The following is a 72089-nucleotide window of genomic DNA, read 5'->3' as shown; positions in this document are numbered from 1 at the left end:
TGGTATAACACCCCAGTCTGCAACAGTACTTCTGTAAACATTTGTATGCTGAATACAATAACAGTTGCAAGACAATACAAAGTTGTAAAATAATATAATATATATGCAAGTAATCAATCAGAGACCGCAATTTCAGCGGAAAATTATTATTTTTAGGATGAGAAGTTTCTTTAATCAAAGGTGATTTTCATTAATATTTGTGAACATCAACTATTCCAAGTTCACTTAAAAATAAAGTATTTTACTGGTAAATTGAAGACCAGGATTCAACTTGGATAACAGCAAGAGAATGTATTCTGGCCAAACAATAAAGTCTCCCACTGTAAGGTGACTAGTTATTTCCGATGCTGCATAGCTAAATACTATAGTATATGTCAATTGTGTACTGTATGAACAATATTACGTTCCATAAAAATCAACATGTTTTACTTCAGTTTTATGTATTAATGCGGTTGTAAGTTATTTCTTAAACTTTTAGGTGATAATTAATTTTCAAATTTGCAAAGAAATATAGGTAAATGTTCTGAAATTCTCATCATGTTAAAGATACTTGTCTTTATCTTTGTCGTCTAAATTCGTTTACCCATATTTTCTAAATATAAAAAATTATGAAACGAGACCATAAGGCAAGACAGGCCTTAGTAAAATAGAAGCTAACAGTGACCAAGTAAGTAGGTAGGTTTGGTTTAGTTACCTTGAACAAATAAAGTCATTTTGAAAATAAAATAATATGTGTATATGGATACAATTGAAAAAAAAACAACAATATCCAACAATGGAATAAAAACAACAGAATAGTTATATTTACTAGATTTGTAATAGATTACAAAAAAAAAATATAATTTTTGCGGAATAGTAAATACACTGATCAAATCATATGGGTTGTTCTGCTGCTTTAGCATTTGTTTCTGCTGTTCCCGTTTCTGTTGCATTTGCGGAAGCTGTTAAGTCAGTAATTAATATTTTTTCTTTACAAGCAGAAAGTTGGAGACAAGAAACCTGTTATGAAGTTACATGATCATCAAATAATAAGTACTAGTAATTCAAGTTCGTATTGGTACAAACCAAACAAGAATAAGACAAGAATGCTATGAAATTGTTTTTGTTCAAATGTTTTAGAAATGCAGGAAGAAAAAAATCAATGCGTCTTGAATATAGCAGAATGGATGGACGGATTACAGACACTATCCTGCGAAGTAGTTGAATTTAATACGAAAAAAAAGGAAAGAAAGAAGAGCACGTGCCATCGATACATACATCGAATGAATGAGAGAACAACACGTTAATTTGCACAGAAATAAGAAAATAATAAAAGAACACATTTTATCCCTAAATATTCGTTACGTAACAGCGTAAATGGTATTTTACCAGGAAATAAACGAACAGGTGAACAACATGTACCACAGTAAATGTTTCTTTTTTTTTACATCAAATAAAGGTTGGATAACTGGACACATAAAAGTAAATGATAGTTTACCCTTGAATAAAATAACATAATACAGAATGCATACCACCTTAAATGGTAATTCACACTGAAATGAAAGAATCATTATTAGAACCATACCACAATAATTTGTTGTACAGTCTGATGTAACGAAAAAAAAATGTTTCTAAATTCAGGAGTCACATATACCTGTGCTCGTGATAATGTTATGAGCAATAAGGAGCAAACTACGCAGGTGAAATTACTGAATTCCTTGTTCGAGGACACTATAAATGATATCCGTCTACTCTATCCTAAATGATCTAAATTTTGATTAGCTGATTACTGAAGAGTATCTGGCAGATTGTCAAAAATATGAGTTTTGACTTTACTATTTTTTTCCTCAGAACGTAATGAAAATCATCATTCATAAATATGTACAACACGTTTGGTTGCAAAAAAAATATAATATTATGATATCATATGTATTTCTTAAGAGCAATTGAACAAACAAAGTAGGTAAAGATATTTCATTACAAATACAACGTACAATGGACCTATTGGTATGTGCGCTCTTCAAACAATTTCTCTATCTACGCGGTCTTTTATTTATCCATCGCAGGCTGGCAGACGTCCATTCTGTTCTTTTATCAAGGTTTCTGATAAGTAAATTATAATGACATGTGTTTAAGTCATTCTTTTACCGTTGTATTCTATTTAAGGTATACATGATTTTTGTCTTACGTTCATGTTCAAGATTTACATTCATCTATGATGTAAAAAGGCCTTTTATATAACCTCTAAAATTTTTGTAGAAGTTTGGCTTAATTTCACACGTAAATAGTTAGGAACCAGCAGATAATTTTCTATATAGTACCATTTGTATTTCGTGTTGCCTGAGTACACTTTTCTCTTCATGTAACTGTTATAATTGTTTCAGGTCTGGCATACATTGAATCATTGAATATTTCGTTTACTAAGAAAACAGAAAACAAAACGATTTGTGGTATATAATACAATCGTCTTGAAAACTCGACTTGATTCAGTTATGAATAAGGAAATAAGGATGGTTAAAGTTGTGTGTTTTCATCCAGAATTTTTTTAAGCTTAAACCGGTTTATGATGCGCACCCAACCTCACTCTTACCCCGACCATGTTCCAAAAGGTACGGGGCAGTGTAGATAAAATGCTCGTGTATAAATATATAAAAAGCAAACTTTCAGAACAAAAACGCATGTACTCAATGTCTTTTCAGAAGAGAGAGCAACAAGAGAAACACCCTTGAGGGCCCGACGAAACAGGCCATAGGACATATATCAACACAGTTCAGTCCTGGTAGGATTTAAGAACTTCTTATCATAGAGTCTCCCTCTCTTCCGTCAGGCACAATCAAAGAGGGAAGCGTAGTGTCCAACTGTAAACGGGTTGAACGCTAAACATGCGGGTTGTCTCAAAACAGTTGGGTCGTAACCTCTTTATAATTTTACAAAGTACAGTAGGAAAATTACCATGGCCCAAGATCTTACGAAGTTTGTAAACCACATCCCCATAAAACGGGTTTAGAAATACCTTCTCGCTGAAGTGTCTTTAAATTACTTTTGAATTTTAAATCTAAATCTAGAATTATGATAGTAAAATTTAGCAAAATATTTACGCAATTTTTAATAACGGTGGCCTTGTTGAAGAAGTTTATTTGTAATGTATTGATTGCGTTCGTTGAAATCCTTGACATGACTTCATGCTCTAGCAAACCGAATTAATTGAGAAATTTATACCCCGTAAGATGTAGCCTGACGTACATCCCAATCTAAACGGGGAAAATTTACAATACTGAAATTAAAACCATCCCTCTTGTCATAAATGTTGGTGTGTATAAAATCGTCATATAGAGAGAGAGATGTAAATCTAAAAATGAAGCATCAGTATCCGAATTGTTGGTTTTAATTAACTGAAGCTCCCTATGATAGACAGTACCCATAAATTTACCAAAAAAACGGATTATCCATATTAAGAATATCATCCAGATAGCGTTATGTATTATTAAAAGCAGTTATAATATCTGCCTGCGTATCTTGAGAAAGGCTAAACTTAAAGTCTCTTTCAAAACAATATTAAAACAAATCTGCGACAAGGGGTGCACAATTAGTTCCCATAGGAATACTAATTACTTGTCTGAAAACTGCATTCCAAAACCTGATGTAAATGTTATTCAATAAAAATGAAAGGGCTTTACAAACTTCGTCACAGCTCCACATTGAATAATGTTTTATAATATTGCTAGTAAGAAAAGCTTTATCAAAATTGCAAGCGAGATATGTAGCATTCTCTCTGGCAAATGTCGTTTGAATTAGGGCAGTTAGTTTGTCATTTATTAAATTATGTGGTAAACTGGTATACAACGTAGAAAAATCGTATGTACTGACTGTAGATATCTTGTAATTATTAGTTATAAACTTATCCAGTATTTCGCCAGAATTTTTTATCGACCAAAATCAGTGTTTAACAGAGTTTTCATATACTTTATGGCAGTATCTTTTCACGTGGGCTTTCACAGCAGTTAGACATGATTTTAATAGTTTTGAAATATTTGCAGTGGTACAAGAGCTTGAATTAGCGATGAAGCGAGCTTTATATGGTTGTTTATATAATCAAGAAATCCAGTACATGTTTGGAAGTTTAATTTGTTGGTCGTCTATATGAACTTTCAAATTAGAAACTTCAGTGATGTGATAAGTGACACTATTACTTTCAACAGAAGGACTCAGTGTATAAGCTGTAGTGCTATTTAGTTCGTTTTGTAAAACATTGATAAAATGTAGGCGTCAAATGATGATAATATTGTTGGCCGCCTTGTCTGCTGGAACTAAGACATACTTAGAATGAAATTCTTAGATTTCCTTTTTCAAATGTCTTAAAGTAAACTTTGGTTTTGGTGGAAGTAGGTGTTCGTTTCTTTGATAAAGTTTAATTCTAGAATCAACAATGTTAAAAATAAATGAAAGTTTTCAGTAGCCTATGACATCGGTAACCCTGTCATAACAATTTCTTGGTGATATGATGATTTCCGTCAATAAAACCATCTATGACTCCATATGACAGGAAGGGTGATCACGTGACTTTTGTTTATGATCACATTGTGTCCACCTTTATGGCTGCTCCGCTGTTCTAAAAGATTTTTATCTTTTGTTTTTTCTTCTTTTTCAGCAATTTCTCATTTTATTTGAATATATTTTACCGCCCATGTTCCAGCCAACAACTTTCCGGTTCCAACGATGTACCATGTCTCTATATGAGTGTTGCCGTTTTTCAAATTACCTTGTAGATATTTTCGAACGGGTGATTTTTCTCTTGTAAAAGTGTTGTCACATTGAGTCCCAAATTCCAAAAAAAATAAATAAATAAATAATTTTATGCATTTCAACAGGTTTGTTGTTGGTAGGAATCGACTGAAATTGCACTGCAATCATGTAGTTTTCTTCTCATGCGACTTGTAAATGTGTATGCGTGTTTTCTACACTGTTCTAGGGATACATGTCTGAATGGTCACATTGTGTCATGGTCACATGGTATCCAACAAATTGTGTAAATGGTGTATATAGCAAGTAATTCCAATCTTCTACATAATAATGAGTCTTTTTTAAATGTTTTAGTGTTGCAATTCATTAAAGGAATAAACATATTTAATAGGTAATCCAGAAGCACTTTCGAGCTTATTACATAATGGCTAAAAGAAATAAAGTAATTTCTTTCCCAAGATAATGTGTCATTTTTAATTTTTTTATAGCTAGTTCCTGTTTTTACATCATTCTGGACCTATACTTGACATTTCGTACCATTTTCAAGGAGACTTTTTGCATTGATAGAAAGAAATGAGCATTATTACACTGATTCCACGTAGGAGTGTTAAAATTGCCTAATTTTGTGTAGCCGAACTTATTGTAATTGTACATTATATTTAGAATCTTTTGGAATCATTTTCAAACTGTTTTCAATTATGACCTACCAAAATTCATAATCATTGGCACATTATGTTCATTGTCTGTGCATTCAAATATATATTGTCGCCAAAGCATAAATTAGTTACATTACCTTTATCTGTTAAATTATTATGAAATGAAACAAATGTGAAAATCTTATCTTTATAAGTAATGTCCATCCATTAAAGACAACATTTATGATATCACTTTAAAGTTTGAAAAACAGCATGTTAATTACCATAACAAAAGCCACATACATTACTGAATGATTGATGCATGATTTCACATTCAGCAACATTTTCCCCCCTTACATAACAGAAGAACGCTGATCACTTACATGAAATGCTGTATCTTTACGTACTTTGAACTGAAAAGGAAGAAGAATTTAGATGGTCGAAACCAGATACATGATGAACAGATACGTTACAGAGATTTGAAATTCAGAATGTCACACGATTCTGCGTTTTAGAAATGCATAAGTGCTAGAATTAATATCATATAATCACAAAAGGAATGTAATAAATGTTTCAGAAACGAAGAGTACACAATCCGTGTCTGACCTTTGTGAAAGCTTCGTAAAACATAGTGTAATCACAGCTGCCGATTAGCCTATATACCAACTGAGAGATCTTAGACATCATGAATGGCTGTAAATGCACAAATTGACACCATTTATAATGTTCTTAAGTAATCAGATACGTTTACATTGGATTTTATATCGAAATCTGTAACCAAAGCTTTGTATAAATTATTTTTATACATTAATTAATTATTTTCCATCTTTAACGTTCATGAATTGTTTCGTTTTAAGTATTTACACTTCTATGCAGTAAGTAAATCTGTTTTAAAAAGTGTCAGATACGTTACAAAATACCTTAGGTATTGTTGCAGGCATTCGTAGTGCACATAATTATTCACATCAGGTATGACTGAATTTGAACTGTGATATTGATAATACTATATTATGATGTTTAAGCTGCTACTTGTGTTTAGGATCCAGTATTTACGTTGCTATACTAAATGCCAGGCTGTCAAACTTATCTAACTTGATGTAGGCTTCAATTTTATTTCTTTCTTCAACACAAGAACTTTGTAAACATGAGCTTAGCTAGAAATGAAAAAGTAAGGCATGCATTCAAAGTTTAGTTTAAGGAATCTGAATATAACAAATACAATGTTTTATTTCATTTATAGATACTATTTAAAATCATTGCCCTATTATAAAAAGAGCTTGACAGTAACATATGTAATTTTTGAAATTTCTATACCATTAAATGAATACGCTTTAAAATGTATTTTCAACTAGCGTAGTGTGCCTATGTAGGTTTTAACCTCATACAGTTTTTGTACTTTCAATACAACAAGTTGTATCAAACTAGAAACAAAACAAAACATTTTTCACCAAACTGAATGATTATAAAACTGATGTTGTTGTAAGATTTTTACCAATGATGCATTTATATTTATCAAATTCTAAAATTGCCTTTACAACTAAGACTCTGTTCAGTGAATATCTGCTATTAATTCCATCACTTTCGCATCCACAAAGCACAAAACACATTCCGAATTTAAAATATCGGTAACGTATCTGGTTTCAATGTCTATATTCTTTTTCCTCTGCCATTTCGTTTACTTAAGAATTTCATGTTAGTGAAATGCGTATGGGCATTTCTCCAGGTTCTTTTTGGGAAAATAAAAGACAAATGGTTGCATTGTATTTTCAGTCGATTCCTACCAACAAGAAACCGGTTGAAATGCATAAAATGTATTTTTTCTGAATTTGGGACTCAATGTGACCACACATTTTTAAGAGAAAAACCACCGCTTTGAAAATCTCTGCAAGTTAAATGGAAAAACGGCTACACTCACATAGCAATATGATACATCGTTGGAACCGGAAAGTTGTTGGCTGGAACATGGTTGGTAAAATATATTCAAACATAATTAGAAATTCCAGAAAAATACAAAAAAATCTTCTAGTATATGGGGACAGCCGTTAAGGTGGACACAATGTGATCATAAACAAAAGTAACGTAATCATCCGCCCTGTATGATGTTGCTCGAGGGACAACTCCAACAAGGTGGGGGATTTGACAATTTCAAAATTAAAATCGTCCCTTTTATCATATATTTTCGTTTCTAGATTTTTATTCACAATTGAAAAGTTAAAATCCAAAAATGACGCTTCTAGATCTGGAGAATTAGCCTTGTCAAGCTGTAACTCTTTGGGGCAAATACGTTTCATCATTCTTGAAAAATATTGGTTGTCCATATTTGATATATTATCAAAATACCTTGAGGTTCTATTAAAAGCTTCAATAATTTCAGCAGCGTATAAACTAAGCATGAAATCTTGTTCCTAAAAGTATAAGAATAAGTCAGCAATGAGTGGGGCGCAGTTTGTTCCCATCGGGATACCAATTACTTGTCTGTAAGCTTTATTGCCACATTTGATAAATATGTTATCTACTAGGAACTTTAGAGCTTCACAAACATGGTCATAACTCCATAGGTTGTATCTCTAAAGTGCACTGTTAGAAAAGAAAGCTCTAGTTTCATTGCAAGCCAGATAACTCACGTTTTATCATGCAATTTGTCTTTGATAAAATAAAATCTCTTGGTAACGTGTAACAATGAAAATAAATAGAAGATATTTGTTTGTTTTGAGTGAATTTGGAATATATCTCACTGAGATGTGAAAAAAATTCAAATATTTTCACGAGCGCGTATATGTATAGACAATGTCATAGTAGTGTAGTGGTAAACTATCCGACTTCTACGCATGTGACTATGGGTTCGAATTAAGTGCCGATCTTTTTTTTTTTTCATGTATTGAAATTACTTTTATTCTTACAATATTTTCTGAAACCTATCATTTTTTTTGTGTACGGACGCCAGTTCCGAAAGAACAAACAGCTGCCCGACCCTGAAGATTTTAGTCCTCATTTTGTTGAGCAATTACTGACACGTACGTAGAAGAAAGTTGAAAAGTATTCTTATTTCAGTAAATGAACTATAAATTATAAATATGACAATTTTCCCGTCTGTTACGTTTACAAATGAAAAAAATGTGGTCAAACATTAGACTCGAACAAACAACCCCAAGATTCATAGCTGCAAGCTCATGATGATGTCATATTAAGTTAATTTACGGAAACATACGGAATATTCATAAGTACCAGGTCAATACTTACGGACAAAACTTACCTCTGCGACAAACTGAGTTCTGTGAAAAGGACAGGAAACCGTAATTCAGATATTACTTTGTCCTGCATATTCTGTAAATATTTCAAGCCTAGAAAATATTTCTTTATCAATAAATGGATTATTTTTATTTAACATTTGGTCTTTTAGGATTATCTGCTTAATTGCAATCAGGTTACACAGCAAATATACTGCACAAACACAAACATTGATACATGTAATTCAAATCAAATATCGTTTGTTCTTACCATAAACAAATACAATTGAACATGGCTCCATATTTTCCTCACTTATTTGGACTTTGCATTTCATCCTTGGAACAGCTACCGATTTAATTCTATCATGAATAAATATGAAAGCATTCAGAATCCGAATAAATTTGCTTTATTCAGGGCTTGCTTTTCAGAAATTGCCAACAAATGCAATATTTTCTGAAAAACAACACTTTGGGGGGATGTGGTTATAACCAAGTACGTTTTGTGATTATTTCTGATCCTTTAGATATACACAACACGATGCAGACACCTGCAAATTGGAACATTCCTGGCATTAACTTTACAACTAGGGAGGCTTCTAAAACATGCGAATAGAGACATAATCAACGCATACTCATCCATTTCACATTTTTTAAAAATCGGACCAACAGTTTCTGACAATACACTGTAGAGGGAAAAGTGACCAACGCCATTGTGGTCATGATGTTGACGAATCGGAATAATCTGGGTAGAGGATGACCCGAGGAACATCCCTATCAAATATTATATAATAGATCCAGCAGAATGTTTTCTTCTCCGTTGCCAAGGCAATCATACTTCTGCATGCAATGAAACGACTTTGTTAGAGGACCATCCAAGAAATACCCAGGCCATGTTTTATCAACCTACACAAAATGGTTTCGGAGAAGTCGTTTGAAGTGTGTGGTACGGCGAGTTTGATTTTGCTGAGATGAGCTAAAGTGTGCAATAATTCGAAAACATTTAAGAGAAGAGTTTTGGTTCTTGTGCTGTACATTTTTCTTTCATTGAGACCTTTCACTACTTTTGAGTTTCATTAATATCCTTAAGTGGTTTTTAAGGAACTAACCCACACATTTTTGGCTAAAAATAATTTCTCTAAAATATCAATCACTAGAAATTGTAACAGAGTTACCAAGTTTTTCAGAAAACATATTGCATAGGGCTACATCTCCAAAGGTGACCCTGACCTTGAGTTAGAGGTCCGAGTCTTACATGCTACAAATCAATGAATTATGGTTTGTGTTAGTGTCAACTTACTTAAATATCAATTAATGCAAAGTAAAGTTACTGATCGATTTTGATTTCTACATGTGATCCTGTAAGACAGGGACCTGAGCCTTGCACATGTCACTTTGTCTCATTATGGAGAATATTTGTGCCAGGTAATTTATAAATCCCTAAATAGTAGTTATAAATTGGACATGAAACTGATTCTCTAAACCTATGCCCAAGTGTGTCCTTGACCTTAGTGCTAGGGGTCTGGATCTTGTTCATGACAAATAATGTATTATGGTGAACTTTTGTGCTAAGCAATTTTAAAATCCCTTGAAGGACGGCAGTATAGAGTAATGGACAAGACAAGAAATTGACATCTTTAAGAGTGACCTTGACCTTGGAGTTAGGGGTCTTGGTCTTGGATAACATCTATTTATTACATTGAACATTTGTGCCAAGTAATTATAAAATCCCTTTATGAATGGCAGAATTATGGACCATACAAGAAACAGGCCATGTTTACCTTTAACCTTTAGTTGTGACCTTGACCTTGAAGCTATGGGTCTGGGTCATGCACATGACACGAAGGGAACATTTGTACGAACTAATTTAAAAATCTCTTCATGAATGTCAGAGTCTGTTAACCTTTGACCTAAATGTTTGCCCTTGCCTTTGGAGCTAGGGGTCTGCACTTTGCACATGACACATCATCTAATTATAGAAAACATTTGGGCTAAGTCATTTCAAAATACCTTAATGAATGGCAGTTTGGGACCAGATGCGAAGAAAGGCAGTGCACAAAAAGCAAGTACTTTGAAAGTGACTAGTAGTATAAACTTAGTAACCTAAGAACTTTGGAGGATATTCTTATAAATAACCAAACTATTAGGCAGAAGGTAGTAAACACTTGAAATATTGCAGAAAATTTACATTCTTCTTGCATTTCTACTAATATCTTGTTTTTATTTCACCCACTTTAACATTTTTCAGGGCCGTATGTACATTCTATGCCAAAGTTAGTGGAAATGAACATACCCAAGCTATTGTCCAATAGCTTTATTGTCCGGACAAAGCATATTGACATATTAACAGAAGGCTGCATTTCAATATTCCCTTTGGTATTATGACCGTGAATAAACAAGTGAATGAAGTATTGCAATGCAATACAAAGTCCCCTACTGGAAGGCGCCTAATTTTGTCTACTGTTATTTATAGTAACAGCAAAGGGAAGCTAATCATAAAAACATCTATATCAGTCTACACATAACTCTTAACCAGGTAGAAATAAGTCAAAATACACCTAGAATTGGATATAACATGCATGTTCTACCACAGAAATGTGGCCTCTCGATTTTTCCCTAAAATATTTACAATATAAGCTATTTATAGTAACAACAAAGGAAAGTAATTCTTAAAACAAAGGTGCCTCAATGTGGTTGCGCAAGACAATCCCTCTTATTGTGGTGAACATATGTGCCAAGTTACATCAAAATCCTTCCACATTAAGATGAGATGCTATGGACATAGTCATTCTTGTATCTGACCTTTGACCTCTAAGTGTGGCCTTGACCTTAGACCTGATTCTGCTATGTCTCATGATGGTGACCGTTTGTACCAAGTAATATTAAAATCCGTTTAAGGAGTGTTGAGTTACAGACTGGACAGGAAAAAAGCCGTTTTGGCCTTGACTTCCAAGTTTGACCTTGACCTTTCAGCTAAGGGCCTGGGTTCTGCGCATGACACGTTGTCTCATCCAGGGGAATACTTTTGTCAACTGATATTTAAATCCTGTTTTGCATGACAAAGTTTAAGACCGGGCAAGAAAAAAGTCCTATTGACCTTTGATCTCCAAGTGTAACCTTGACCCTTAAGCTAGTGTTTTGCATGTTGCACATGACAGGTCATCTCATCATGGGGAATATTTATGCCAAGAAATATTGTAATCACTTGATGGATGACATTTATTGACCGGACAGGAAAAAAAAAACATGTTGACACTTGACCTCAAATTATGACCTTGGCCCTTAAGCTATGGTTCTATGTGTTGCGCATGACACGTCATCTTATCATGGGGAATATTAGTACCAAGTAATATATAAATCCCTTAATGAATGACAGAGTTATGGACCTGACACAAAACAGACCCTGTTCATGCCATGTAGACATTTGACTACTGCCAAGTGTGACCTTGACCTTTGAGCTAGGGGTTATAGACCAGACAAGAGAAAAGCCCTGTTGACCTTTGACCTCAAATGGTATCCTTGACCTTTGAGCCAGGGGTCCGGGTCTTGTGCATGACACGTCTTCTCGTCATGGAAACAATTGTACGAAGTAATATTAAAATCACTTCATGAATGACAGAGTTATGGACCAGACAAGAAATTGCGGACAGACGGAATGACGGACGGGGAATTGCATTCCTATCGTCCCCGAAACTGGTTTTCAATCAGTAGGGGACTAATAAATCCACCTAAATCCAAATGAATCATGTGTAATATGTATATTACTGATAAGAACTAACTTTCTATGGAAAACATCTCAACAAAGCATATTAAAATCAAGACTTTTATTTCACTGTAAACAAGCTTTAAGATGATAAATGACAATGATGTATTTTCACTTATTAAAATCTTATGTACAGAATTCAAAACATCCTTCATTGCATGATTTTAGAACTAGGTATTTCTTGAAAAAAAGTTAATAATAATAAATATCTTCATATACCTTATTTAAGAAATAATAAATCTGTTCCTATATTTTATCAGTTAATAAAATATGGGCAGGAGTTTGGATGCGTAGTAATTAAATCACGAGTGCGTAGCACGAGTGATTTAATTATTCGCATCCAAACGACTGCCCATGTTTTATTAATTGATAAAATTATTGGAACAGATTTATTATTTCGATTCTAACAACGCAAATAATTCGCATTTTACAGTACTACATTTTCAGCGTAATACGTCATTCGGGTCATATGCTGTTACAATTTACCCCCTATGGTTAGAAAGTGTTGCATAGCCAATGGAACGTATAGATATTTGTTTCTTTTTTATCAGAATTTGGAGAAGTATTTATAAATTAGTAATCTAACAGCTCGCAAACTAATTATGAACAGAATCATCAAATTTGGCGAGTTGACCCTGTGTTACGAGTGACGAGCTTAACTTTTATATGACGTCACATCATTATGACGTCATACTTTATGTCATACATTTATGACGTCACCGCTGAATCTTAATTGAGCTAATTGAATTCGCTCGAAGAGATCAGAACGTGTTTTACGGTCCTACACATAAGTCAGTATGACTTTGATCATATTTATGTTTTTGAAATGCTGTTTTCAACCGTTTGGCCATGAAATAATTCGTATTTAATGGAACTGAAGTAGAATCTCTTATGTCACAATCATAGGGGGTGAAATGTAACAGCCAACCATATTTTATCGTAGATTCTTGTATAGGCGATTTCGCTATATGTTTATATAGCAGTTGCTGCGGATCGTGTTAGAATAGTGAATATTAAGAGCTGTCAAAGGAGATAGTGCGCTCGACTATTTCGATGCAGGATAGTGAAACTGGGGACATCTCTGGAAGCTGGAGCTGTGACTGGAGTGTTTATTAATTCAAATGTGGATAAAAATATTGGACAATAGCTTGAGTCTATGTCAAAAGTATTAAATAATAAGAGAGATAAAGTGTAACAGAACATTAAATCAGTATAATTCTAAGCTAAAAAAGGGGAATAATTTATGACATTTTGTTGTAAGAGTGATGATGCACCTTGTGTTATAATGTGCGGGTGATGATGCTAAACAACTACTTTAAGTTTGAATCAAATCTTATCAGTTAAACCGGAGATGGAGTAAAAGTGCACATAACTTTAACCTGAAATTCTAAGTAAGAAGGCGAGATAATTCATGAAATAATGGTGCTAGAGTAATGGTCCTTGTGTCAAATGGTGCAAGTGATGATGCTGAACAACAAGTTTAAGTTTGAATCAAATCCTGTCTGTATTAACTAAGACATAGTGAAAATGCATCTAAATTCTAAGTAAAAATGGGGAGGGGGAGCATAATAGCATAATTCATGTAAATTGGTGCCAGAATTAATGACCTTGTGTCATATGATGTGGGTGCTGATGTGGAACAACTATTCTAAGTTTGAATAAAATCCATTTAGTAATAACTGAGATAGCGTAATGCAAGTGCACCAAAACTTTTACCTGAAATTCTAAGTAAAAAGGGAGAATAATTCATGAAATATTGGTGTAATAGTAATGGCTCTTGTGTCATATGATGTGCGAATGATGATGAAGTTTGAATCAAATCCTTTCTGTTATAACAGAGATATAGTGAACATGCATCAAAATTAACCGTAAATTCTAAGTAAAATGGGGGCATAATTCATGAAAGTAGCTGCTAGAGTTATAGGCCTTGTGTCATATGATGTGGGTGCTGATGTGTAACAACTATTTTTAGTTTTTATCAAATCCATTTTGTAATGACTCGGATATAGTGAAAGTGCATACAAATTTTAACCTGAAATTCTAACTAAAAGTGGGAATAATTCATGAAATATTGGTGTTATGAGTTATGGCCCTTGTGCCATATAATGTTAGTGATGATGAGAAATAAATAATTAAAATTTGGAACGATTCCCTCAAGAGAAATTGCTTCAAGACACTAACGCCGGGTCGAATGGACAGCTCGCCATACATCGTATAGTCAAACTGAAAATACAGGCAGTTGTTTTGATGAGAATAATTCAAAACCATTAAATCACTTATACAGTAATATTAAAGCATCAAAACTACTGCTTATATTTTATTTACTGATAAAACATAGGAACAATTTTATAAATTCTTAAATCACCCATAATTTCTGAAATTTATCTGGAAAGCATCCTACAAGGATGTGTTCAAAATCTTAAAAAGGTCTTGTTACCAGTCCCTCAAATTTTAAAACTGTAATATTAAAATAAAATAGATATGTGCCTCTGGGAAACTGATGACCTCCCAACAAATGCTGCAAACAATGTCATAGCTAGCTACATTAAGGAACAAAAGCTGCAAATGAGTATACAAGAGGGTCATGATGACCCTGGATCACTCACCTGAGTTATATGAGCTACAAAAAGATGCTAAAATATCAAGAAATTACGTAAGTAGGTCACATTTATGTTCACTGAAAGTCAGTTTTAAGATCGGTGTGCAAAACTGTGTATGTCATCCGAATTTCAAGGCTGTATCTTAGAAAACAAGAAAATAGGTCAGTATGTCAAGGTCACACAGTGATGAGATATGAAAAAGCAACAAACATATACCCGGATATATTTTTACTACAAAAAGCATCACCTTGAAATGTTCAACACATACACATTTTGATTCTCTTAATCTAATGTGTTAATTTTGAAGTATGTTGTATTGATTAAATTTGAACACAATGGGTATAGAGTATCGAGATGTGTATGTGTTGAACATTTCAAGGCAATGCTTTTTGTAGTAAAAATATAGTAAGTTTCTTGCGTTTTCATATCTCGTCAGTGTAGATAGGTGACCCTTATCACTTGGGGTCTTCCGGTAATTATAATTATAATTAGTCTAGGAAATACGATCTGATAATCTTAAAGTATGTTTTCCTATATAACTATATAACTCATATAACAAGTGACCCCCGGGAGGGGTCCTCTTTTCACCCCAGGGACATAATTTGAACAATCTTGTTAGAGATCCATTAGGCAATGCTGCATACCAAATATAAAAGGCCTAGGCCTTGTACTTTCATAGAACATTTTTAAATATCTTTTCTATATAAGTCTATATAAAACTTGGGATCCCTAGGGCATGGCCTCTTTTCGTCCTAGGGGAATATTTTGAACATTTTTTGTAGAGAACCACTAGGCAATGCAACACACAAAATATCAAAAGCCTAGTCCTTGCAGTTTCAGGCAAGACATTGTTTTAAAGTTTCTTCCTATATAAGTTTATGTAAAACTTGGACCCCTGGGGCAGGTCCTTTTTTAACCCCAGGGTAACAATTTGAACAGTCCTGGTAGAGAACCACTTGGCAATGCAACATACCAAATATCAAAGGCCTAGGTTTTGTGGTTGACAAGAAGATTTGTAAAGTTTTTTATGTAAAACTTGGGAACCCCCGTGGTGGGGTCTCTTTTCTCCCCAGGGGCATGATTTGAACACTTTTCATAGAGGACCATTAGATGATGTCACATGCCAAGCATCAAGGCTCTATGCCATGCAGTTTTGGACAAGAAGATTTTTAAACTTTTTTCCTATATAATTCTACGTAAAATTTGGGACTCCAAGGGAAGGGCCTCTTTTCACCCAAGGAGAAAAATTTGAACAATTTTCATAGAGGACCATTAAATGATGCCACATGTCATATCAAGGCTCTACGCCCTGCGATTTTGGACAAGAAGAGTTTTTAAGTTTTTCCTTTTGGTTGCCCTGGCAACCAGAATTCTGTGTGGAATTAAATTTTTTAACAATTTTGAAAGGGGTCCACCCAATGATCATTGCTGTAAAATTTGGTGTAAATCTGTCCAGTGGTTTTCAAGATGATTTTTTAAGAAAATGTTGACGGTCGGAAGACGCACAACGTCTTACGGTAATTGAGCAGTCACAAAAGCTCACCATGAGCCTTTGGCTCAAGTGAGCTAAAAAGGCAAACAACTTTTTTTTTAAAATACAAGTTAGACTTATAGGACCTGAACCTGTGACCATATCTACTGACCCTGAAGACATTGTGCTAAGTTTGAATCCAATGTATCAATGCATTGCAGAGATAGTTAACATTATGAATAGTTAATCAAATTTCTAAGTAATTCTGAAATATTGCTGACAGAGAAATGTCCCTTATCATACATGTGCATACGGTCTTGGGCAACATGTCAAGCCTGCCTTTTGACCCGTTACTGTGATTTTGACCTTTGACATAGTCAGGGTCATTGAGTTAAACATCCATGCAACATATAGACAAGATTCCTTCATGCATGTAAAAGTTATGGGCCGGATAAGATCTGAGAAGACCTTTGACCTCCATCTGCTACCTTGACCTTTAATATAGGAACCTGGGGTTTGCGAATGACACTCCATCTCACTTAGGTTAACATATATGCCAAATATAAACAAGAAATATCTTTAAAAATGATGGTCAGCGAATTGAAATAAGGAAAGAAGTTTATGAATTTTTCATCTAACATTCATCTTTCATCTAACATTTTTCGAATTGCAAAACTAAACACCGCACTTTAACAATTTAAATGGTTCTCTTTTAATTTTTCGCAAAGGTTTCGTAGGGTTGCAATTTAGTTTCGTTTATCCTTAGACGAATAATTACAGCAGTAGTTTGATGAAGATTCATGAAGCGGTTCATGAGAATAGGTCATTAAACGTGTTTATATTTTAGCTAAATTGGTCCCTATCCCCATTTGTAACAAAATAGCAGGAGACCTTACGATATTGTTACACATCGAGTTTGATAAAAATCCATTACATTTTAGTGGTTAATGCGAAGAAAGGCATATCTTCGTTTAGCTATAGTGGTCCCTAATAGGGCCCAAGTTCCTATATAAACAAATTTGGAAGAGGACCTTATAATGATGCTCCAGACCAAGTATGACAAAGATCCACCAAGCTGTTCATGAGACGCTGTATAAAGGCATTTCTAGTTTTACCTCTAGCAGCCCCTAATAGGGGTCAAATGTCCCAGCTGAACAAAGTTGTCTGCGGGCCTAATAAAGATGCTACAAATCAAGTTTGATTAGAATACGTGAGAAAATATCAATTTAAGGATTTTTTATTCATTATTTTTATTTATTTCTAAAATAGGCCAACTGATCCTGCTTTAACAAACAGCATATTCGCTATTCATGAATCTTTGGACAATGACGTCACACCTATAAAATAGTGAAGGTCAAGCAAAACATACAATTGTAATTATTTCAATATTTCTGTTTCTTAAGCAAAGTTTGACCGTAGTCATATCACATATATAAACTGTATACAGCCTACCTTCATTTCGGTATAATGAGATTCAGTCATTATATAGCATATATATAATAAAACAGATTTCAACTGAGTTCAATATTTGCATACCATACTAAAGAAAAATATTCATATATAGTAAATCAGTTAAATAATTTATAACAAATATATCAAAGCAAACAAGTACTCATTTTAATATGCAATCTGAATAAGTCACAAAAGCAAGAAACCTTTTCATATACAGACGACAATTGTAACAAGGAAAATCTTTTAAAAAGCACTTCTTTACATAAAAGACTCTTATCACACCCTTATGCATGTGATACGCAGACCGTATTCAGCTCTTTCTTTAATTTGATATATGTTGGTATTTGAACAGGTTTTTATCATATTTATTAAACTTACTTATCATTTTGAGATATATCAATATTCTTGCTAAATATACTGAGCCAAAGTTAGCTTTAAAACTGTGAACAGCGTCGTTTAGGGTAAACGCTTTGTCTACATTTCACTCAGCGTAGCTCAATCAACAGAGTGAAAGAAATTGACACTCTCGTCCAATCAGGCAGAGTGTTACATAAACTTTCCATTTTGATAAATTATCTATAATGCGTTATCAAGTAGTTTGATTTGCAAACTGAAGTCACGTGGCATAGGTAACGAAAACGAATTTAGACGGCGTCGCCGAAAAAAATCCTCAACATTTTCGTTTGAGTTGCAACCAGAGTTCTGTGTGGAATTCAATTCTCTGAATAATTTTAAAAGGGGGCCACCAAAGGACCAATTCTGTGAAGATTGGTGTAAAACTGCCAAGTGGTTTTCAAGAATATATTTTTTTAGGAAATATCGATGCACGATGGATAAGGCACATTGAGTGGTCATAAAGCCCACATGAGCCTTTAGTTTAGCTGAGCTAAAAAGGCTGTTATATAAGTTCAAATTACCATTAATTCATTTAACTTCATTACCAACTTCAAGTTTCCCAGAATATATTTGTTGTTCAGAGGCTGTTGCTCTGAAGCGGATAATTTACATGGTCAATTGGAAATATCATCTAAGGAAAAGAGGTTTTAGCTCTCCAGAGATATTTTTTACAAAACATTACAGTCTTATGCATATAAACATAAACGAAACATATTCAATAAAGAATGCTTTTTCCAAACAAAGGATACCTATTAAAAAGACAAAAGAGCTTGAAAAATAGATGTAATGCATCATTACATGGCAGGAAAAGCACTACTTTTAATACTGCATATGAAAGTCATAAAGGGAGACAATAAAACACAGTATTAAATAAAGCATTCTTCCAAATAAATAAATATTCAAACCTTTGACAAATACTACAAAAAAACATATACTGAAAATAGGATTTAACAAGAATTATATATATTTTACGTTCAAAAACAAAAAAAAATATGGCAGCCACATTATAAAGAAAGGCAGTATAAACCTTTAAATATTATACATATGAGCTGAAGGTGTTTTGTTTGTTTAGTGTTTTTATTTGACAGTATTTCGGTTATATAACTAATGCTATCACTGAAGGTTTTGTTTAAAACTGGTTGCTGAAATGCAACGACAAACCAGCTGATAAACTGACCCACTTGGAGGGTGACCTTTGCATACTCCTACATTGTAAATATTTTGTAGGGCATAATAAAAAGTAAATAATTTTATGTTTACAATGCTCCAAATTTCTTTGCTAAGCTTCAAACATAGGAAAGTAGGCGAGTAGAGTTAAGAATATTAAAAATTAGTACTGAAATCAGTATCAAAAGTTATAAACATTGTCCAAATATCAATACTATACCTTCACAAACAAGAAAGTAGGTCATTAGGTTTTGTTTGTTTATTTTGGGTTTAACGCCGGTTTTTTACAGTATTTCAGTCATCTAACGGCGGGAAAGGTCATTAGGTTATGATTAAGACAATTCAAGATAAATATTGAAATCTGTATCAAACATGTGGTCCAAATTTCTTTGTAACTGCTTCAAAACCAAATTGTCAGGATACTGGTTATATGACCCAGGGAAGTGCCTACGCCTTTAGTATCTTGAACAATGGTTTGGATCCAATCGCTAAGGTGACTATGTCTTAGACTAGCTGACAAACGATGTAGAATGTCCTTTGTTAAAACGTAGAGCTGGTGAGACCAAATATCTCATATGTAGAATTTTCCTCTGGCTACCTTGCCTAAATGATTCGTGTACCAATGATTCGTAAATTATTTCTTATTATGAGCTAGACAATTTCAGGGATCAGGCAAATCACTAAATGTTTCAAACTAACAATCTCAAATTAAAAATGATTAGCTCAAACTCCTATAGGCTGGAGACCCTATACTTGACTGGTCTTTTTGTTGAAGTTCCCGTCAAACAATGTCTTTGAATCCACAACATTCGAGTCCTATCGCATAGATGCTCGGCCTCTGTCCTCTTAAACTCTATATGATTGCCCTGATGCTCAGCGCCTGTATGCTATCACATGTAGCATTCAACTACCATATAGGTATATCCCCGATGCATTGGCTTTACTTCGCCAATAATGCTCAACCGTCTATATGCTGGAACTCTCCTACTATCTCAGTAGATTACCAAACTGTGGGTCTCTGTCTCAGCTTCCCGATGCTCAGCCTATATATGCTATCGTATATAGCATTCAGCTACCCTAAAGGTAAAACTTCTATGCGCTGGCCCTTTATCTCGAAACCTGGTTGAAATTCCGCAACTCTTCTATAGTCTACGAACTTCCAAAGTCTTCTTTTTAATAATTTATCCGCCCTGACAGGGTAACTGCAATAGTCTCCTTATCAAGGTACCGGAATAAATTATTAGTTGAATCCTCGATGTGTCTTCTTCAACCGCTGGATACCGAACGATTATAAGTTGAATCCTCGATGTGTCTTCTTCAACCGCTGGATACCGAATGAGCTCTCTGTCATCCATCTACCTATTTATACCCCAGCAGGCATGCTATTTTTAGATCTTGTTTCTGACTGGTCCAAATTTAAACATAACGTTTTACAACGAGTACTTGCTTTGTCAAATATCTGGTTCCCTTTAACTTTTGTATATGACATATTGTGTGATGCTGGGATCCAGCTATCTATATAATGAACCCAAATCAGCGACAAATAACCCAAATTCTATTAATTATAGCAATTCAACAATAATTATAGCAATGACAACATGTAAAGGGAGTCAATCACTATCTGTGTTTATGTGTTACGTTATCAATATATTAAATATACAAATAATTCTGACACAAATAAGTTTATGTAAAACAAGGGACCATATTTGACACTAGTGAGATAATTTGAACAATCTTGGCAGAAGATCTCTAGATGATGCTTCATACCAAATATAAGAGACCACGGACCTGCGGTTTTCTACAAGGATATTTTTAAAGTTATTTCTTTTGGCTGCTATGGCAGCCAAATTTGGAATATGGAATCGGATTCTTTGAAAATATTGTAAAGAAGACAAACCAAAAAACATCTTTGTGAAGTTTCATCAAAATAGGCCTGGTTGTTAAAGAGCTGTTGTTCAAAGGAAAGAAGGAATGTTTGGCTTGACGCTGGACAGACGAGGTATGGACGGACAGAAGACAGACGGTTAGTGATCACAATAACTCACCCTAAGCTTAAAAACATGCCTGAGTCGAAAATCAAACTTTATAAATAAGACAGTGTACTTCCGGTATCGCGTTACAATGCCTTTTCAATTCTGAATGAAATTAATAAACACAGCTAATTCTTATGTGTTTCCATAACTAATAATCAGTCAGTAACTAAGCTTTAAAAGCCTTCTTAAGAAATGTAGCAATAGTTGTCTGATATCTAAAAAAATGTCCATTTTTGTTGAGGTCTGTTCCTTTAATTTGCTGATTCAATTCTGTCTTTATCATAGAAAATTTAAGCTTCTTTGTTAGAGATGAGGTGCTCCTAGTCTTCCTCTTAATATCTCTTTGCCATTGTCCATGAACGTCTCTTTTATAAAATGTCCACATTCAAATTTTGTTTCTGCTTCTTCTCCTGAAGTGAAGATTCAACACCAGAGTTTACACCCTTAAAGAATTAAAACATATTTTTATAGTTTCATGTAAACATATTATAATAAAGTTTTTAATAATCCAAAGACAAGCTGCTTTTCAGGGCAGTGTGTAAGAAAACACAAGCAATTGAAACACTATTATTACAAAGCCAGGAAAATATTGTATACTATTTTCTTATTGACTAACTTTAAAATATAACTAAGACAGAGAGAGAGAGAGAGAGAGAGAGAGAGAGAGAGAGAGGGAGAGAGAGAGAAGAGAAGAGAAGAGAAGAGAAGAGAAGAGAAAGAAAGAGAGTACTATTTTCATTTCTTGTACCTATTTTCAGCTGAGTAATATGAGGTTACTAACAGAGTAGGAGGTGTTCATGAAATGAAAATACCCGCGCTCGTGCGAATCGTGACCTCGAGAGCGCGTAGCGCTCCGGTTGTGGGTATTTTCATTTCATGAACACCGATCTAAGAGGTAAGTAACTGACTTACACAACGTCATTTTAATTTGTTAGTTTTTATTGATTTATTTATTTATAAATCTTTCCTTGTTCAAGTCAGAAAAGAAAAATGATTGTTTGAATGACTTTAACTTCAGCAGGTAAATTCAAATACGTAAAATGATATTAAAAAAAAGTTTATGAAAATTCTGCTAATTCGCCAATGTAAATATTTTTTGTTAGCCGATTATTTGTTGGGAGTTTTTCTTTGTTTCATTTAACAGAAAAAACAAACAACGCACCAGTATGGTCTCTGTAACATCAATATTTCACTTTCTGAAGTTCACATTCTCATGAAGTGCTATTTAACAATTATGTATCCGAAAATGGTATCGACTGTTTATCTGTTTAACTGAATGTAAAGTCCGCAATGTGTTTCATTGTTTTTTTTTTTTTTTTTTTTTTTTTTTTTTTTTGCACAACTTCACACTTCGGTTACATGTTTATAAAGCATTTTTATGATAAACTTAGTTTCGGGCTCTGCATTTACGGTATCGTCGTGATCGTGGTCGCCATCATCATCATCAGCATCTAACAATAATAATTAAAATGATTATCTTCTTCTACTACTCCTCCCTGTTAAGTACTGAGCCGTGAATGTATTTTGTAGATGAAAACATGACGATCGTAATTCAAAGGTCAAAATATACAATACTAGTATTTTAAAAAAATAAGTATACATTTGTAAAAGCTACTTGACGCAGGAATTGTCTGTTGTCCGTAATTATTGACCTGACACTCGTTAATCTTCGCCAGTATTTTCGAGGTTTCCATTATTTTACGAAATATTTGTACCCTAAAATAACCAATAAAAATAACCAATGGCACGGTGGCATAGTGGTAGCTGTCTGACTGCCATCCACGATACCATGAGCCTTCAAAATCACCTCAGACCATTTGTTTTAATTCAATGTAATGTTTTTGTCGATGTTACTTTTTCTCTTACAATATCTGCGTAACATATTTCACGAAATCTGATTGATTTCTCTTGTAGATTTAGTATTCATTTTCAGGAAACGCTGGTCAGAAATATTTTGTCTTTTTATCTCAGATACTTTAAATGATTTTTATTCAACATTTTCCATAACGTTTATACACAATAAGGTTTGATCAGATAAGAATGGCAATATTTCTACCGATAAAATTTGGGGTGAAATGGTACGCATGCAGGAGTTGAACCAAAATGCAGTTTAGATTAGCAGCTAAACGTTTTGTCCGCACAGCTATTTGCACATGTGACATTGTGAAAATTATAAAGAAATATATACGCAATATTTATATCGCTATTTAACTTCAGAAACCGAGAATTAATTTACGGAACATATACGAAATATTCTTGAGTGTCAGGTCAATACTTACGGACAAAAACATGACATTAAATAAACATTACAGTTTGAACTCATCTAACATTCTTTTCACGTGCTCAGGTATGGTATGTAGGTATTCATTTTGGTTATTAACCCGCAGAGAACAATAGAACAGTTGTGTAATGCATACTACTATATACATATGCTCTCATTAACCGATTTTCGCTCCGTTTCTTTATTCCTGTGATGCTATACCCAAATGGGTGACGACTTAAACTTAAGGAAAGCGTCAATCGGTTTGTATTATAACAGGAGGCATTGTGTCACAAAGCTCGTTCAGACTGAACTGTCTTGATATTTTGCGCAGTATGTGTTTAAATTGCGGTCAGTGATCCATATACCCCTTTTTCACCTGTGTGAAAGTATTCTAAACGTGCGCTTTGCTCTTGTCACATGTGTTCTACTCCAAGATTGTATTTTAATATCTTCCTTGTATGCTAAATTAACACCGAGTGTTAACAAAAACTCTTAACATAAAACATAAATACGGTGTACTCCTTGAAAATGTTGCTTTATCTAGCTGGCGATATCAAAACAGATTCAGGACCGGATAATGAAGTCGATCACTGCTTCTCAGTCCTTCATCAAAATTGTCGGGGTATTAGGAATAAATTTGAGTTCATCAAAGATAATTTTCTAGACTTCGACATTCTCACATTTACGGAAACACATCTCTCGACAGAGATTTATGATGTAAGTATATAATGCTTGAGGAGTTTGACAAGGTATTCCGCAAAGATATTTCATCTCATTCTGTAGGTATCCTTACCTATTGTCATTCAGGTCTAAAACCAAAGCGAGTATTCGAACTGGAAAATATTTTACCATAATCTTTGAATATTAAAATACATGATAGAACAAAGTCATTCCTTATCTGTACAATTTATCGAGTACCCAACCTTAAAGTTGAATTCTGGGATAGACTAAATGTATTTATTAAACAGGCATCTGAAATCACAAGTAGCATTATTCTGGTGGGGGACATCAATGAAGACCAACTTAATGTATCAAATCATAAACTCCATGATATTCTTCTTTTACTGCCAATTTCAGAATACCGCACTGATTCAGTGTTTGCATCATACACATTTAGTCACTGACTGATATCGATTTTCTTATCGTGAGTGGCTAATTTTGTAACCGTCATTTACATATACTCCGCCCAAGACGAACTGAAAAGTCTGTCATAAATGTATTATGGTTTTTAAAATGGATGATATTACAGTTTTTAGCCGTATCTCAGACTCAGTTTCAAAACAAATATTTTTTTACGTGCACTCGGACTGATTACATGATGTCTGTAAACCTGACTTGATTAACGTCGCATTCTCCCGATCATTTCACGTATACATTATGAGTATTTTTTTCCTGATGTACATCGATTAACTTGTGATAAGTCGATAAAAAAACATGTGCATTTTTATCGCTTGGTCAGGGATCTAAGTTAACAATAGTAAATCATAGCCTGATGTACATCGCTTTTCACATTATAAATCATATATTTAGTTTAAACATACAAATGTGAATGCCCAGTTTACATACATTACTCAAGTTATAAAGGTAATAGCTCTAAGCATTTCTGTGTGTTTGGTAATCCAGCAAACATGCGATTCTGAAGACATGCTTGAATTAACTGGAATCTTTTTATTTTCGTACATTGAACATGTATTTAGGTCCTACTTATCGATTCAATTTTCGGTCATGTAGCCGTTGTAGGCTACATGAAGTTAAAAAAACTTAAGTGCTGGGCTCCTTCATTTGGCTTTAATAGCAAATTGAAACTTGTTTCGGGATTCATGACTAAGTAAGTCTCCTTGCCAAGAAACTTGCTCACGACGGAAATTTATTTTCTTGTGTTAACGCCAGATTTCAACAGTTCTTCTTTGATGTCGGGTGGTTAGTTTACTTAATTAAGCATCGCTCCTGGGAAGAACCAGTACTAGACTCTCGTCTCGGTAAGAAAATGCCAACTTTCTCACATAAAGAAATATGGTCGGTAGGAAGGCTCGAACCCGTGCCCCCACCCCAATCAGTGAGAGGTTACAGTGATTTCAAGACAACGACTAACCACTCGACTACGGGAGCAGTCAAACGATGGATGGGAACTACACTTCGGATTCTAGAAATCACACGGCAAAAGTCGACATATAACTCTAAAGTTGATTAAGGGCGATGGAATCGACTGACAGCTTAGTTTTATCTCTACTTTTTTCCGTTTGACTTAAGTATTCCTGACATCGCATACCACATGTCTTCTGCATTCAGTAATACTTTGACGGATTTCTATGAAATAATGTATATTTTTTCATATTGAAAACTTTTCCAATGAAATTCTAATCTATGTCGATGCTTTGGTATTTTACAGATTATGTCGTAAATACAAAATAGATTCTATAAACTTACGTGTCTCAAATTTTTTTTATTTAAAACTGTGATAGTAATATTGCACCTCTATGTTCACAGCGTTTGTAAAAGGCGATCTTGCTTACACTTTGCCTGTTACAAATTCTAGTTTTTAACGATCTTACCATCTGACCATGATATGCATTTAATCAGAATCACATGTGCTTTTGTAAGTTTAAAATCATAACTATAATTTTCCTTTCGTAAGCTTGTCTGACTTCGACAATTATCTGCGTCAAACTTGGAAAGATCGAAATAAACAGCATCGAGGCAACTTAAATTAACCCACTTGAAACCTGGAAGACTGGGTGTGGTAATCAGACTCAGACGGAGGTATAACTATAGTGACCACATCACTTTGTATTTTTTACCGACAATCGGATTACATCGCATCGTAGGAAAGAAAATGTTGCTTTTTAAATGGCTGTGTGTTTTTCTGCACCATTTAGTAATTTTTGAAGCAAAATTGAAAATAAAAACAAATGAAAAGACTGCACGCGATTTACTCGGTCGCACTCAGCGCGCGTTGTGCTCTTTACAGAATTGTCCGGTACACATGTGTTAAAGAAAGAAATTACTGAACAAGACATAGTGCTATACTATAACAGTTACCTGAAAGCATGTCCAATAGAGTGACATCAGTCATAATTGGTGCGCTAAAATAGCATTCAACCTGACATGTAAACTGGACAATAAAGCTTTTTATTACAAAACTTAGTGCATGATCTTAGGTTTCTGTTCTCTGTGTAACAAGAACGAAATGCAACAAGCTGCGCTCTAAACCCTTACTCTGCTAAATTTCTGTAATGAACTTGTCCATCTTTCAATTTGGACAGTACCATTAACTGTTAAAAGGGGCGCTTACTAAAAAGATACTGACTGAATGGCGAACAGTGGAGACCATGATCAGACTGCACGGACGTGCAGGCTGATCTTGGTATGCACTGGTCGCAAAGGCAGAAGCACTTGCCACAATCAGGCTAAAGTTTGAAATAGTAGAAAGGCATTATACATACATGTACTAGGTTTTACTAGACGTTCACGATTCTAGGGACAAAACTGTCAGTTGTATTTTGACAAGATATTGGATGTAGTTTTAAATAAATATTGCCGAGTTTGTTTTCTCACAATTGAAAGCAAAATGGGTAAACGAACCTTATAGTTCAATGTGGAAGTCAACATCGATAATAAGCGGTATTTCCAGCGTTTGAAAAAAAAACCATGACCGACATCCGTGGATACGAAGACTAGATACATTAATTAAAAAAAATACATGAAACCAGCTGTGTTGTGTTTCGTCGAGATTTGCTATAAATACAAATTATACACATCAATGTCGATCTTCAGACAGTTCAGATCTTTAATGTAAATAGTTTTAAGTGTATATGATGCGTATGTGTACATGCACATTTATGTATATATTGTAATGATTATGCAGGATTATCCTAAAATAATAATATTTCACTTTTGTAACTAACACTTGCTTTCTACTGCGACCGATAGAAATATACGTTTGGGCGGAGCAAACTACAAGCGTCATCAAATTACCCTCTCACCGATCAATTGATTTAAAACAATACGAAATAAAGTTAATAATATGATAAAATACTCAAAGGAAATATTTGTTTTAACAATTTAGAATTCTCGATGAATAAAATCAGTTCTTCAAATCCTCGGCAATACTGGAAATTGGTAAGAATGTTGGTAAAAGAAAACTCGAGCAATATTGACTATATTCCGCCACTAATAAATGATAATAATGGCTATACTAGCTCCGACGAAGACAAAGCAAACCTTCATCATAATTTATTCGTCCCTAAATCAAAACCGATAGCATCCTCAACAACATTGTAATAACAGAACAAGATCTAACGGACATTTTAACGAATTAAGCTACTTATAAGGCTAGCGGCCAGGATGAAACAAGCCACCAAATGTTAAGACAAACGTCAAAGTCAGTATGTTTCCCGTTTATATTCTTGTTGAATCGATCACTATCTATATGAACTTATGTATCCGAATCCATGGAAATTAGCCAATTTGATGCCAATCCTTAAAAAGCGCGAACAATCTTTGCCATCCAACTATAGACCCATTTCCTTAATAAGCTGCTTAAGTGAAGTTATGGAAAGAATCATGTTCAAGAATATATATAATCATATCCATTGAATTTCAGTTCTCAAAGAGTATTCGTCAAACAATCATTTTCCGATACAAACTATGTGAATGCTGGGTTCCTCAAGGATCAGTGCTTGGTTCCTTACTATTTTAGTTTACGTTAATGATATTGCTGAGTCACTTATAAGTACTACTCGTATATTTGCTGACAACAGCTCCCTTGCCGTTTCTTTCAACGACATTCCTCTCATGGAAGAAATGTTAAATTCTGACCTCGAAAAAATTTCTTCTAGGGTAAAGCAATGGCTGATTAAGTTTAACCCAGCTAAAACAGAAGTGATGTTCTTCGCGCTATCTAATTCCATGAAACCATCCTTTACTTTTTGAAAATGCATCCCTTAGTTTTGTCGACCATCATAAACATTTAGGAATTACTTTCAGCAGCCAAGATGGAAAATGGCATTTCCATATCAATAATATTTTGACATCAGCATCGAAAGTGCTCGGATCTATGCGTCAATTAAAATACAAGCTGCAACGCGTAATCAAATTTATATAGCTTATTTAAGACCTCTTATTTAATACGCATCTATTGTTTGTGACATTTGCACAGACTATGAAAAAACACTCAGGACAAAATCCAATATGAAGCTGCCAGAACAGTAACAGGTCTCACGCGTTCCGTATCAATAGAATGTCTATTACAAGAAATAGGTTGGTTTTCTTGTCAAATCGTAGAAAAAATCAAAAATGAATCTTATTTACAAATATAAGCATGATCTTTTGCCAGAATACCTGAGGGAACTTTTTCCCAATTATGTTGAAGATTCGACTCAATATAGCTTAAGAAACAATTCTGACTTTGTCACGCTATCAAGAAGTACTGAAATGTACTCTAAATCTATTATTCCGTCAACACCGACTCTATGGAATGAGCTCGATAATAGTATCCGTGAATCACCGACGCTTGCTTCTTTCAAACCCCAGTTAAAAATATGTTCAAACAACCAAACGTACCTAAATACTTCATATACGGAGAAAGATTACACTCAGTTCATCACGCACGCATGAGAAATAGGTGCAGCAACATAAATTTTGACCATTTTACAAACCATCTAGAGATGGTCCTATTTGCGCATGTCGAAATGGAATTGAAGATACAGAAAATTTCTTTTTCAAATGTACCCGGTTCCGAAATTCAATACTACAACTTTTTCAAAGTACTCGCTCTTTCCATCCATTAAGCCCACGCAAACTTCTTTTTGGTGCGGATAATCGGACTGACTCAAAAAATCAAAAGATCTTTAATGACGTACAGGTATACATAAAAAATACAGGCCGATTCCATTAGCAAGTATAATTATAGCGCTTTCTGGCCTTAGAAAACATGTGGCATCTAGTTCAACAAGGGATCGAGCATCGGGGGTTGGGGTTGGGGGTCGGTCGGTCGCGTCGGTGGCATTGTAACAGAAGTACAACTATAGTTTTTGTATAATCATAGTTTTTTCTTTCTTATTTCCAGTTTTTCTTTTCTTTTCGTTTGTGTCAATTAAACATTTTTTCTAGATGTTTTTCTTCATTTCCTTAAATTACAAAAACAGCCATTAGTTTAATCTGCAGCTTATTAGACGCAGTGAGAAGGGCTGCTTATAATGTTGGTATAACTTAAAGTCCAACCCATTTGGTATTTTCATACGTTCGTATTAGATATGTGTATATTATGTATGTAATGGAGATATGCAATAAAATATTATTAAACTAAAAGACAATTACCATATTTGATTGAGTAAAAAGTGTGCAATCATTGTATGTGCAATGATTATGGTTTTATGTGCAATTATCAGCATGAATATAGTTCCGTTACCACACTCACAAATACGGGAAACTTTCCATTATAATTTTGAAGCATTACAATAAAACAATTTTGGTGTCATGTTTTTATTATATTAAGAGCTGTAGCATATATGAATTTGAATAACTACAATGTTCTCTTGTTACTTTCTTTGTGTATAATGATCAAAATTCATCAAATGTTGAGGATACAATGTTGTCTATAAGACAAAGTTTTAAACTGGATGAACGATCATCATTTATCATATGAACGCATACAATATCTATAGGTTCATGTCGATTTTATTAAATAAGTTGTCATGTGAAATATTATTAAGTAGTATCTATTATCTATTGTCCTGTTTCAAAGTTAAGTTTGATAGATATGTGTGCAATGCTAAAATCTAAACAGTAGAAAACAAATTTAGACAAATGAGTGGAAAACCAAATTTCAGGAACTAACATTTCTACTAAATATATTCATTGAGATACAAAACTTCAATAATGAAATTGCTGTTTTATACCTTTCATTTCCCAAAGCAGATTAAAATCTATAAATATATCAAGTGAATACCAAACATGAATCAAGTGTAATATATATAAATGACCAGTCATATCAATTTTGAAGCAGTTTTCAATTGACAACTATTAAAGAAAGAATGCCATTATGGCCTTATATCGCTCACCTGAGTTTAGTTGCTTGCTTGAACAGTTAAAAGGTTCTACTAAATATATACAGGCAGGTACTGTATATGTGCATATCAAGGTGGGGTGGGGGAGGGGCGGGGGGATAGAGGTGCAGTATGACATTGTGGTGATGATGGAATATGACAATATGTTTGAATTTACATATTTGTGGTACCCGCTATCTATGTATAACAGTTTTGACTACTGGTGCAATGTTTTGTAGCTGCAATTTTTGTTTAAAAGTTTTGGAGATGGTGGGATGTTTATATGTTACATCAATGGTAGCCTGCATATATTTCTAATACCGATACTTAGTGGCAGGATTTTTTAATTTACATCCGTGGTATCCTGAATTTTGTCTAAACCCAATAAATATTGGTGGGATGATTGAATTTACATCCGTGATAACCTCAATTTGTTGTATAAAGATCATGATGAAAAGATCATGATTAATGGAATATTTTCTTTTATATCCGTGTTAGCCACATGTATGAAAGAATATTATGACTATGGATGTTATGTTTGAATTTTTATCCGTGGTAGCCCTATTTCATAAAACGTGTGGTAGTAATGCAGGTGCTTCCGAAAAAGTCGGTCCCATTTTCCGGCTACAATGATAACGTTATTTTAGCAAATATTAATTCGGAAAAGAAATCTCAGAAGCTCATTTGCCTGTTGTGTTTTGGAAACATCAGGGTATATGGAATCCAGATCAGTATAATTTTAGTTCAGGTGGATTGCATCTTTATACTGAAATTGGGTATTCTAAGTACCTACGTAGTGTTCGAGACTGTATAACTAGAGTGTAGAATTGGTCATAGCCAAACAGCCTGTCAAATATAGTGGCTAGATCAAAGGTATAGTAAGCTATATCTTAACGATACTTTCATGTCTGGAATTTATAATGGCAAAATGTGTTGGTCCCGGAAATAAACAACAGCGAATGTCCGCAGTGGGAAAGACAAAACGCACTGTAGATGACATGGATATAACATCAAAGAAAAACGAAAGTGTCCTCAGACAAAACCGCGGTTCCAAAAAAAATCTGATAAACCACTGCAGCCAGAGCAAACAGCTGTGACAGTGTCGGCTGTTATAAAAGAACTATCAGATAGATGTTTCTACAGCTCCGACACAATGTAACAATAACAATAATAACAACAACCAAGAAACACAAATTGTAAGTATTGATATTACTGACCCTTTTCCAAACTTTGCGGGAATGTTGACAGAAAACCAGGATTCAACCAATGATGTAAATTATGAGCACCACAATGAACATCTGAACATCGCTGTGCGTGATGCCTTGGGTGTTCCCGTTCCAAAGTATAATTCAAGAATTACTGCTCGAAACCATAAAACAAACGCTTTAGTAAACAATCCAGTTTTGCCTGAAGGTACAACACATTTTAATAACATTAACTCGTATAGTGTGATGCCGAGTGCTTTCATTGACGAACGTGTGAAGCAGGCCATGTGGAAAGACCGATTTACTGTATTTATACATGAGTAACGCCGACATGGTGTTACAATTCAATGCTAACAACAATAAAGTCTCTGTTTCGGCAACAACAATACATAGCACAAAACTATTGTCAATTGGTCAGTGGTTGTCGGCGATCCACGTGTTCTTGGACATTTATATAGTTAAGCACCCTGATGCTGTATCAGGCTTATTGTAGTTTAATCAGAGATCATGTGAGGGCATATGTTGCTGCAGCTTTTCATTATTACGACCGAACATTTCGAGCGCATTAACAATATCAGCCTTTAGCTAGGGGGTTTATGCACACGGAGTTATGGGTAAAAGCCACCACTTTGGCATCGGCTAAACGTCGCTCGCCGTCTGCTGTAAAAACTAAAACTCGTAACAATTGCAAAGAATGCAAGGATGTTCTGTTTGAAACTACCAATATGCTCACATGTGTGAGCATTGTTTTTAAAAACCATGCATAAGTGAAGTGTCACCCTTCATGTAAAATGATACGGGCTAACGTGTGTTCTCTTCTAGGGTTTCTGTGGACTGAAAGACACATGCAGACAGCAAATTTCATATTTTTCTATTAGAGACAAAGATTTCAAGTCTTCACTTCAAATCTATTCTGGCTGTGCGCATTCATTTCATGACAATTCAAAAATTACAACGAAATAAATCAAATGATGAATGAGAAAATGAGGAATGATCATATTTCAACACAACATGTAGAGACCGTACCATAGCTCTTCGCATACTTTGATTTTTCAGACTAAAGTGATTTTTACAAGTGCACCGGTTACGATAAAAATGTAAACAACGGACTCTGTCTATGAAACTTTGAAATGAATGAATGACAGTCGATCGTAGTCATAGTACTGACTGACAGTGAATGCTATTGACTCCATGTGTTGCAGAAAGGTATTTAGTTTGTAACTGTAATTTCACATCAATTGAAATCCTCTCAAAACTGGTAAAATAATTACTTATATTTGGACAAAACTCACTGTCTTTGCCGTTCGACAGCTGCAAAAAAGGGCAAATATAAAATATTCAGTGTAAGTAATATTTCACTGGTACTACCAGTTAGTAAGTTCTTACTCTGAACAACACGTCAGAGAAATTTGGGCAGATTCGACCGATTATGACGTTGGCAGCATTAGATTATATTTTTTCTTTACACAAAAATTGCCGTTAGGTAACAAAGCGAAAACGCTGATAATCCGGAGTTCACCGATTATTGTTCCAGTTCACGCAATGTAATCCAGCAATTAAACTGCATAGCTATTAGCTACTGCTGTTATAGGGAAGTGGTAGAGTGTCTGCCTTAGGTGTGAGAGGTCCTTGGTTCGAGTCCCAGTTAGAGCTTAACTATTTAGATTCTGCTAAAGCATTATTTTGCTGTTAATAGACTGTTCCAGATGTTCTAATTTTTAGCACACAGTATCATGGATCAGTATTTAGCAATACAGATCAAAGTTGAATGTTAAATCAAATGCACCCAATTAGAAATTATTGACTATATTATGTCCCTTTTATGTTTATGCTCTCCATGTTTAGGAAGAGTTACATTTCCTTGATCACAAAATTTTCGTTAACATGAAAATATTAAATGCTCATAACTCCGCACTTCTGGTTAAAATATTGTCTATATTTCTGTTTTTGAGAAATATATGGACATTTGTCTTCATTTCAAAGCTTTTTAACTTCAAACCTATGATTTGAAAAACTTAGGTACTATCTCTACAACATGCAAATAGTTTACCTGAAAGGCACACGCAGGCAGCAAAATTTAATGTAATATTTTACCAAGAGAGACAAAGATTTCAAGTCTTCTCTTCAAAATCTATTCTGGCTGCGCGCATGCATGACGGAAATTGGCGGTGATGTCAATTAATTCAAATTGAGGTCCGTCACCGTAGTTAAACTACATGTTAGTTAATGATATCAGAAAATGATATTTATGTGGATGAATAATGAATATGAAATGTAATTATAGGAATGAAATATAGGAAAAATGGGAAAAAGCTTGATAGTAATTCATATAGGATATATACAGACAAATGACCCTGCGACAGAAGATTATGTCGATATAGTCATCCGTTTGCCTGAAGATAAGATATTAAAGATAATTAAAGATAAGAATAGCTTTGTCTTTATTTGGTTTATTGAATTTTGCGACAAGATGCGTTGTTTCTTTTCGCACCTTTTCCTTTGGACTCGTTCAACGACAAGTGTATGTTTTTTACAGGATAGTTGGTCCCATTCAGAAACTTTTTATCTCTTTACCGATGCTCCTCTACGGTATGTTTTACAGCTGTCTTTGGAAAAATCTGGTTTGCAGAAAAATGGTTCATTTAGCAATTGAAATCAGGGGTGGAAATATGGCTTATCATAAAGTTATGTTTCATTTTATAATACAGCAACTGTGTGTGTCAAAAATATGCTAGCGCTAAGGACTCTGTGATGATGTCTGCATGTAGAATACTATTCCGTTATCACGTCTATTCATGCCATGTATCTGGTAGGTCAAATTTAGTTGCTGACCACCTTTCTCGTTTTCAATTGCAGATGACGTTTCAATGTTTTCCGTCGCTGGTCAAGACCGAAACCAAACTTCTCCACATCTAAGTTCATCGACGCGTCAGCTTATAGCATGTGCATTAGCACATCGGACTAAACAGGCTAATTACAAGTACTGGCGGCAGTATATTGAAGTTGCCAATTACACTAAAAAAATCAGCTTTTTCTCCCCCTTGCTGAGACATGTATGGTTAAGTTCCTTACATATCTTCTTAACCAGGATTACAGAGTGAATACTATAACAGCCCATGTATCAGCATTAGGTTAGCATAATGCAACTGATTATCGTGCCGCCTTGCTTTGCACGGGATTCACATAAAAAGCATACCGGTATAACGAGAAATCCATTCTCTACAGATAGATACCAAATTTACATGTGTACATGCTGTATTATCGCTAATACTTTGACAAAAGCAACAGATAGAGTCATTGACACTATAGTAAAAATGGTCGGCAAGAAAAGTGTAAAGGCAACTAGTATTCGAGGTTATATAAAGACTCGATGCAAGCTTGGCGTATCTACGAAGGAGATTGTTGAGCAATTGTGCGATGTTCATAGGCAAAATGAAGTGTCGTATGCCACAGTCACGCGGTGGGTTAAGAAGTTTTTAGGCAGCTTTGGCTCCATTAATGAAGCACCAAACCCTGGAAGCCCTTGACGTGCCACTTCTAACTATATGGTCGAAAAAGTATGCGATATAATTCAGTCTGACTTAAGACTAACTGTTCAACAGATAGCTAGTATAGTTGGTATCTCAGCTGCAAGTGTATTCTGCATACTAAAACGTAAATTGAAAATGAGACGCATTACAGCTAGATGGATCCCTCATTTATTGTCCGACAAGCAAAAGCGTGTTCGACTTGAAACAGCCAGAAACCTGCTTGAAGTGTTTCCAAAACACCATAGAAAGCAGATTTCTGATATTAATACTGGAGACGACACATGGGTAGACTTTTTAGCCAACTTGGAAACTTAACAACAAAATATGGGCTACCAAAAACTGCCGCCGCACCTCAATTGCCAAAAGATTTCTGAGTGCTAAGAAAGCATTGTTTGTTATTTTCTTTGACATCCGTGGTCCGATTATGCAACAGGTTGTACCCAATAGAAAATCTGTGACTGGATTATTCTATAAAGAGAAAGTGTTGAAGAAACATTTAGCTGGTAGACATTTTAGGTCCCGACAGGCTCTGTGATCAGCTGTTTATCCGTGTATGCTACCAAACTCTTGCTAATTTCACCACACACAAGGTCACCAATCACTATTGACATCTTAATAAAACTAGTGAATGCTTTGCAAATCACAATATTAATGCATACAGAGCGAATCATTCTTCTTGCTATGCCATTGCTTGCATTCCATGGTTTTCTTCGAATTGGTGAAATGTCTGCTAAAAGCAAATGTTCAAATATAATTGAAGGAGAAGATACATAATCAGGGAAAAGATGGACCACTTGGTACTGAGTGCACGTTGAGACGGTTCAAACATAGTACGCATGCAGTTACACTATTCATTTTTTGTAACACTAGTCATATGGCATTACGCCCTATACAGGTCATGTTTTCGTATTTAAAAATCAGTTTCCTAGTGATGAATTTATTTCTTATTGCTTTTTAACCAGCAGTTACGTAATACCATTCAACATCTTGGTTTTAACCAACAACATTATAAATTTCATTCCTTTCAAATAGGGGCTGCCACATCAGAGGGGGTTTTCTGAAGAAGAAATAAAACGCAAGGGAAGATGGAAGTCCTAAGCACTTCAAAATTATGTTCGATTACTTTCAATCAAATTACATTAAATGTCATACCGTTCAACATGGATGCGTTGTGACTTGATAGCTCTTTTGGGCATCATAGTCAAGTCAATTCAAGTAAGTAAAACTTTTGGATGCCAACGTTGGTTGATGAATCTTGGACTGGTAGTTCAGCATAAGGCTACTGTTTTGTCAATGTTTTTCTAGGCTGTACAACCCTGTAATGTTTAGCCTATTTCTGCGTATTAGTTTTGTCATGTATCTGGCTACACTGCACTACAGCTCATATCACTGAATGTTACTATTGCTGTAATCTGAAATTCAACACATAACTTTTTTATATTGTTATTAGTTATTGTAATGCGTAAAGAGAATTGCTGTACCGAAATGTATTATGACTGACCACTGTGATTGTTATTTCAGTATAAGACTGGTACAATCTCACAAATTGAGCAAATATTTAATCACATTTAGTACAGCATAGGCTGGTAGAAGCTAGCATATCTCGTGTTTTAACTCAAGCCTTGTGTAATAAGAGTTGTTTAAACTGTTTGTTATCACGTCTATTATAGCATAACGCTAATACAGTTAAACTGATTACATGTATTCTTAGCATGACTTTTAGGCTATTTGATTTGTTGCTAATAGGACTCGTACACATGTATTTCAACATAAGGCTGTTACAGTTTATCTTATATTGTTCTCGATACAACCTGTTTTGTTGTAATACCTTTCTGGGTCAAATGTACTTCAGTATAAGGCTGGTACTATCTTTAATTTTGACAATAACTTATTCACATGTATTTTCAGTCTTAAGGCTGCTTAAACAAAAAACAAAAACAAAAAAAAAAGCAGATAAGATAGACAGTTCTCAACTCGAGTAAAGTCTGTTTGTGCGCAAAAAGAATAACTGTATTACAGTATTGAGTTCAGACCAGTTGAGTTGTTAAAAATGTTGATCTTGTTATGTCAACCGCAATTCGAAAACAACATCATTCATGAAAATATTGAACTTAAAAACGTTTCAAAATATCCGGTCAGTATCATCAACTTTTACGTACTTGCCAACGTAACAGCATGTGTATTTCAAGCACTGTCGAATAAGAGAGTAAATTAAATTATTCACAAACTTGTGCAGGAAGACGTCCAAATGTATTTAAGTTCACTAGAGCTAACGCTATGAATTGAGTAAATGTTTCTGTTTTGCAAAATACAATGATTGCGTATAGGAATATCACTTGCAAAACCCTTAATATCTTTTAGTTTAGCACCTAATACTTTCGCACACATTCCAATATAAACGTCTTCTAAAGGAAAGAAAGTAACATTAATGGATACTTTGTATATTTCCTTTATTAAAACCATGCTTGATATATAGCCAGTCCCTGAGCAAAATGGTAGATATGTGTCATTAGTGTACATACTCTTCGGAATATAAGATTTTGAAATTACACTTCTTTCCACTGGCTGTATACTGGTACATTTTCCACCCAATGTCTTATCAAAATCTTCACTTTTGTTGTAAATCAATTTCAAAATATTTGGTATATTAACAAACACATCCTCGTCTGTTTTTAAAACAAACCTTGCTTTTGAACAGAACGAAACTGCCCATTTAAGTCCCAGCATAGTTTTATATGTTAGGTTTCTGTATGAATCGATAAAATTTCCTTTAACAATGTCTTTGTACTTTGCATTTTCCTTAATAATAGACGTCTGTAGAGCGGAATCACTTCTATCACCAAGAAGGAATATATAACGTACATTAGCTGTGTTTTTTCTTGTGTAATTTAGCCATGTTGACCTAAGTGTCTGTCGAATTTCAAAATGATCGCTTACTGTTGTAATTAGTATCAAAATATCGATGGTCTTGTCTGGTACGTCATTTCTGCAAACATTTTTGTTATTTATTAAGTATGAAAGACTCAGTGTTAAACATTTGTTACAGGTCAATTCAATTTTAGGATAATCCTTATTCAACACATATTTCTTTCCTCTAATCGCACGCGCATATTTATCTCTAGTTAACAAATTCAAGCATGTGAATATCCATGTAAGCCAAAGAATAACTAAAATCGTAAACAGCCGTTTGCCTCTAAATACAGTTTGAACGATATTCGACATAATTTTGTAAAATATATTTTCCTAACAAAAATATTCAATAGTGTATGTAAGTGATTTAAACACGCATAAACCACGTTTAACTGGAATGCGCGGTTAATGTTTAATATAATCCTTGTAATGGAATAGATGATGTATAGGATATAAGACGAAAACGATCCAATATGTAAAGTATTGGACTGCCCGCAGCGCGTCAGCGCTAAGGATCGTGCAGTATTTTATATATTTGATCGTTTGAGGCTTATATTGTACTTAAAACAATGATTATATGACAAAACAAATAATAAAGTACGTATAAACCATTGACGTAAAACATTCCTAAATTTATTCGATCCTATTTACTTTTTCGCATTTAATAGCAGTTGTTATATAATTATGAAATACTCTGTAGATCCTCATGGCCATTTTAAGCACGTTTTTCTCATAATATAAGATTGCGCTTTTCCCGTGTTTCTCGCCTGCGTACTATTGGACTTTCGTTAGCCCAGGATTCTCGTGTTGCTATAATTTGTGTAACACATGTACGGAATAAGCAATTATATATTTTATACAGTGAGCTGTCTAAGCGATGGGGCGAGGAAAGAAATTGTGAGACATTTCGTAAACAAATACTGGATTTATATTAATTCATGGCAAGAGTAAAGTGGTTTTTTTCCTTTATAAAAAACGTGTACAAGGACTACTTTCTTGTTTGGATTAGAAACGGCATAGCGGATGCGGATAATGTTTCAATGAAAGCGTAGCCGGAAAAAAATGTCTGCTGCGGACAAGTGCACTGAATGAGAAATTGCTTATTTTTACCTTCCTGGCAATATTCTGTTGCTGTGATTTATAAGTTCAATGACAGTTTTACCTGGGCTGTACATGAATATGCCCGATAATATTCAAATTAAGTGGAAGAAGACTTACAAAACAAACCCTTTCTCTGTTACCGGATACAGTTTCTTATAAGTCCAAACCATACTAAATGATGCTTGTTTTGTTTACGTTAATACACGGTGCAAAGCAAAGTGGAAGCTTAATAAACTAAAAATATACGAGTACAGAATTCTAACACATTGTGACAAAAATAAAGTGTTAACACATGTAAGTGCATATGTTTAATATGCATATAATGCAATAGGTTTCTGTTTCAGGCATTAAGGCTTAAGATATGTTTTCAAGGGCATGCCGACCCAATATCAATTTCAATGTGCGTACAAAGGATTAGCGTGTTTTTTTTTTTTAATATGGATATAAGGTTTTCCACTGGAAATTTAGGGGATAAAATGTGCTTGAAAAATCTTAAATATTCATTTAAAAGGTCTGCACATGCGTTGAGCGCGGATTACAAAGGGCTTGGTTCACTTATAGGTTAAAATGGCACAACATCAAATGTTGTTGAAATATTATTATAATGAATGAACAACAACTCAGAATGCAAAATCTCATATTTTAATTCATTTGAAATTGTGCTGTTGCCATGACAACCGATTGATTTTCTTTATGGAAACACGAAAATCTCATATAACAATTACATCAGAACGTATAATTAACATTCAGATATCCTAAGATATAACCCTAAGCAACGCCTATGATTTGAGGCAAAAAAATATATGGTTGCCATGGAAACGGAGATAAAAATGAGAATATTTGCTATGTCTGTTTTTTATGGAATAAAACCAATTTAGGTCATTCTTTAAGAAAAATAACATATGTAATTTATTTGTGAAGATCATTATTCATAAATAATACAATATATTTCTGTTGCTATGGTTACAATGGAGTTGCAGAATATGCTTCAATGAGACAACAATGAAGTTTTTGCTAAGTTATTGTAGAACACTTTCAGCATTTACCATTACATGTAAAAATAAAAAAAAAATGCACCACTAAAAAGTGTTCTTCAAACAATGATTTTTTCAAGACATAATATAGAACAACAGAAAAATGTTTTCATGGTTACGCAGTTAATTCCGTAAACATAATACCACATAGTCTCATTTAACACACAGTAATTGTTTAAGAAAACTGCCTTATTAAATGTCTTGATCATATTAAAAGAGTTAGATGGTACTAGCGGCAATGTTATATAATTAGGCATACAAAAACTAAATTGTTTCCACAATTATCCAATGTATGTTTTACAAATTATACATATATTGTGCTTTCAAGACAGGTTAAATTAATTGTTCATGAAAAAGGAAAATAAACATGATTCTGCCGACAGAAATGATTACATGCAGTTTGAATACAGCAGAAAATATTCGTAGATCTATATAATCCAACTGTCGTAATGAAAAAAAATGTACATTACTACCATATATGTTACAATTATTGTTGAAAAATCTTCCAGTGTTTTAGAAGAATTTCACATTTATACTGTGTTCAGCCTTACATGTATATAGTGAGTCAATATTTAACAAATACATAGTACTGTTGACACCATAAAGTTGTTAATTCAATGTTTACATAAACTATATCTATCATTTGTTCTTTTTCAAATGTATGGAATTTGGGTCTAGTACATCTTCAAAAAATCAAAACACTTTCAAATTAATCAAAATTTCAGAGCTCTTTCTCTGTATTACTTTAAATGTTAAACACTTTTTTCCATTCATTCTTCGTTTTAAATGACTTGAATTATCAATTTTAATGGCTTTGACACTGCTAGTTTTGAGCATACACTGCTGTTGCTGCAAAGGGGCGCTATTTCATTATACAGGTACCACTGTCGACTGGCATCCAGCTCAGGAATGGTAATACGGTTGGTGAATTTGCCTGTCATGCCAACCCCCAGCCTAAAAATCTCCGTCTCTGTGTTGAAGTTATAATCCTTCAAGAATACTATCTATACCACGTCATGCAGAAGACATTCTCATTCTGTAATGAAAAATGTATCAAATATTTAAGACAAAGAACACATAACCTTTACATCAATCCTGAACAACAGCATTCCAAAAGACATCCCACACATAATTACATTAAATAACATTTTAGAATTTTATTGCAGTAATAACTTCCTTTTATGAAAAAATTCAACCATCGCACATATTCTACATCAAGTAAGGGCCATGATTTTGATCTCATTTTAACAAATAGTTCTTTAACCTGGTTAAGAAAAAACAAGTACTTTATTAGAATTATGTTATTTCTGAATAACTTGCTTGCAGTGAGCTAGACACTCTTTAACAACACAAACATAAAAAGAAACTGTGGTATTTTAATGTAAGTGGCCTCTTTACAGACATGATCTGTGCAGCAAGTTTTATCAATACTTGATTATTAATAAAAATATAATTGATTAAAGAGGCTCAAGCCAAATATACCTAAACATGTTCAGGACTGAATTCTGTATGCCGGGACTCAATCAGGTTGTACTCCAAGTCATCATGTAGACCTATCATAACAATCCACATTCCAGAGCTAAAATAACGGGTATATTTAAACAATGAATTCTTAAACAAAAACTTCTAAGTAGCAATAGTGAGTCCTTAGAATATAACATAGCATCACTTTATTAAAACAAATAATTGCCAGCTACACAGTTTATTTCCTTACATACACACCTAAGTCTTAATTCAGTATGTTGTGTAAGTATGCAATATTCAAATTGTAATTCAATGTTTATCAGTGGAGATATTATTTTTCATTTAGATAAAATAATGCACATTATATATATATAAATTGGAAACTAGTGACTTTCCAAAGTGAAGTGTATGAACACACTGTAAAATAAAATATTTCAACATCAAATTCTGTGTGCTTAATAAATATTTCTTTATTTATTGGGAATTCTTACCTTATTACAACACTTTTCTTATTTTGTCCACTTTAATTGTCCATATCTAATGAAACATTCTTTTCTCAATAGCCATGATGCTTGAAATGATGGTGGACCATAGATACCACACTGTTTGCTCCTCTTCCAACAGCAGTACTGTACTTTTCATACAAAAACAAGAACAGTTTGTAAGAAATGTATTAAATTCTCATCAAAAATGGAGTGAATCAACACTGACCAAACAGTTCACCCTTTCTTATAGATATTGCTTAACATTAACTTGTATTTATCAAAATTTAATTGAATTCCAATTCACAGTGCTTATGATATAGCATCTTTATTATAAAGCAATGCAGTATTTTCAACCCAATTTCAGGGATTTACAGAAAGTTCAGTGAAAAAAAAAACACAGAAATTAGTAATATCAAGTCTTAATAAAACATAACTTCCTTTAGATAATTTTACTTGACAAAATTTCTGCAAAGGTGTCACTATAATTCCAATGGAAAATGTGCACTGCAGGCCTGAAGCTTTTATTCATAGAGTCATGATTTGTTTGAAGACTATGGAATTTAATTTAGTGATATATGGAACTTCATAGTTAAAATTAATTGATATTGAAAAAGTGCATTTGAGAATACTGACACTGATATGAATGTAAACACTAACTTCAAAATCTTATACCTGCATGAGAATTCACAGAAATACAAGGGCCCTACTTGTTGAGCATAGTATGGGGTCAATACCTGTTAAGCACTTTAACTGCAGTGAGCCTTTATATTTCTTACTGCTGGAGGTTATCCTGAAAAATATAAAAAAAGAATTTCTCATTTATTTAGTAGCCTACCAGCATGGCAGTAGTGAGAATGAAGAAAGTAGTTTTTATTGTAATTTGCATGTAGAATTTTTAAGAAATTTTCAGGAGGTATATTTTAGTTGCTATAATTACAACACAATGTGACAATTTAAAACACCACTTTTCCTGTGTTATTGTACTATAATGTTTAATTTTCATAGATTCCACTGTGCATAATGACCATGTAATTATTAAATTGTTCACATCTGTGACAGTTTAAACAATGTACAATATCTTGTAATATTGGGCTATATTCCAGAAAATATCCACCCCCTCCCTGTGGAAGCAGTTTTTTGGTACAACCTGAGAGGAGGGGGTGGGTATTTGGAGGGATCCTATTGGGAGGAAGGGGAGGGGGTTTTTGTGGTAACCGGGGTGTGGAAGTTGGAGGGGGGATATTTTCTGAAATAACCCGAGAGGAGGGGAGGGGGGTGGTATTTGGAGGGATCCTATTGGGAGGAAGGGGAGGGGGTATTTTCAGGTAACCGGGGTGTGGAAGGGGGAGGGGGGGTAAAATGTCTCCAGGACGCGGGGGGGTGTGATTTTCTCCGAAAAAACTGCTTCAACAGTGGGAGGGGGTATGTTTTCTGGAATAGCCCATTCCTGTTAATCAGCTCATTTACCTCTTTACAATTTCTAGATAGAAAGTTTCATACAGAATGCAGGCCTACTTAACATAGTAGATGCCCGACTGTCTTGGCTACAAGTATATTCTGCCATTATGAAAACTTACAAATACACAGGAAAGATAATAAAAGTATTTGACAGCAGACAGTCGAATCGAAATGTCAACACTGCTATTTTTCGCAGCAAAGTTCGATAAGTAAACAAACGAAGCGGTCTGTTCATTTTGTTTTGCCTCCAATTACGAATAAATTTATAATGAAAATTAACACTTACCATAACTATTATTAAATCCACCATGCACTTTAAATATCCGCGTATATTCAGAGCAATAACTGCATGTATTCGCTGACCCAGTTTCAGACATGTATTCACCGGTAATGGCGTGTTGGTTTCAAAGGGAAACAAGTCTTTAATTCACTCATTAGGTTTATGATATTTCACTAAATGTTGAAACGTTTAAACTTAAAAATCTTCGTCCGATATTATTGATTTTAACACTAGCTCTAATGGCTGTTCCTTGAAAAACAAATTAATAAAAACAAATATCTAATTAAGTGACGTCAACTTCAACGTCATTTTACCGAAATCGAGGCTTGTGTAATTTCGGATAAAAATGTGTCTCTGAGACGGACGTTTTTTTTCGTTTTTGAATATGGCGGCATTGCTCACCAGCAATGATTTTTGCACTTTTTGTTGGTTTTTAATGTACGAAGTAGTGGTTAAAATATTAAGACTGGTAAAAGATGCCGCCAAGGCGAAAATCATAAATAAAGTATCAAATTTCATGGAAAATTCACATATTTTTTGAAAGTGGGGCATGTTTGGAGTAATATATAAACACAACAACACATTATTTTTCAAAGTTTATTACTTATATATGAAGCATTGTGTTTACTTGTTACGAACAGCATATGTATCAATGTAGAATAAGTAATGTATAATATGGCAAAATTCGGTGCCATTTTCATACATTAGTGAACAAAGCCCTTTCTAACTAAGCTTTGAAAATCGTTTACTTACTGTATTTTCAACATTCTTCCCCAACTATCTTACATCTGTTGGTCCAAATTATTATTAATTTGTTTCTGGTTGCTCGCTGTCCGAATTTGAACAAGTGTCCGAATTCGAACAATTCATTGAAACTTCCGGTTTTGAAGTAAACATTGGTACAGGTAAAAGTCTTATCCTAATACCTTTTAAACCTTTTCTATTCATGTATTAACATGCTCATTTGTTTGTGTACCATCTGTGCCTGAAAGTAGCATTCAGGACGAAGATTATAATATTCATCTGTGACTAACAATTTTGTGTGTTTTGTGGCGTCTCAAAATCTTTTCTCGAGCACATTGCAAAACCTGTGCCGAACAATTATGAGTCAGTTGGACAGAAAAAGCATATCTCAGTGAAATGACTATGTGTTAATCTGATGTGTATGTTATACATGCATTTTGTTGTCTAAATCCCTTATAGTGCCAGGTCCAGTCCAGGCACATATCCTGCTGTAAACCACACAGTGTACTTGACAATAGGTAGGAATGACAACAATGTCAGTAGTTATATAAATAACGTTATAAGCACTATCTGACCCCATTTGACCTTTTGCCACTGACCAGTGTCGACCAATTCAAAGAAACCCAGTTTGGTGAATGTAAACCCCTGAGAACAAGATTCACTTACACTATTAAACAGTGAAAATAAAAAGTTTTAAATACATATGATATAGATGAGTTTACAGAATAAAATATATTGTTTGAAAGAAAGAAGATTTACTCATAATATAAATCCTCGTTATGTTACAGCAAAAAACAGGAGAAAAATGATACTAGCTACCTGTTCATCCTGTGGAAGAATGAAATCAAAGTTTGTTAAAAGTACAGGAGATAATTTAGATATTCATAAAACAATGTTACCTTTATTACCTAAGAAAGGTTTAACACTCCCAGGATATAACTATTGTGGGCCAGGAACTTCTTTAGATAATGGACTCCCTGTTAATGAACTAGACGCAGCATGTATTGACAATGACTTTTGCTACGGCAGCGGTGTAAAAAATGGTACATGTGACAAACAAATGCTTTCTAACTTAAAAAACACTAAATCAAAAACATTTGGAGAAAAGATTGCAAAAATTTAGTTGTAAAACCTGCAATTAAAACGAAATATAAACTTGGTCTCGGACAAAAACGATAACCAAAAACCGGGAAAAGGGGGTAGAGTATTTACTCAAAAAGACCCCCGAAAAAAAGGTGGAGTGATGAATTAGCAGAAGAATTACATAAACCAATTAAACGAAAATTTACGAAACGACGGGTGATAGTTAATGATATTGATGATACTTGGTCTGCTGATTTAGTTGATATGCAAGCTTTTTCAAAATATAATAAAGGTGTAAAATACTTGTTAACCGTTATTGATATATTCAGTAAATATGCTTGGGTTATTCCATTAAAGAATAAAACTGGAGAATCTGTTACAGAAGCATTTGAAAAAAATAATTTCCTAAGGCAGAACACCTACAAATTTATAGGTTGATGAATGAAAAGAATTTTATAATAAAAAATTTGAATCATTCTTGAATAAAAATAAGATTAATATGTACCATACATTTAATGAAGGAAAAGCTGTAGTAATCGAAAGATTTAATAGAAGTTTAAAAAGAATAATGTGGAAATATTTTACAGCAAATAATACTTACAATTATTTAGACAATTTACAGGAAATGATTGATAAATATAACAAAACAAAACATTCTAGTATCAAAATGACACCAACTACCTAGTAAAAACTTAAATCAAGGTACTGTTTATTTTAATTTATATGGTGCTTTAAAGATACCAAAGAGTAAACCAAAGTTTAAAATTGGTGACCGAGTTCGCTTAAGCAAACTTAAACGGCATTTTGAAAAAGGATATACACCAAACTGGACAGAGGAAATATTTATAATTTATGGAATTAATAACATTTTATGAGCAAGAACTTTTACCTACTAAACAAGAGGTTTTTAGAATAGAAAAAGTTATTAGACGAGACTATAAGAAAAAACAAGCTTTAGTAAAATGGAAAGGTTATTGTGAAAAATTTAGTAGTTCGATTCCGTTTAGTGAATTGGAAGAAATTTAATTTAAAACATATATTATATAAATGAGTAGTAAAAATCTAATTTCTAATGAAAACCACGGATTTCCTAAAATAGGAACAATAGATCAATTAATTATTCACTTGACTAAACTTGCTGCTGCTTACAGAAAAAGTTATAAGTTTTGTGGAAGAGTAAATACAGGATTCCAAATCACAGCAGGTATTTTTGGTTGTTCAGCCGCATTAGCACTTGTTCCAGCGATTTCTATAATTGTAGCAGTTGCTGGGGCCGTTCCAGCAGTAATTACAATATTTACTAATAGACTAAAAATTGGAGACAAAAAAGCTATTTTAAAATTACGCCATCACAATATAAAACAAATAATAACAAAAAGCACGGATCGGAAAAATAAGTAAAGAAGATCCAAATAAAGTTATTCAGGATATTTTTACAATACTGTAATGCAGAAAGAAAAAACCTATTCAACGCCTCTTGAAACACATATGAAGGAATTTAATCTTAACGGATATAAAATGAAAAATATTCTATAAGTATATTATATATAAATGAGAAAAATTATATTAGTTTAGGGTAATGTTGCATCAGGAAAAAGTACGTTTTCAGATATTATTAAAGAATATAATCCTAATTTTAATACAATTCCAGAACCAATTCACGAATGGCAAAATGTTATGTATCTAAGTTATAATTCTTATAACCTATTTGAACTTGCTGCTCAAGAACCTCTAAAATATTCATTTCCTTTTCATTTAGCAACTTTAAACAGCCATATAAAAATGTTAAATTCTGCTAAAAAGTTTGATGGTGTTTCTTTTCTTGAACGATGTTATTTAACTAACAGCAATGTTTTTACAAAACAATATCATGTCAACGGAGTTATAAATGATCCCAAATGGGCAGTATACAATCTTTTCTTATTAAAATACATGGAAAAACCCCAATTGCTGCTTTTATTTATGTTAAAACCGATCCTAAAATATGTTTTCTAAGACTTCAAAAAAGAAACAGAACTGAAGAAAACAGCGTTCGTTTAGATTATTTAGAAAAACTATATAAATTACACGAAGAATGGTTAAACAGAATGTCCCAAGTAGGTATCAAAATTTTAACAGTTGATAACAATTTAGAAAAAATAACTTTAAAATCTTATTCAAAAGATATAGATAATATTAACCATTTTTTAAACGTTCTTTAGGTGTGATGTTAAAGATAATTTCTTTCTTTAAGTGTATTATATAATGGTTAATAGAGAGTAGACAGAATGATTATACCTAAATTGTTAAGCACTTTAGGTGAAATAACAAACCCAGACGCATCTTCATATAAAAAAGTTCTTAAAAGACGAAATGTTATTAACTCTAAACTTGATAAAATAGTTAGTGAAGAATATAAGAAACATGTAATTGATAAATTAAAAAATGTTATAGATCCATATATCATTTTCAGAAAAAAAACTATATAAACGCGAATGTGGTTGTTTGATGTTGGAAGAAAATGGTAAAAACTGTAATTGTCCTAAACCAAATAATCACCGAAACAATCCTAAAAAAGTTATTGCAACCGATTGTGATACTAACGAAGAAAAAAATATATAGAAGCACTTACACAGCATTTAAAGACCTTGATATTAATTCTGGTTTAATAAAAATGAGCCGTGAATTGAAAAACAGAGTAAAAAGTGGAAAATATCAAAAACTAATGGAAAAATATATAAATTTAAACATTTAATTTCTTCTTAATCTTATGTTTTTTGCTTAACGATTTTTTTCTCTAATTATAATATATAGATGATTAAAGAAATCCAGAAATCTACAAAACAATATATGAAAAAATCTGAAATTAAAATTTTAAGTTCAGATCCAAAAATTCAGTTATATTCGAATATAAAAGATATAGACAATACTCTTAAATCTGAACTTAAAACGTTTAAAGATATCAAAATAAATGCTGTTTTAAAATTAACCTTTGTGAAAATGAGTAAAACAGATACGATATATTAATCAGCTTATTTTCAATCTAACCCTTCAATTATTATTAAAATAAACGAAATAAAAAAAACACTTTACATCGAGCCTTGAAATAATAAATAGGATTGGTAATTGGATTTAAGAAGGAAGCGGCTGGAGAATAGAGTCAGTTGATGTCCATTATATAAATAGATATAAATATACACCGCTGGCTGCTTCAAGTTATTTAGAATTACCAAAACCATTACAACATCATAGAAAAGGATTGATAAATATAAAGAATGATGAATATGAATGTTTTAGATGGTGTCATTTAGCTTACAAATTTCCTGTTAAAAAAAAAACCCTGAAAGAGTTTCAAATTACAAAGAGCATATAGAAAAACTCAATTATAAAGGAATAAAATTTCCTTTTACATTAAATCAAATACCTGAAATAAAAACTCAGAATAAAATTAAATTTAATATATTTGGTTACGATAAACCCGCAGGTATCTATCCATTGTACATTTCAAAAAATCAATATGAAGAACACTGTGCCATGTTATTAATCAACAATGATAAGATAAATGACGACTGTAAGTCACCAGGGACCTCGGTCCATCATTATGTTTGGATAAAAGACTTTAATAAATTAATGTTTATCAAAACAAAATGTAAAATAAAAAAACATTTTTGTAAATCATATTTACAATGTTTTTCTCAAGAAAGAATATTAAATGAACAAATGAACATATTCCAAATTGTTTAAGTTTAAATGGTGTTCAAGCTGTAAAAATGCCAAAAGAGGGAAGTAAGATTTATTTTAAAAATTATCACAAACAATTAGAAGTAACTTTTGTAATTTATGCTGATTTTAAGTCAATAACTAAGAAAGTTTCAATTGCTTTACCTTCGTCTAAATCTTCATATACAGAACCATATCAAAAACATTTAGATTATGGTTATGGTTATAAAGTTGTTTGTTGTTATGACAATAAATATACTAAACCAACACAAACCTACAGAGGCCCTTATGCAGTTTATAAGTTTATAGAGAAAATACTTGAGGAAGAGGAATATTGTAAGGAAATATTTAATGAAATCTTTAACAAAGATTTGAGAATGTCGAAAAAGATGAAATTGAATTAAAAAAAAACAAAAATTGTATCATATTTGTGAAAAAGAATATAAAGAAGACGAAATTAAAGTAAGAGATCATTGTCATATAACAGGAAAATTTAGAGGTTCCTCTCACCAAGACTGTAATTTAATTTTAGACTAACACACAAAATTCCTGTCATCTTCCATAATTTAAGACTTTTTTTATAGATAGTTTTCAATTTATGTCTCAATCATTGGATAACTTAGTAAAACATATTCCAGAATTTAAGTACACATCTCAAGAATTTGATAAAGGAAAACTTGAATTATTAAAAACAAAAGGTATTTATCCATACGATTACATGGATTCATTTAAAAAATTCAAAGAAACAGAATTACCTCCTAAAAAAGAGTTCTATTCAATTTTAAATTAAACACACATATCTGACAACGAATATGACCATGCTAAAAATGTTTGAAACAAAGGGGGGGGGGGGGGGGGGGGTTAGGTGTCTGCGCAAAATGTTTTTTGATTTTATTTATACTTTGTGGTAATATACCTACATGTATTAAGTTTCATTAACAAGTGTTACTGTTACCAGTTTTGACCTACTTTTAGATATATTCACATTTAAAGTGGGTGGGGTAATCTGACATGTGACCAGCCGGGAACACAATTTCTGTTATTTTTTTAAAATTGGTTCAAACCTTTTACCTGAAACTTTCATGATAAAATAACTATGCAATTGGCATTCACACAATATGTCGCATTTTAAATTGTACTGAATACTTTTTTCATCACAGAGCCACAAAGTGGTCTAATCAAATTTACTGATTTTCAATGGACGAACTTTACCAAAAAGCTTAAACATTTTTCATTAGTTGAGATATTAAGGTGTTATTTTCAGCAGATTTTATAAACTAAATAAACATAAAAATGAGAGTATATCAGTATACTCTGGTTAATATTGGAAGAGTGGTACATTCTCAAACTGGGAAAAAGTGGGTGGGGTAAATAAATATTCGAAGCAACACTACAAAAATTGTGGAGTTGTTAAGCAATGGCCTCATATTGTCAATTACTATCTTAATTTTATTAAATACAGCATTGATTGATAAATTTTAACAAAAAAAAATCCCACTTTATACATGTGTGTCATGGAAAAAGCATGGACTTTGAACATGACATTTAGACAAACCAAATTAATCCTGAAAGCTCAAAGTATTTAACAAAAGGTTTTGCCTGAGGCAGTATATTTTGAGGAAAGCTATTGTTCAAATTAACATTAAATTTTCTGCATTGATTTTTTCATGGCACACATGTATAAAGTCTTATTAAAGAGAAAAACGTTTTGTTAAAATTTATCGACCAAGTCTGTATTTAATAAAACTAGAATGTGTCTGTAGGACACAGGGTGTGATATTTTACTATTTCATTGGACATAACTCTTGAAATAGGGGGCGGACCCTGATAAAAAATAGTAGGTGCGCAAGCTCGTATCATGATAAACACTCATCAATTTATATCAAATACTTTTTGAGCTAGGCGTGTCACAAGGTGAAAATGTGCATGTTTGACTATTTCAGGGGCCATTACTCTAGAAATAGGGCGAGGACCCAGATTAAAAATAGGAGATGCGCAAATTCATATCATGATTAAGACTAAGGCAAGGTTTCATGAATCTATATCAAGTACTTTTTGAGCTAGGCGTGTCACAAGGTGAAAATGTGCATTTTTTATTATTTCAGGGGCCATAACTCTAGAAATAGAGGGCGGAGCCAAACGAAAAATAAAAGGTTTGCAAGTTCATATCATTATAAAGACTCATGCAAGATTTCATCAATTTATATCAAATACTTTTTGGGCTAGGCGTGTCACAAGGTGAAAATGTGCATTTGTTACTATTTCAGGGGCAGTAACTCTAAAATTAGGGGGCGGAGTCAGACGAAAAGTAGAAAGTGCGCAAGTTCATATCATGATAAAGACTTTTGCAAGGTTTCATCAATTTATATCAAATACTTTTTGAGCTAGGCGCGTCACGAACTTCGGACGGACGCACGGACGGACGGACGCACGGACAAGAGCAAATCTATATGCCCCCACCACTCATGGGGTGGGGGGCACAATTAAGATAGCAATAGACAATCTGAGGTCATTTCGTAACAACTGCACAATTTTTGTAGTGTTGCTTCGAATATTTATTTACCCCACCCACTTTTTCCCAGTTTGAGAGTGTACCACTCTTCCATATTAATCAGAGTATACTGATATACTGTCATTTAATGTTTATTTAGTTTACAATACTGCTGAAAATAACACCTTAATATCTCAACTAATAAAAAATGTTTTTAGCTTTTGGTAAAATTCGTCCATTGAAATCAGTAAATTTGATTAGACCACTTTGTGGCTCTGTGATGAAAAAAGTATTCAGTACAATTTAAAATGCAACATATTGTGTAAATGTCCATTGCATAGTTATTTTATCATGAAGGTTTCAGGTAAAAGGTTAGAACCAATTTTAAAAAATAACAGAAATTGTGTTCCCGGCTGGTCACATGTCAGATTACCCCACCAACTTTAAATGTGAATATCTATAAAAGTAAGTCAAAACTGGTAACAGTAATACTTGTTAATGAAACTTAATACATGTAGGTATATTACCACAAAGTATAAATAAAATCAAAAAACATTTTGCGCAGACACCTAACTGGGACCCCCCCCCCCTTTAAAATTAAAACAATGGGAGAATATCATGATCTATATTTAAAAACTGACGTATTAATTTTAGCTGATACATTCGAAAATTTTAGAAGGTTGTGTTTGGAATATTATAAACTTGACCCTTGTCATTACTTTAGTAGTCCTGGTTTAGCTTGGGATGCAATGTTAAAAATGACCGGAATAAATCTGGATTTAATAACTGATATTGATATGTATCTTTTTATTGAAAAGGGACTGAGAGGAGGAATAAGTTATATTCCAAACAGATATAGCAAAGCAAACAATAAATATATAAAAACTATGATCCTGAATAAGAATCTAAATACGTTATGTATAATATTTACGGTTGGGCTATGTGTCGACCTTTACCCTCTGGAAACTTTAGGTTTATATCCGAAAAACAATATAAGAAATTAATTACAGAAGGTAAAACTAACTTTATAATTGAATGTGATCTTGAATATCCAAAAAATTACATGCTGTACACAACGATTATCCTTTGACTTCTGAAAAAATTAAAATACCAGATGAATGGCTTTCTGATTATAGTGAAAATATTAAAGAAGAATTTGAAATAGCAAAAAGTAATGTAAAGAATTTGGTTCCAACTTTAATGAAGAAAAAGAATTATGTTGTTCATTTTAAAAATCTTGAACTATATGCACAATTAGGATTAAAAGTAACAAAAATACATAGAATATTAACTTTTGACGAAAGTCCTTGGTAAAAAAGATATATTAATTTTAATACTCAAAAAAGATCTAAAGCAAAAAAAATCTTTTGAAAAAGACTTTTTTAAGTTAATGAACAACTCTGTATTCGGTAAGGCATTAGAAAATTTACGCAAGAGGATTAATATTAAATTAACACGTCGGAATGTGCATTCTAGATTTATCAAAGTTTTTGATGTATGATTTTCATCATAATTTTATTAAAGAAAAGTATAAAGACAACTGTAAATTACTATTTACCGACACCGATAGTTTGTGTTATGAAATAAAAACCAAAGATGCATATAAAGTTTTTTATAAAAATAAAGATTTGTTTGATAATAGTGATTATGATTCTGAATCAAAATTTTATTTCGACAATAATAAAAAAGTAATTGGAAAGTTTAAAGACGAAGCTGCTGGAATTCCCATTGTTGAATTTGTTGGATTAAGAAGTAAAATGTATTCTTATTTATTAGAAAATCAAGTTGATATTAAAAAATTTAAAGGAATTAAAAAGCATGTTATAAAGAAAACAATAGTTCATAAAAATTACAAAGATACTTTATTTAATTCAACCCAAACTAACCATACCTTTAAAGTTATTCTTTCTGATAAGCACAGTATTTCTTGTTATGTTATTAATAAAACATATTTATCATGTTATGACGACAAAAGATATATTAAACATAATGGTATTAATACATAAGCTTACGGACATAAAACCATAAATTGTTAGGTTATGTTCCACAACCATAAATTGTTAATTGAATATTCTTAACGTTTAAACCTTCTATAAAAATCACGCCACCTGTTTTAAACTGATTAGCATAATTAAATGAGATTGTTTCATTTTTTTCTGTTATTTTTTGCATTGTAACTTTGAAGAATTTTATTTTCTTTGTTTTTTAATTCTAATTTAACTTTTCCTTTTTCTAATTTAATTGCATATATAAGAATAATTCAGATGCAATTTTGTTTGACTGTTACATTATTACCATTTTGAATTCGAACTAAACCAGGACTAGCATTACCAAATTTCCATTGAAATAATCCACTATCGGTATCTTCTGTTGCAGATGTTAAAAACAAAGGATGTTTTCTTATTATTTGACTTTCCATTTTATTTACTTTTTCATTTATATTATTGAATATTCCCATTATATAAAAAACAATGAAATAAATCGAAATTAATCAATTGACTAGATAAAATCTGACATGACTTCCTGGTTCTACAGTATATGGGTCACCTGGAGGCACAAGCACATTAAGCAATGGAATAATAGTTTCATGAAAAATTGTAAAATACATTTTTTTTGCTTAAATTAATTTTAATTTTTTTTCTTGAAAACATATGTATATTGAATACCATTTTGTTTAATTTCAGGTGATATATATTCTTTTCCATTTGTCCGATCACCCCACCAGTCAAAAATAAATGTAAAACTATGATTTTTATCAATATAGCGGTTTACTATGATTATGATAATGTTTACTTCAATTATTTTAATCCCCATCTTGTTGGAATAGAAATACATTCTTCTCCACTCCATGAAAGATGACAAGTTTTTGATTTATTTTAATAACATTTTTATAATCTGTAATCTTATTAGCTCGTATTCCAAATAATGCAAAAAAAAATTCCGTTTCTAATACATTTTGTTGTAACTGTTTATCTTCAACGTCATATCTATTTGAACCAAGATATTGATTTACATGTAGTTGTCTGCTATTGTAGTATTCTAAAAGAAACACTTCACGTTTTACAGTTTCTAGTTCTTCTTCCAAAGTATTATAATTTTCATTAAGTTCAAGAATTACTTCAGCTAAATCATCAACTCGTTTTGTTGGAGCAACTTCAGAAGCAGATAAATTATCAACAACATTTTTGTTCTACATGTAGCTAATCGTGTTTCTTGTTTTAAAAATGCATTTTTTACTTTTGTAATTTCTTCGGCATTAGTAGAACTTGCTTGGGTATTAGCAGTAATTGCTTCAGTATTAGCAGTAATCGATTCTCCTTGTTTAGCTGATATTTCAACTACAAAATCCAGATCATTTTCTATTTTTTTTAATTTTAGTATTAACTTCGTTGATATCTTTTTGTAACAGACTTGTAAGTGTATTAAAATCTGCGTGTTTTAAATTGTGACGTGTGTCAACATTACTAATCAAGACCCGAAGTTGCTAAATTCTTAAAATGTTCTATTTTAGAATTAAGCTCTTTTTTAAGGTTATCTAATGTTGTCATCACCTCTTTGTGAAGCTGCCTTTTCCAGTTCAGATTTATATTCTGCAAATTTATTTGAAAATGTGTCAAGTAGATCTTGATTCTTTTTTGTAAAGTCATTGTTAAGTTTATTTACTTCTGTCCTAATTTCTAACTGATACATATTTTGTAATTTTTTCTCAGCTTCAATAATCTTGTCTTTAAGTTCTTCATGTTTAATCACACTATCTTTTAATTCTTGAACTTGAGTGTATAAGTTTTCAAAATTGGTTCTAAATACTTTTTTATGTTTTCATCTGTCAAATCAGATTTTTCTTCAAGTTCTTTAATAGAATCAACCATAGCTTTCATTTCTTCTTCATGTTTACCTTGTAATTGAACTATTAATAATGAATTGTTTTTTATATCTTTTGTTAATTCTACAATATTCTGTACTTCTTCTTCTAATGTATGTTTTATAGATTTGATGTCTTCAAGTTTATAGTCTTCTTTTACACTTTGAAAATTTTGAAACACAAACAGTTTTGAAACTACATCATTGGGTTTATCCGGATTTCCTAGGTTGATTATTCCATTACCTCCCATATCTAATGCTCAGTTCATTGTGTTATCAAGTTCCTTATTTTTATGAGGATACGATTCCATGTCCTTTTTAAGCTTTTTGTATTGTTTTCTTGTGTCATAATCACTTAAATCGATATCAAATTTAACTTTACTTATACTGTCTGGTTGATTATTTTACACCATTAAAAACTCCCATCTATATAATTCCCGTAAAGTTTTTTCTAAAAAACTTCCTTGGTTTGTCAACATATAAGAAATCATATTTTTGTTTTGTTGCATTAGTAAAAGAATCACGATTTATATTTTGTTCATTACAAATCATATCATTTTCTCTTTTACCAGGACTTTCAAATAAAATATAGTGAGAACAGTTAATACGGATATCCGTCGGTGTTTTATAGTAAGACTGACTTAAATAAATAACAGAACAGTTTTTGTGACGTCCTTGAATAAAGTATTTTGTAATTTCATTTTGAAACTTTTTTTCTTCACATATGAAATCATCAAATATTACTACTTTTTGTTTATCTGATCCAAGATTATTCACGTCGGTTATTTCATTATTAGAATATTAAAGTATTTCATTTGGATCTACTTTCATTCTTTTTGCAATTTCATTTAAGTGGTCTATTAAATCCTGATATTTAGATTGTTCTAGGTTTTTAGCATATAGGTATAATTTATCATAATATATAAGAAGTTTTCGAAGTATATGCATTAATGTATTTGTTTTTCCTGATCCAAAAGATCCACATATTAACATTCTAAAACATGAATCTGGCATAAAAGGATAAAATTGCTTAAAGTTATTAGATTTGTCGTTTTTTTTTGTATCATAATTTGGAATTTCCATATTATAATAATATTACATTATCTTACATTATTTTGCATTATCTTACATTATTATATAAATGCAATCAAAACTTAATGAAATAAGAATAAGAAAAAACTTAGTCGGACAAAAGATAAGAGCTAAGAGAGATGAAATAATGAGAGAAAAAATCAGAAAAGCTACTGGTCGAGAAATGTATAGTGAAATTTATAAACCAATTACAGAAGGAATAGAAAGTCAAAAAGAACAATTGTCAAGTCAGTTAAAAGCATTGCCTGGAAATAAAGAACAATTAGCGTTACTTCCGAAAAGTATATCAGAAGATCTGACACAAGGTATTACTGAATTAACTAAAGGAATGCAGGAAGAATCTAAAAGACAACAGGTTTTAAAACCGGCTCCCTATACACCAATAGATTGGGGGAGATGAGTCTGTTGGACGGGTTCCTGAATATGAATTTAAGAAATTAGAAGATTATGGAAGAGAAAGGATGGGAATAACAGAAAAACCGTTACCACCAGAAAAAAAAATGACGAAAGAAGAGCTTGATAAATTAACAGAAGAAGAGATTAATAAATTAAAAGAAAACTATGTACTAGGAGAAGAAATGAAAGATGGATATATTAGATTATTATCAAAAGAACATAAGTGTTCGGATACGGATGAGTATGAAGAATTTCCTGAAGAATTGGGGGCAAAAATAAAAGAATTTAAATTTGTTCTTAATAAAGAAATTGATTTAAAACTTTTAAATAGAAAAAAAAAAATATATAACACACCAGATGAAGTGTTTGAGTATTTTGTCAGCGAATCTGGAAATCCTGATGAAAAAATGACTAGGGAAGAATTAAAGATTATCATAGATAATGTATCGGATGAAATAAAAAAATTGGGTTATGAATCTGGTGCTATAAGTAGAAAGAAGAAATTATAGCCAAGTCAAATAATTATAAAAAAATACAGAGAAGTGATCAACGATATTCTAAAATAAGGAAAATATATAGGAACAAGAATAAGACATCATAATCGAAAACAAAGTTTTCATAAAAAACCAAAGGTTCTAAATCAAGATAAAGTTTTACCAAATGGTCAATATGGTAATTTAATTATTAACTTAAATACACTTTATGGCCAAACTAAATTGATTGCAAAGGATCGAACAACTGGAAAAGAAGTAACACTAAAGTAGATAATGATTTAATCGATTTGATTAATAAAAGATATAACAATAATAAAAAACATTCAATACTTTCTAGGAAAATATTTAAAGAATTAATAGAAAAATCAGGATTACCTATCAATAAAAGATCTATGAAGTTTAAAAAAAAGTAATTAGAGGACAGGGTTATGGTGTTTGTCCATGTAATCCAGAAGAACTGGTTAATAACTTAGAACTTATTTGTGGTTCAATTAATACCGGAAATAATAATGAAGAACTTAAAAATGAAGGTATTAGCATAATTGATGAACTATTAAAAATAAATTAATTGTTACCAGAACAACACAAAATGTTATATAAAAAAAAAAGATATTTTTCTTGAATATATAAATGGAACAAAAAACGGTATTAAGTTCTGAAGCTGTTAAAACAACGCTAAAACTACTCCAAGCGATTTTACAGTTAGATTCGATCGTTCTTTAATTTTAGATAAAACTAAAACTTATGTTGTTGGTTTGGATAGTATTAACACTATGACTTACTCTTGGCATAATATTAGTCATGAATACGATACTAAAAGAATTCGTTATTATTATGGTAAAGATTGCAAAGATATTATATTTCAAAATGGTTCTTACACTTATAGAGACATTAATAATTATATCAAGGAAACGTTAGTAAGCAATGGTGATTTTGAATTTGATAAATCAAACCTATAAGTTTGGAATTTGATTTAACTAGTTTTAAAATATTAATTTCAATTCATGATAATTTTATATTGGATTTGAAAATATCAAATTTTCATACATTGCTTGGATTTGAGAAAAAAAGCTTTAAATTCTACCGAATAGGGAACTACAACACCAAATATAACTAACTCTGTGGATACAATTTACATTCATTGTGATCTTATTGATAATTCACTCGTCGACGGTAATTTTAGTGATATTATCTATGCTTTAAGTACTGCAGATTTAACAAGAGCTTATCCATTTACAAAAGAACCACAAAGAGTTGGATATTCTGAAATTAATAAGAATGTTATAAACTCAATTAGAATATATATTACAGATGTATTTGGTAGAATAAGTAATTTTAATGAAGTTGAAACAAGTTTTACACTAATATTAAAAGAATTATAAAATTTAGTTTTATATAATGTACAAAAAAGTTGATGATAAAAACAAAGGAATATTTATTTATGTTGATGCTCAAACTGGAGAAGAAATTATACACGGTCCAGGTGTCTTTGAAAATTAATTCAATCTTTTGTTGCATCTGCTGGAAAAAAAGCTTTAGAAACTGCAGGAAAAGCAGCATTTGAGAGTGGAACCCGCAGGATTAGAACGCAAGTCGGGAATTTAGCTGCTGATACAATTACAGAAAAAATTAAAAGTTTTAAAAAGCCTGCTGTTGGTAAACCTGTTGGTATTTTAATTGCTAAGGAATTACAAAAAAACTAATTCGAATAATGAGGAGGATATTAATATAAGTTTAAATAAATTATTGTCGGGATCTGGGACTTTAGCTCAGCGTAAACGTTTAACAGATTAATTTATAAAAAATAAAATAATATATAATAAACATGTTTAGAACAAAACAGTATTGTGAAAGATACGAATTAACTCCTATTCAGGCAGTGTCAGGAACCTCGGTGCTTTCTTGGATTCGAACATGAGGATGGAGCAACATGTGAATAGTGTGTGTAGGAATTCCTATGCACAGTTGCGGCAAATTAGTCTCATCAGACAATATACAACCGCAAACGCAACCAAATCTCTAATCAACTCTCTTGTTACATCACGTTTGGATTATTGCAACTCTCTGCTATATGGAATTCCAAAACAGTCAATGAACACACTGCAATATGTCCAAAACACGGCAGCTAGAATCGTAACCAGAACATCCAGATACGACCATATAACACCTGTTCTGCGTGAACTCCATTGGCTTCCTGTGCAATGTAGGGTAGAATACAAAATTATAACACATACATATAAGGCACTCAAAGATCAATCACCAGCTTACGTAGCGAACATGCTAGAAATATATACACCATCCAGAAATCTGAGATCGCAGAATAATTCATTAAAACTAGTGGTGCCCAAATGTCGAACAATGCGATTTGGTGACAGGAGCTTTCAGACAGCTGCTGCGAGGTAATGGAATGCCCTCCCATCTGGCATAAGAGAGTGCAAGACCGTGCAAAGTTTCAAAAAAGCGCTAAAGACGCATTATTTCATACAATTCTTTGGGAACTAACATCTCACTGATTACCTGATTTATAATGTAGGTACTTTGCCGGCCAATTAATTACTTTAATTAAGAACTCCAATGTGACAGAATAATGTTGGCGGTGTTTTTTCTGTGGGATATATCATGGATGTTCTCCGGACCGTTTAGGTGGGGATTGACCCAATCATCCGGGACGGTTTGCATGTTGTGATGCATTTCGCAGACATTATAGCGTTCAATTCTGTCTGTTTCAAAATGTAAGATATATTCTGTTCTATTCTGCTCGGACCTGTGTCTTTGATAGGTCAGTTAATGTTTTATGATATTGTATTTTTGTTTCATGTTTTGATCTGCCTACCTTCCAATTTAAAAAATGCTTAATATCTTATTACCGTAATGTAATTTTAAGTTCTGCTATAAAAGTTCAATTGCCATCTTTTATTGAACATTATATAAATGTTTTTATGTAAAGCACTTTTGAAAGTATTTTTATATGAAAGAGTGCTATATAAATGTGGTATATAATAATAAGAGGAAATTGCTTTACGTAAAGAACAAACTTCAGCTGTGGATAAACAAGCAGATTTAGAGGCGTAAATAGAGTTATTAAAGCAGGAGAGTGAAGCAGCGGTTTTAGCAGCTGAGCAAGTGACTTGATGTTATCTAGATTGTTAGTTTCAATGATTTACCTGAAAATTACAAGACCTGGACTGGCAGTTTCAAATCAGTGGCTAATGAAATGCATCTTTCCCCTTTAGAAGAAATTGATTTCTTGCTTAAAGGGGTTAGGGGTAATTTTCTAAAAGGCATGCTTTTGAGTTTAAAAAATGCTTTACCCCAATAACCCAGATAAAGGAAATTTCTTCAAATTTAGAGAAAACTCAAGAAAGGTTTGGAGCAAGCAAAAAAATTTTCAGTGCTACAATGAAAAAGCTAAATTTGTTCCCAAAATTGACATATAAGGACCCAGAAGGTGATATTTATCGGACCATTCTGAATTTGGGAAAGGGGTTTTTTGCAAGACCCTAGGTTTTTACTAAAACTTTGGTCGTTTTTAAATTCATCAGTGGCATTAATCCAAATTAAAGCTCCAAGTTACCCTATTCCAGGAAAAAATGGTTTCCCCCAAGGTAAACCAATGGGGCCCCCAAAAAACAAGAAAAAACATGATGAAAATTTTCCAAAAAATTATTTGTTTTCCCCTAAATTTCGAGGAAATATAGAAGATAGGGAAATTTGTTTTTGTTTTCCCTTTTGAGTAAAATCCCCCGGTTTTAAATTCGGGGAAATTTTGAGTCAAAACCCGGAGAAAAGAGGGCGTGGGTTTTTGCTTCAAGAAAAAACAGAAGCCCGTCAAAATTTTGGTTTTTATACATAGTGCTCCTCATTCTTTGGAGGATTGCTTTGCATTCAAATAAAAGTTTTTGAAGACAGACGAAATTTTACCCGGGGAAAATAAGTTTTTTGTTTTAAGTTTTTATCTCCTAATCATGTCATTAAAAAATGGTTAGGCACAAGCATTGTAGTCAGTTCAAGTAAAGGTCATTGTTCGTCATGCCCCTTTCCAAAAAAGGCAAAATGGGAAGGGGGGGGGAAGCACGCCCAAATAAAGTCCCAAAAAAACCCGAATTTTGTTAACTTTAAATGTACAGATTTTTGGGTTGTGGGTCTTTTGCTGGAAAGTTTTGGTGCTAAAAGATTTAGAAAATGTGTATTTAAAGGGGAAAATCCAATTTAATACTTTAAAAAGCTACCCCATACTAGACGAGCAAAGTAATAGATTCTTGGAACCCCTAAATTTAGTTAGATTTTTTTGGGGAAAAAGGGTTTGGGAAATGTGCCCAATGTTTTTTTAAATTCATGTTCAGATTTTTCTTTTTGAATGGCCGCAAGGTTAGAAAATTTGGGGGATAGAAAGTTTTTGATGGGAGTTTTAAATTTGTTTCTAATTTTGTTTGACTCCCTCGGGACTTTCCTTTAGAAACCCGGGATGATTTTTTCCACCCCAGTTTTGCCGTCGTCCCCCACATTTGGCTTTTTTGCCCGGGTTAAATTAAAAGAGATAGACCCCGAACTACAAGACCCTTTTTATTCCTTGGCCGGGACTTTAATAGATGCCCAAGCATTTTCTAGAAAAAAGGGGTTTTTGGGGGCCCCAAAAGGGCTCCCATAGGGCAAACCCCTTGCCCCTTGGGGGGGTTTAGTAGGAGAATTTCCCTAGGTGTTTCCCACGCCCTTTTTATTGATCCCTTTTGGGTTATTAAACCTTTTTTGGGGGAGAGGGAAGTGTTTCCCCTTTTTGCCGCAAATGTCCAAATAATTTCATTTTAAAAGAGCATATTCTCAAGAAGCCCCTTCCCTCATGATGAAGAGAGACTTTTATAATACTTATGTATTAGATAAGGGAAAGGGCTTACATTGTTAAAACCCTTTGGGGAAAGATATTTTAAAATTTCTTTTTATATTATAGCTATTATTCTGTTTTTACATCCCAGTCTCATCCCCGATGGGCAATCTTTGTCCATTGAAGATAGAAAATTCCGTCAAAAAGGAAAAAGGGACTTTGTTTTAGATTAAAATGAGGGGGGACTCCCACCTTTTCCCTTTTTAGGTTTTCCCTGATCCGGTTTCCCAAAAAATTACAGGGCGAAAGCATTTAGAAGAGCAAAAGCCCCTAGAGATCTTTTTTAAAATTTAAAGAAACCATTTAAAAAACAGTTTTGGGAATTTAATGGCAAATTTGGTTTTAAAAAAAGGGAATACACAAATGGCCCCCCAGTTACCCGAGGGTACTGAATTTTGGGGAAATTCCCAATTTTTGGTTTTTATAACATCCTAAAAAAGAAAATTTTAAAATCAGGGCTGTTTTTGATTTCTGGCCCTGGTTTAAAGTTTTTCCCCAAAACCGCTTTATTATTTTCAAGGCCCTTTACCCCTTACAAATAGCCTATTAGGTGACCTGTTTTTGGGTTTGGGGAACGTGAACCTGGGGCCCCTTTCTGGGCTGATTTAGCAAATGTTTACAGTTTGGTGAAATTAAATGAACATCACAGGAATTACCTTGGGTTTACCCGGTATAAAGAAAATTGCCCCCAATCTAAGGCTGGTTGATTTTTTTTCATGCGAAAAAAGGGTTTTTGGGGGGTTAAAAAGGGGTTTTCCCCGGCCATTGAAACCCATGGCCCCTTAGGAAAGCTTTTTAGAAAAAGCTAAATTGATGTGTTCGGGGAATTTTTTTTTCAAAGTTTTTTTTATGGTAAAACGGGGGTTTAAAATTTGTTTTAAATCTGTTTCCAGAACCCAAAAAAGTTTATTAACCCGAAACCGGGGTTTCCGGGTCATTTTTTTTGGTCTTCGTTTTAATAAAAATGGGATCAATGAAACCGAGTTCGGGAAAAGTTTCCCGAACGACGATTTACCCCTGCAAATTTGAATCGTTTTGTTTTGGTCATGAAAGTCTTCCTAATCAGCGTAGCCTAGAGCGGGAATGGGATTGAACCCCGGACTCTTTTATTTTGAGTTTTAAAGGTCCCCAAAGACAACCCTTTGTAACGAAAAAAAGAAAATTGTAACCCAAATTAACAGTTTTCTTTTGCCCTTTGGGGTTTTTAGCACTGTTGTCTTTACGGGTAGATTTTTTTAAGAGATGATTTTCTAGTGGAGGGGACTGGGATGAGCCTTCCCCACTTTATCCCAGAGATTATTTGGAAAAAACCTGGTTAGGTATTCCTTTGCCAGATAAACCCTGGGGAAGGTCCCTGGAGTTTGGTTAAAGGTTTTTCTAGTGCTCAAATGTCTGGGGATGAGCCCCCTTTTTCCCAAGATGCATTGGAAAAGGGCATAGCAGCTGAAAGTTTTATCGTGTAGCCTTTAAAGCAATGGTACTAAGAAGTTATTTTTCATTATGGGTAAAGTTTAAGGGGTTGCCCCATTCTAGTGGTCATCCCTTTCCCCTTTTTAGAGTGGTGTGCCAAACAGTTCTAGCTACAGAAATGTATCGTTAGTCAAAAAGAAATTACGTAAAAAAATTTCACGTGAAAAATTTTTACACAGATAGCGGATAGTTTTAAGATACTTTGGTAACCCAGCCCAAAAGGGGTTCTAAAATTTATGAAACCCAACCGTGTTAAAAAGTTTTGGGCGGTAAGAAACCCCCAAAAGCAGGGGCCCTTTTAATTCAAACTGATAAGAACCCGCGATGTTGGCAAAAGGGGCATTCCCAACTTCAGTTGAAAGATATTTCGGGGTTTTTTTTCCCGGGGGAACCCCCTTTTTCTTTGTGATGGGTCACAATTCCCCAAGATTTTTACCCCCTTTTGTACCCTGCCCTTGTTTTTGGGGTTTCTACAAATTTGGGGTAGGTTTACAAAAGTTTTTCCCTAAAAGCCATACGGATCCGCGGGTTCAAATTTTTCTTTAACGGAGGGGGTGTTGAAGTAGCGCTTCTTTACATATTGCCGTATCATTTAAGGAAGTTTCCTTGTAAAGGAGGGCCGTTTGTTCCCAGTCTAGTTTCCGAGAATAGTCAAAAGGGCCCCAAGTTTTAAATTCTAAGAAAATTTACAACATGAGGGTTTTTTAAGGTTTATTGCTATTTCACGTCAAGGAACTTTAAAAAATTTTGTAACTTTTTTGTTTGTTGCTACATCCGTTTTTTTTGGAGAACCCGGGTTTTGCTTCTTTTTGTGGGTGGTCTCTCCCCCCAAGAAAAAAATTTTAAAAGTTTGAGGAGAAAAATCCCATTTTTTTCCCAGAAAAAACCACCAGGGTTGAAAAAATTGCTTATAAAGCATTGTAAACGAGTTGCCCGCACCCAAGGGGATGTTTTTTTACTAAAGGGGAAGTAAGGAAAAGGGGGGATTTTGGGGGGATAGGTGCAAAAAACGTGCAATCTCCTTTTATTTTTAATCCCTTTCAGTGAAAAGGGAAAATCAGGGGCAGGTAAGAAATTAAAAGGGATTTTTTGATTTTACCTTTGGATAGAAAATAGAGCAAAAAATCCTTTTAATAGGGGGCCGGGGAAACGTTTTTTGGTCCTTGGCGGGTTGTCTCCCTTTAAAACACGTGGGTCATAAGCAACCTGCTAAAGTTGGAAAAGTTTTTTTTAAATGTTTACTGATACGTGGGTAACATTGGGGGTTGTAGATGAAAGTCTTCCTCAGCATTTTTTCCCCTTGGCCTTAGGAGGTTTGTGTAAATTTCCCGTGTCAGAGTAAAGCAGTTTTAGATTGCCCCGTGGAACAAAACTTTTTTGGGTTTGCCACAGATCATTTTGATAAGGGTATTAAGTTGAAGGAAAAAAAAAAAAGGGTTTTCTTTGAAAAAATCGGGGGGGTTTTGGGTTTTTGGAACCCTCCACAAAGTTCTACTTTGGGGGTTTGCCTGGGAGGAATGATTGGTTTAGAAAGGGGGTTTTTAGACTCCTGTTCAAGCCCCCAAAACCCAAACCCCATTAGGTTTTATTTTACTTTGGTGAAGGAAGGGCAAATTATAAAACCCCCCGTCCAATGTCCCATTTTTCTTAGATCCAGATGCCTGATTTTTACTCATTTCATTTTTGTTATTACTAGGGAAGTTAGTTTAAGATCAGCAACCAGTCATTTGATATGTCCAAAAAATTTTTGGTTGACATTTTTGGGTTAAGGTGGAGAAAAATTTAAGAATTTTTCGGGCATTAAAAATTGCGGTTAAAGGGCATTTTGAAAAATTTTTCCAATTAAGAAAAATTTAGGGGCCTTTTAAAAAGCAAAAGATGTCGCTCGAAATGCGGGCCCTTTTGGGTGAGTTTTCCAGATTTTTTCCGGCTCAGATGGATTTTTTCGTTTGGTAGAAATTTGGGTGATAAAAGAAGGAAACCGACCTTTTAGTCAGGCCAGTTTTTGAATTGGTCGTACTATTTGATTTTAACAGAATATTTTTTGTATGTATTACGATTTTTTCCGTCAAAATTTTGTAAGGTCTCTCCCCTTTGGGGAAAGTAAAAAAAACCCCAAAAATTTGTACTTTTTTGGATTTTAAAAAATTTTGGTATGTGTTTAAATTTTGTTTTTAGCTAGTTTTTCCCCAAAATTAAGGTCTTTAGTGAAAAGCTTTAATAATATGTTACATTTTTTATATTTGGGTTTTTTTGAGAGATTTTCAGGGGGCAAGTTACAAGGGTTTTAAAATATGGCCAAACCCTTTTTGCATTTCAATTAAAATGTTTTGGGTTTTTTGGTAAACCCGGGTTTTTATTTTCGGGGTTTTTCTGAATTTTCCACTAAGGGTTGAATTTTGAAATTTTATGGGAAGATTCGTTCAGTTCAATTTTTTTTTCCCCCCCTTTTTGGGCATTTAAAATTTTTCCCTGAACATTTAATTTAGCATAGGGGTTTTAATTTTGGGGGATATTTTTTTTTGGGACACCTTTTTAATCTGTTTTTGGTTAAAAATTTTAAAGCCTTATGGAATTTTTTAACTGTTTTTTTTGATAGTGATATAAATTTGAAAATTCCGGTTGGGAGGGGGGTGCTGCCTATGTATTTTGTTTTTTTTAAAATCGTAGGGGTTTGATTTTTTTTCCCGGTTATCTAATTATTTTTGGGTTCGGTTTAAAACAGTTCGAAAGGCATGGTGGATGGGTTTTCACTTTGGGATTTTTGTCCCCCCATGGTGTAATTTTAATCAGATTAGGGAAAAATTTTGTTTTTTTTTGGTAGTATATTATTTTAAATTTTAAAGATACTATTTTTAACATTTTCCCTTTTAATCTTTTTCTTTCCCTTGGAAGTTTAAACCCTTTAAAGGGGAAAAGTGTCTTAGTATCGGTTGAAAAAATTTTAATTTTAAGGGGGAAAAATTTGGTAAAACCAATAAATTTTGGTTTTTACGGGCTTTTGGGGTAGGTTTAAAGGAAGAAAAATACTAAAGGGAGTATGGGTTATTTTTTTTAAATTTTTAGACAAATTTGATTTAAGGATCTTGTTTTTTTGAAATTTAAATTTAACAATGTATAAAAAAAAGTACCCTTTAAAATTTCCCAAAACCCTTTTTGAAATCTTTGCAGTTTTTTACATGCAAAAAAAAGGGTCAATATACGGGGGGTTTTAGGGTTCCCGTATATTTCGAAAATACGGGAGTTCCCGGGAGTAATTTACAAAATAGGGGCCCTAATTTTACGATCCGTTTTTTCCCGGAAAATCTAGTATAGGGGTTTTTTTTACCGTTTTTTTTGTCATGCATATCCCGGGATCCCGTATACCCCGAATTTATTACTTTAAAGGTATTTTTCCGTATATATCCCAATTTTCCCAATTTTAAAAAAAAAACCCCTTTAAAAATTTGGTGTTTATTCTTTTCCCCCTTTTTTTTATAATTTTAATTTTCATGTATTCGAGGGGTTTTTTGAGACTTTTTTTCCCGTTTAAACTTTCCGAAATTTAGAATATAGGGAAAACACGTTTTACGACCCTGAAATTTTCCTGAATTTACGTAGTATACGGATCCCGTATTTTTGTCTTTAAGGGGACTGTGATTGCATCTAATATACGGGGGGCATTTTACGGATTGTTTTTTTCTTTTTATACGGGCTTCGGTTTTTTTTCCGTAAGCAGGTTACGCAAATACGGACCCGTACTTTTTGCCCTTTAACGGGGGAAAATACGAAACTGCTTTTTTTCACTATAGGGCTAGGGACTAGTCCCGTAAGAAAAATGCGTTTACCCAAATACCCCCCCTTTAATTGGGCCCCCAATATAAAAAATTTTTTGCATCTGATAAAAGGGGATAAAAAACCTGATTTTTAGATAAAGGGCCAGGTTTTTCCCGTTTATGAAAAAGTTATCTGGTGTACAGTTTCCATATTTGTGTCACTTTTTAAAATAAAATTTGGTTTCGTTTTCCCCGGGGGGAATTGGGGACCAGTTTTTTAAAAAGTTTAAATTTCCCAGATTTTTCCCCGTAAGGCATGTTTTAGTATAAAAATTTCCCGTATTTTCTTTTTTTTGGAACTGATTTTGTATAGGGGAACAAACGAAGGGACAAAAGAATTCGGTGTTTAACCTTTACACCCAGAATACGGTTGTTAAAAAAAAAAGAAAAGCCAAAAGACGGGGTATGAAAAAAAAAACCCATTTTGAATTAAATTTGGAGGACATGTCAGTTTTAAAACTAACTTTTTTATTAAAATTAAATTTTAAATTTTTTTTTAAAAATCAGTTTTTAAAAGGTTATAAACCCTTTTCATTTCTTGTCCAAATAAAATTTAAGAAAAATTAAATGTGAGTAATCAATAACATCAAGCATTTTTTAATTTTAAATTGTTCTTTTCTAATTGAAAAAACTAGCAATTCGCAACTTTTAAATTTTTGCGGGTTGACTCAACAAATCATTTGGGAGATCATTTTTTTCCTATTTCGGTATATGTTTTTTTTTTTTTTCCCCAATGAAGCTGTTACCGCTTAGGTTTTCCGTTTGGGCGTCTTTTTTAAAAAAGTGCAGTACACCCCTCCTAGTTCCGAAGATTTTACTTTTAAAAAGGCGCATGTTTGGGTTTTGTACTGGAACACGATATGTAAGCAGGGTGAACCAAAATGGAAATATTTAGTTTCCTTTTTCAATAAGTAAAGCTTTTTTTTCTGTTTTTTACGAAAGTCACTGGAACGAAATTGGGGTCATCCGGGCTGTCTGTTGCCAAACTGTTTATCAAACCTTTTTGGGGAAAAAAAACAAATAAGTTTTTCTCTAATTTTTTTTGAAAAAATTTTAAATTTTGTCGTCCCGGGTTTTTTTATTCAGTAAAAAATCTTTTGTCAAACGGAATAAAAAAATTAAGGGATTTAAAATTTTTTAAAAAAAAGGACTTTGCAATTTTAGTACTTAAAAATTAATCTATTAAATGATATGAAAAAATTTTTTAGAATTAAAAAAAGACATGGGGCAGGGGTGGCCCACATAATTTTTAAATGTTTAGAACCACCATACTCATTTTGTGCGAAAAAAAATATTAAATTTTTTAAACGTGGGTGTTTATATTTTTTACAAGTTTTCTATGTAGTTTTTTTATTTTTCATTTTAAAGGTTTAATTTTACTTAAAAATCTATTTTCCCAAATTAAAATTTTAAAATAAAAAAATTTGGGGTTCCCTGTGCCCTTTACCCCGTTTTTCCGGTCAGTCCCCCACCCCCCTTTTTTATGGATTGGGCTTCAAAAACCTAATTTCCCCGTAATAACCCCTTTAAATTTGGGAGGGGGCCCTTTTTTTAAAAAGGATTTTAATGTCACAAAAACCCAAAAGACATTTAAAGTGCCGGGAATTGGATCTTTAAAAAACTTTCCCCCTTTTTTTCCTACCAAAAAAACAATACTACAGAAAAGGTATAAAATTTAAAAACCAAAAACTAGTGTTAACGTAAACTATTTCTAAAAATTTGTGTTCCTTAACCTGCCCGCCAAATTTGCAATCCCCCCGTTTTTAGAACTTATTTTTAAAAGCAAAATAAATTTTTTTGTACATTTTTGGGTTAAAAAAATATCCCGGGTGAATAACAGCATTTTTTCGATACCAGAGGGTTTTCCGTGGGTTTCCCCCCGGGGTTTTTCCCAAAATCTTTAATGATGAGAATGCATAACAGTCGCGTTTTAAGGTTTTTTTTAATTAATTTTTTCAAAAATTTTTTTAAAAATTTGTGAAAGAACAAGTTCTGAACCCCAATATTTGCCTTAAACGTTTTAAAAATTGGGTTTAAAAATCTGAAGTGGTTTCCCGACTTTCCAATCCCTTCCGTCAGATAATATTCTTGACAAGTAAAAAATTAAACAATTAAAAGTCCCTCTCTTTATAAAGTTCAAATAAAAATAATGCATTTGTAAATTGGATTTTAAATTTTTCCAAATCTCATGATTAAACCTAAAAAAATTTTAAAAAAAATATCAGGGGATCTTTATAATTTTCATTATTTTTATATTAGAGTTGCCGAAATTTTGATTAAAATAAATTTTGTAAACAGTGATACATTCTTTAAACTGTTGGAAAATTTAAAGAAATTTGGGGGTAGTTTTTATTTTCCCCCTTTATTGGTTTTTTTCAACCCAGCGAAAGTTTTGTTCGGGGCCCTGAAAAAGGGTGGCTTTGGAAGTAACAGAAAAAAAAGGTAGACATCAGCAAAGAAGACCTTCCCGGGGAGATGTTTATTTTTTTCACGGTTTTTTTTTCGAAATATATAGACCCCAAAGGGAAACAGGGGTTTAAATTCCTTAAACAATATTTCCTTAAAAGACAGGATAGGGTTGCCGATAAAAAATTACAAAAATTTAAAAAAAATCCAGGAGAAAAAAAAATTTAAAGGGGGGTTCGATTTAAAAAGCAAAAATTATCAGTTCCCAAAGGGTACCTTTTAAGCTGAAGTTTTCACATTATGAAAATTAAAATAGGGGAAATTTTGTTTTTTTTAAAACTAAATTAAAAAAAAGTTATATATAGGAAAAAAGATTTAGCGGGCCGGGGAAAAAGGGAAACCCCGACCCCCAGCGGCAATAAAGAAGGTTCCTGTCGTTACCAAAATTTTAAAAGCAAGGGAGGGTTTTGTGTTTTAAAGCGCGTTTTTTATACAATTTTTTATCGTAAAAATTAGTTAAAACATCTAATTTTCAGTGTTTCCGCAAATCATAGTTTTGTCAAATATAAGTAGATAATTTTACACCAAATTTTTTTTCCATATTTTCTAAAAAAATTAAAGCCGTGCCCTGGAAAAACCAAAAAAGTGGGTTTTTCGACCCGATGGATCGAGGGCCAGCCCCGCCCCATCCGTGGCCCCGGTCAGGATCCATTTCTGTTTGCTTTAAAACCAAATTGGGGGAAATTTGAAAAAATGTTAGGGAAAAGAAAGGATCCCCGAGCAGACCCGCGCGGAAGGGGCAAAGGGTTTGGGCCCCGATCCATTTCTGGGGGGAAAACTAAGGGCTATGGGTTTTTCCCCGGCACGGCTAAATTTTATATTTTTTTTCTGGTTTTTGTCGGACGATCTGGAGGTCAGTGACTTTTTTTAAATATTCGTATTTAAAAATTGCGTTTTTCTTAAAAATTTTTTTAAACCCCCAAAATTGCCCTACAGTTACACTAAAAATAAGATAAATTTATTGTTCAAATGTTTAATCCCTTTTAAATTTTAAAGGTATTACCAAAATATTGCGGGGGGGAAAAAAAATTTGGTAAAAGGGTTTTTTTCAAACGGGTCTAAAAAATGTTTAAAACCCCCTTAAAAATAAAAGGGGGGTTTTATTTGGTTTCATTAAATTTTTTGGTTTTTGGTTAAAATTGGGTTTAAATACACCCCCTTTTCGGGCCCCCCTGAAAAAAAAAGACGGTTTTTGGATATTTGAAGATTTACAGCGTAAAAATAGAGGGAAAACAGAAAAACTGAAAAAAAAAACCAGTCAATCGGGAAAATTTCGTAACTTTTAATTTGTTTTTAAAAAATCAAAATTTTGGCCGTTGAAAAACGATTTTAAAAAAAACCCGAATAAGCTGAGCAAATTTTT

At 33.0% G+C, this 72089-nt stretch overlaps 1 protein-coding gene and 1 long non-coding RNA gene across 3 annotated transcripts; both read right to left on the bottom strand.

The window, feature by feature from the left end:
• Positions 1-30341: 30341 nt before the first annotated feature.
• On the bottom strand, positions 30342-40044 carry LOC123566033 (beta-1,3-galactosyltransferase 1-like). The gene is made up of 2 exons (XM_045359857.2): positions 37664-40044; positions 30342-36916 (listed from the first exon to the last, which is right to left on the bottom strand). The coding sequence occupies exon 1, from the start codon at positions 38724-38726 to the stop codon at positions 37725-37727; it is 1002 nt and encodes a 333-aa protein (XP_045215792.2). The 5' UTR covers positions 38727-40044; the 3' UTR covers positions 30342-36916; positions 37664-37724.
• A 40-nt stretch (positions 40045-40084) lies between these two features.
• On the bottom strand, positions 40085-45048 carry LOC123565605 (uncharacterized). 2 transcript variants are annotated; one of them, XR_008372175.1, is made up of 5 exons: positions 44243-45048; positions 43171-43288; positions 42505-42647; positions 42032-42128; positions 40085-41585 (listed from the first exon to the last, which is right to left on the bottom strand). It is a non-coding gene; the product is annotated as an uncharacterized LOC123565605 (long non-coding RNA). The 2 variants fall into 2 exon arrangements; XR_006689141.2 differs by having other exon boundaries at positions 42505-42642; positions 44243-45046.
• Between the last annotated feature and the right edge of the window lie 27041 nt (positions 45049-72089).

The sequence above is a fragment of the Mercenaria mercenaria genome, chromosome 8 (genome assembly GCF_021730395.1).
Source record: "Mercenaria mercenaria strain notata chromosome 8, MADL_Memer_1, whole genome shotgun sequence".
Classification (NCBI taxonomy): domain Eukaryota; kingdom Metazoa; phylum Mollusca; class Bivalvia; order Venerida; family Veneridae; genus Mercenaria; species Mercenaria mercenaria.
Note: the sequence above shows the minus strand (reverse complement) of the source record. Positions and strands in the feature narration are given on the sequence as shown.

Coding starts and splice junctions, on each gene's coding strand:
- LOC123566033 (XM_045359857.2), bottom strand. CDS start 38,726: ATGTCGAATATCGTTCAAACTGTATTTAGAGGCAAACGGCTGTTTACG.